The sequence below is a fragment of the Cygnus olor genome, chromosome 1 (assembly GCF_009769625.2).
Source record: "Cygnus olor isolate bCygOlo1 chromosome 1, bCygOlo1.pri.v2, whole genome shotgun sequence".
In the NCBI taxonomy this organism is placed as follows: Eukaryota; Metazoa; Chordata; class Aves; order Anseriformes; family Anatidae; genus Cygnus; species Cygnus olor.
Window position 1 is genome coordinate 133,108,592 of NC_049169.1, and position 62,301 is coordinate 133,170,892.

Here is a 62,301-nt window from a genome sequence, read left to right on the forward strand (position 1 = left end):
AAAGGAAATTAAAAGATAACAGCAAAAAGATACAGTAGCTGAAATTTTTAAACCACTTCCATCTCCACCAATACAATCTAAGAACCTAAAGGCAAAATTTTTGTTGGTGTCATTCATCATAATTGCACTGGAGCTGGTGGAGTTATGCCCACTGGCATTAGGCTCTGAATCCTTACTGTTCAGTTCTCATTACTCCATTTCTCTCCATCCTCATATCCCGCCTCTCCCAACACTCTCTCTTACATATTCCTGTTCCTGCACTGCACATAATATACTGAACTCCTCAGACATCAGCACCTGAATATTTTTTGCTCCTCTAAGGAACAGAAGACAAAAAGTATCTCCTTCGTACTTTGCGATAATACTTCCAAACATCCATGTTCTTCATCTTTTCATATTTCTGAATAGACAGAGCCCTATTCTTCTGTGGACACTGATAACTTTAAAGGGTATCTATTGCATGTCATTAATACAATGACCATTCAGGATCAGAAACTAGGTGAAAGATTCTATATGAAGCAGTACTGTGGTTGGAAACCAAGCAACACTTGACAGAAAGAAAAAAATAATGTAGAAGATGCTTCTTCTACCATGAGTATTTCACACAGTGCTTTTTGCAGATTCATAGTTTCAGTATTCTTTTTGTTTGTGACAAATAATAAAACTATCAGTATTCTCAAATAGAAGATGTCTTTCATTTCTGGAGTTTCTCTCTGAAAAAAAAAAAAAAATTGTGTCTCACAAACACACGCCTTTGTTTTCCTACACTGATAAGAAAATTTTAACTGATATTGCAATACTGCATGACGTGACAAAAACAGAATCTTTAATTCTCTTGTTTAACCCAACAAGCAGAATTGTCTTTTTGTAATGTATAAATAAATCAAATTTCACATGCCAAAACAAGACAATGTGTGAAAATATACCTGTCAGTAATAGCGTTAGATTGGGTGAGACAGCACATGGTCCATAAAGAGCAATTTAAAATTGTAAAATCCATAATAACTATATTAAAGAAACATAGTAATTGTTAACATCCAAAGCCTTTTCTACAAGTGGGATTAGGGAAAGAGTAAATCTCAATTCTACATATCAGGGTCAATGACCCAAAACAAATTGGTTTTGCCTTACTATAGTTTCATTGCAAGGGTATCATGGTCTATAATTAATGCTTCAGGAGTGAAAATAAGCAATGAAATGTATATGACTAACTGAACCTATAACAACTTGCAGAGTGTATAAATACTTGGTGAAAAGCACAGATCTTGAAATGATGTCACTAAAGGCATGGAAATTGTATACCTCTACAGAATTTGTGTAAAAGAAATCTTGTTATTTCTTTGAAACTGTTAAACATTCCCAAGGCAGTAATATCTTTATTAAAAAAAAAAAAAAAAGTTTATTGAAAGTGTAGCAAGACTTAATCCCCATGTCATAATATTCACTATTAGTAAGACGAATGATTAATGGGAAAGAAAGCAAATTATTTTATTCCTTAATGTTTTACTCATGCTAGTATGCTGCTGAGTCTTATTTCTTTCAAATTGCTAGCTATCTGAATTGTCTTGTCAATGCTTTCCAAGACAGTACCTATGACTGATCTGATTCACTTTTTTATTTTTCTAATTTTATTTTATACATTTTGTTTTGGTTTAATTTCATTCTTCTAACAACTTTTTGTCAGTGACCAAATTTCTTCCCTTGGGAGGTAAGCAGGGATATTCAATGTTCCTTAAGAAAACACCAAACTTTTAGAAATATGGCTTCCCTTAAAATTTACCTTATACAGTCAATATCAGAAACGGTAAAATTAATCCTATCTTTGTCATATAATTCTCTTTTGAAAGGCAAGGCAATACTCAGATTGAATACATGTATTGCTCAGTAGTACTCAGAAGTCTTCTAGGCCAAATGCTGCATGAGGGTAACAGCCTATCAGGTTCCCATGGATACTCATAACGCATGAAGGCCCAAAGGTCAAAGGGTCATGAGAAATCAGAGTTACCAAACTGAAGACTAAGGCTTCTGCATCTGTGAGCAGGTTCCCAAGAACAACCATGGTACATGAGTGGATGGGGGTCATGAGGGCATGAGAATTTGGGGGCTTTCTGCACACTGAAGTCCATCCCTAGAGTCCACCAACTCACTCGAACTAGGGCTCACCTAACCACATATTATAACTAGATTAGCTCTTCAGCAACATTAGGATGTCAACAAAGACCACATACCACTCTTGCCTAGAAATGCAACATCTTGAAAAATAAGAGATCTAATATATGTCTATCACAAGACTGTACTTCTCTAAAATGGACAATATAACTTTCATAATGTATATAAAATATTTTTCAGAACAAATATGTGCAATAAGTTTCAGGATGACTAAGCCCCGAAAGCATCACAACATAACCAAAACATGTCCTGTCTTTGAAAGAAAAAGAAAACACCAAGCAACAAAAATATTATATAACATAGATGCATTTTTTTCTCCCTAAAATCATTTGCTTCATCATTTGTTCATATATTAAGCATATCTGAAATAACTGTAAATATTACCAAAAGTTAAACTCTAATTTGAAAAATCCAGAAAATAATTTGGTTGGAGAGTTGAAGTTGCCGCAGATATTGCAAAGGGGATCTGTACATTCATGTATTTAGTCTTAGTTTCAGGAGTAATGTCTTTGGCACAGTGGCTTGCAGTATAAAAAATACATAGACTTGTTAGAACGGGTCCAGAGGAGGGCCACAAAAATGATCAGAGAGAACCTCTCCTATGAGGAAAGGCTGAGAATGTGGGGATTGTTTACCCTAGAGAAGGGAACACTCCACGGAGACCTTATAGCAGCCTTCCAGTATTTAAAGGAAACCCAGAGGAAAGATGAGGAGGGGCTCTTTATCAGGGAGTATAGCGAGATACGACAAAGGGGCTTCAAGTTAGAAGAGGACAGATTTAGATTAGATATTCAGAAGAAATTCTTTACTCAAAAGATGGTGAGAAATTGTAACAGGTTGGCCAGAGAAGTTGTGGATGCCCTATCCCTGGAAGTGTTCAAGGCCAGGCTGGAAGCAGCTTTGGGCAACGTGGTCTAATGGAAGTTGTCCTTGCCCATGGCAGAGGGTTGGAACTAGATGGTCTTTAAGGTTCCTTCTAACCTAAACCATTCTGTGAACATTTTTGCTTACGTTTCCTTAAGATTATTCCATGATTTTCTTTCACTGTCATATTTTGAAAAGGGGCATGACATTTTCTCACGCTTTTTAATGATATGAAATGACATATGTATCTGAAAGGATGAAAATTGAAAGCAGTACAGAAGAAATACATAAGTGTGAGAGTTCTTTCACTATTTGACTTTGGATATGAAATATTTTTATTTTATTATAGTAAGCATTTTTACTAATAAAGCTACTAAAATTCTTTATATGAAATGATTTTGGAAATATAAATATATATATATATATACAGATCTAAGATGAAAAGAAAAAAAAATACTTCCTTCATGCATATAATGGGCAAACATTCCCAAGCTCAGACAATATGCTTCTCCCTAAAATAAAATCAAAATATTTTCTTTCTGGATCAGTTAAAATATACATTTATTTTTCTTGTCTCTCACAGTTTCTGAACATCTGTTATACCACATAAAAAATAATGTGCACTTCTGGTTTCAGAACTGTATTCTAAATTAGAAGTGAATTGTTCCTACTATAGTTATAGAACACTAGAAAGAAATATCTTGTTTGATACAGCAACTAAGTGGGGAAATCTGCAGGATCAAGCTGGGCTTGGCAGTTGAAAGGATGTCAAGAAGAAACTATGTCAGTAAGAAACAAAGTAGATTGAAAAATTAATTTAAAATTTTGATTTTTCATTTATTAAAAGGTGGAGATCCGGATCTTCATTTCCACTCCTTATTAAGAAATCCATCAAAACCAGCATCTTCCCAAGAGTCACATGCAGAACACCGGCTTCTCTGTCTGCTATAACACATAAGTGCCAGGGCATGCCACTAATTTTCTTGGATCACGAGATCTGTTTTTCATATCTTACGCATGTAACAGCATGTGGCATGGATGCCTTGTTTTCCTTTCTAAGAAAACCAGAACATATGGTAATGAGAGCCTAGTGCATCTGCAGGTCTTGCTCAGACACAGTCAGAACATAGCTGGACCTCATCTAGGGATGGAGGCAGTTGGAGCTGGGAAATTGGCATTACTCTTAGATTCTGTGATACAGACTTAGCTTCTTGTAGTATCAATATAGTTACAGTTCTTAAGCTTGGATTCACTGTTTTGTGGTTTACATGCTGGACTATAGCCAGCCATCATGACAAAGCTAATCAACAAATGATATGCAGTAAATTTCTGCCACTTAGACTGCATCATGCTGTCTGTTTGCTTTGTTTTCTTACAGACTTGTTTCCTTACATAGAATCCCAGATCTCACAGTTGAGCTTTGTAAATGCTCTTTACAGTTGAATTTGCTGTTGGTGGTGATAATCTCCTCAACAACTGCAGCAGAATCAATTATAATGTCCTTCAAGACTCACACTTTTTTATTTTGGGGCACATTATCAATAGACCTTAAAACTAGGAAATGAATTCATATTCCTACAAGGAACAAAAGTTCCCTTTGTTTTCAGAAACTACAGCAGAAAACATCCTCAAAATTACATTTTTGCAAATAAAGCACAATGATAACTAGACTAAAATTGTATATCAGCATTTGCTTCCAGTGTTGAAAATCTTTATTGCCCAGTAATTCGTAATTTGTTGTTAATATTGAACGTTCAAATTAGTTATTTTTTCTTACTTTTTCTCAGGTATTAAACCTGTATGGTTAGCAAAACAATCTTTGCCAAGATGATTCATAATAAACCACTGCCAATTACATTATATTACAAGGATGCCGTGATAATAACAAAAGTCCTCAATGGTACTTTGTTTGTTTTTTTGTTTGTTTGTTTTGAAAGTTCTCTATTTTAACTGTATAATTTTAATTACAGGATAAGCAAATTCTCTAGGAAAAGGGTTCAGTTTTGGCTTGACTAGTTGTTAGAGCATCCCTGTGATGAAGGTGCTCAAACACACATAGATGTTTATGAAATGGAAAAAAAGCAAAGCTAAATATTAGGGCCTAAAAGTGCTGTTCTCCACTATAGGAGGATACTTCCCTGAAAACAGAGAGCCATCTGAGATGCCTATGCTAGCCTGGGAGCTCTTAGAGAAAAGATGGAAGAAGCATCAGTGAAGACTCCATCACTTTCCCTTAAGAAGTGTTCTTAAAGTAAGGCTCTCCAGCTTGTTGGCTGTCTGTCTGAGCTATGTTGCAGCTTCATTGCAACCATTCCTATGCCTGGCCATGTAAACCGTTGTTTCTGACCCTAACTCACAGACTTGACTTCCTGGCTTGGTCTTAGACCTGGCTTAGCACCTTGGGCTCACTGGTTCCTATTTCCAGACCTGATTATGACCTTAATCAGCAGTCTGACTCCCTCCCTGGACCTCAGCCCTCCCTGTCATTGTGACATTGCCAGCTCATAGGGCTGATCACAGGGCTCCAGGCTGGTCCCAGTCACCATTCCCCTCCCAGTTCTGAACCCTTTGCTGGGTGCTGTGGGATGGAAATCTCAGGTAGGGTCCACACCTGCTAGTTTTGTCACCACTCTTCGTTCCTAGCTCCCTCCCTTGGCTGCACCCTGACTGTAGGACCTATTGGCAAAAAGAACTAGAGGAGTATGCCTTCTGACAGCAGTAAGTAACTATTTTGGATGTTTCAAATGCCCTAGAAGTGGATGAAAGAGAACAGTCCACCTCAGTGGGATTATTCAGGTGATAGCCAGATGACTTCCTTACTTTGTCTCAAGGACCAAACTTATTACACATAATATTGCCTTAAGAATTTAAGGCAGGGCTTTGGAAAAAAGTGTCCAGGTGAACACAGATGTTCTTAATATTGGTCATGTTAAACCACAGATGATCTCTCGGCCAGATGCAGCTTTCATTTACCAATATAGTTTACTCCATATTGAACAGAAATTATGTTAAGGATATGTCAATTTGAGTTTAAGATGACCAAAAATATTGTGAAAGTTTCCTCCAGAGACAGTATCACTTGAATACAGATGTTTTAAGTCCCTAATATATTTCAGGTCCTTTACAGCTTCACTTAGTTCACACAGCATGTGCAGGACAACCTGGGGATCAGGCCCAGTCAGCATGGGTTCATGAAAAGCAAGTCCTGCCTGATCAACCTCATCTCCGTCTATGACCGGGTGACCCGCCTGGTGGATGAGGGAAAGGCTGCTGGCATAGTCTGCCTAGACTTCATCAAAGCCTTTGACACAGACTCCCACAGTATTCTCCTGGAGAAGCTGGTAGCCCATGGCTTGGACAGGTACACTCCTTGCTGGTTTAAAAATGGGCTAGACGGCTGGGCCCAGAGAGTAGTGGTGACTGGAGTTAAATCCAGCTGGCGACCGATCATGAGTGATGTTCCCAAGGGGTTGGAGTTGGGGCCCATCCTCTTTAATATCTTTATTGAGGATTTGGATGAGTGAATTGAGTGCACCCTCAGTAAGTCTGAAGATGAAACCAAGTTGGGGGAAAGTGTCAATCTGCTGGAGGGTAGGAAGGCCCTGCAGAGGCACCTGGACAGGATGGATCGATGGGCAGAGGACAATGGGATGAGGTTCAACTAAGTGCTGGGTCTTTGGCCACAACAACCCCACACAATGCTACAGGCTTGTTGCAGAGTGGCTGGAAAGCTGTACAGAGGAAAAGGATCTAGGGATGTTGTTTGATGCTCACCTGAACATGAGCCAGCAGTATGCCCAGATAGCCAAGAAGCATCCTGGCTTGTATTGGGAATAGTGTAGCCAGCAGGAGCAGGGAGGTGATTGTTTTCCTGTACTCTGCTCTGGTGAGGCCGCACCTCGAGTGCTGTGTTCAGTTTTGGGGCCCTCACTACAAGACAGACATTGAGGCCCTGGGGCAAGTCCAGAGAAGGGCTACAAAAGGTCTGGTGAAGGGCCTGGAACACAAGTCCTATAAGGAGCAACTGAGGGAACTGGGGTTGTTTAGTCTGGAGAAGCGGAGGCTCAGGGGAGACCTTATTGCTCTCTACAACTACCCAAAAGGAAGTTGTAGGGAACTGGGGATTGGCCTCTTTTCACAGATAAATAGTGATAGGACAAGAGGGAATGGCCTCAAGTTGTACCAGGGGAGGTTCAGGTCGGGAATTAGGAGACACTTCTTCTCAGAAAGTGTAGTTAGGCATTAGAACTTGTTGCCCAGGGAGGTGGTGGAGTAACCATCCTAGAGGGTGTTTAAGGAAAGGCTAGACATGGTGCTTAGGGACCAGGTTTAGTGAGTGATATTGATGGTAGGTATATGGTTGGACCAGATGATCTTGGAGGTCTTTTCCAACCTTAATGATTCTATGATTCTACGAATAACATGACCTGTAAAGGCCTAACTGTCTGTAAGGAAATAAGATCTCTGGAATAAAGTTAATCAGACAAATCCTAATGAGAAGTTTCTTTCTCTGCTTTCATGTCTGTATAATATGTTTTTGATATTAATGAAAAGTATTAATTAGGTCATTAGACTGAGAAGTAATTAAAAAGTTGAAAAATGAATACTGTGAATAGGAAAGCACTTCTGTAAACTCATTTCATTTTGTGAAAGATTGTTATAAGAAAAATAGCAGTAGGGTTCAAAAATAAGGATTCTTTTTCATTTCAACCTCAAGTAATACAAGTATTTTCATATTTTTCTGCTCAAGAAATGCTATCTATGATTTGGGACTGCCAAAATGTCTGCCTTTAGTCATCGCTAAGCTTATCTCCACTCTGAAGAGAAAGTGTTACTTAAAATTAGATTTGAAGTATGGCACCATTCATACAAATGTGTGACTGTTGTACATCCTGTTTTTCTGAATATCCTATGCCTAATCCATAACCACAAACTGACTGCATTCCTCTATGGCTGTCCCCCACCATCTGAGGAAATATTTGCAGTTTTACTACATAACGTCAATTCATAGATATGCAAACATACTCAAAATATGCCCATCATAAGACAGCTCTTACCTTGTGAAAATTGTCACCAATTGATATTACAGAAAATCTTTGCTTACAAGACAAACATGTCTTTTTTTTTTTTTTTTTTTTTTTTTTTTTAATAATGTGTTTTGGAAATGTGATCATAACTTAGTTTTGCCTCTGGAGTAGGCTCTTAAGGCCAATAAGGGACTATGTATTCCAGGAAAGTGCAAAATGTAATTTTTTCCTATGAGGTAGCTAGGAATATTTTTAAGAGGGAGGACTATATGTCATATTGAAATATGAAATGTCCTTGCAATATACCAGCTAATTTGACAAGTTAAATTTCTTTTGTTGTGCATGAGGCTGAATGGAGGAATCACTAATACCCTGAAAAATGTTTTCTTCACAAGATTTCCTGGAAGTGATTTGTAGATGTTTGGACCTACACCTAGACTTTCTTCCAAAGCATTTCTACTGCTCTGTGCCATGTTAGTAGGCTCTTTCAGCAGGGAATACTTCACCTTGGAAGAAGGGATATTGCATTACAGACACCAAGGAAAGCAAAAAATAAAAAGAATTGCAGAGAAAGGAAGAAAGGGACTGGGGGGGGGGGGGGCGAGGGATAAAAAATTGTTTATTCTCTCCTTGAAAGAGAGTTTTATGGACTGCATGGCTCTCTCCTTGAAAGAGAGTTTGATGGACTGCATGGCTTGATTGCCTAGAGACATGAGTAATCAAAGCTGTGCAAACTAGGGTTAACTTCTGTTGTTGTCTAACATATCACATCAGGTGTTGGCTTGCCATGAATATCCATATTTACTTCACATCAGCACCTAACTATAAAAAAGTATCTTTCTGCAAGGGACATGTAACAACTGAGAGGCTTGCATGATTCACTTCTTTGATTCCACATCTAGTTTAACGATGGGAGAAAATCTGAATTTTTGTGTTTCCCATGAGCTGACATGCCTTGTCCTTGTCAATTCTTTGTTAGTTCTCACCTTTCTTCATGCCAGAGCCCCTGACTTGATCGCATGCTGAAAACTTTTCTTTCTTTTTCTTTCTCTTTCTTTTTCTTTCTTTCTCTTTCTTTCTTTCTTTCTTTTTCTTTCTTTCTCTCTTTCTCTCTTTCTCTCTTTCTCTCTCTCTTTCTCTCTTTCTTTCTTTCTTTCTTTCTTTCTTTCTTTCTTTCTTTCTTTCTTTCTCTTTCTTTCTCTTTCTTTCTTTCTTTCTCTCTTTCTTTTTCTTTCTTTTTCTTTCTTTCTTTCTTTCTTTCTTTCTTTCTTTCTTTCTTTCTTTCTTTCTTTCTTTTCTTTCTTTCTTTCTTTCTTTCTTTCTTTCTTTCTTTCTTTCTTTCTTTCTTTCTTTCTTTCTTTCTTTCTTTCTTTCATGTTCTCTCCCTTCAGCCAAGTTACTAGGCTATTTTGTAATATGAAATTGAGACAAAGCACAGTATTTTGGCTTGCATCACCATCTCATGCAGTCCAGTCCAACAAGGAAGTAAAAGTCTCAGTGTGCTGACTGGCTGAAGGCAAATGGGGTCCTTTTGCCAGCATCAAGTCTGCCTTGAATTCTCAGAAAAAATCAAGAAAGAAAGAAACAGAATTTGTTAAATCCCTAACTCAGGAAGGAAGGCTGCATGTAGAAGAATGGCAGATCTAAGGATCTAACAAGATTGTGGGATTACCACCAAGGTAGAGTAATTACTTCAAAGTGCTGTAGTAACAAACACTACAGAAAATTGGTGTTTTGCACTGTAGCTGATTTGGGCGTCCTTGGAAATAACAATAGCAAGAAATTACAAAATAAGGTGTTTGAAATTATGACAGTAAGATTTACACCTCAAGCTTAACTAAGACAGAACAAAAGGCAATTTATGAATGCAAGAGGTCTTTCTGCAGGCTGGTACTAAAGACTCATGTCCCAAAACATGGCAGTATTAAGGATTTTTTTTGGTTATTGATTAGTAAACATAAGGTTTAAAAATTAACCAAGTTTTCCCAAAGTTGCTTTTCGATATCACTGTTCTAGGTACTGATAATAATAAATTAATATCTAGGAGTAATAAGCTATTTCTTACCAAAAAATTGCATCCACAACTGCCTTTGTGCATTTAGCATCTGAGACTACGGTGAGGAATTCACTAGACCAATAAAAGATACGTGGTTGGGGTCCACTACAGGCAGCTTTATCAAGGGGAGTCTGTTGATGAGGTCTTCTTGTTTCAGCTACAAGATTCTCATCCTGGTTAGGGATTCCAACCACCTGTATGTCTGCTGGAAATGCAACACAGCAAGCTGTAAGCAATCAAGGAAACTCCTGGAGTATGTCAAGGATAAATTCCTCATCCAAGTATTAGACAAATCAAACAGAGGAGAAACATTACAAGACCTGGTGCTCACCAATGCAGATGAACTCATTTAAAAGATTAAGACTGCAGGCAGACTACGCTACAGTGACCACATCCTGGATGAGTTCACGATCCTAAGGAATATGGACCTGGCAAAGATCAAATTCAGCAACATGAAGTTTAGAAGAGTGAACTTCCAGCTCTTAAAAAAATTATTGGTTAAGATCCCATGGGAAACTGTCCTTAGGGACAGAGGAACAGATCAGAGCTGGCAACACTTTAAGGACACTTTCCTTAGAGTACAAGAGCTTTGCATCCCCATGTGTAAGAGTTCAAGCAGGAAATCAACATGGCTGAGCACGGACCTGCTGGTCAAACTGAGGTGTAAGAAGGAAATGCACAGGCAGTGGAAGCAGGGACATGTGGCCTGGGTAGAGTACAGGGACGCTATTTGGATGTGCAGGGATAGGATCAGGAAAGCCAAGGCACAGGTGGAACTGAGCTTGGCAAGAGATGCAAAGAATAACAAGAAGGGAATCTACAGGTACATTTGCCAGAAAAGAAAGGCCAAGGAGAGTGTATCCCCCCTCTGATAGCAGGGAAGGGAGAACTGCTAACAGCAGACATGGAGAAGGCTGAGGTACTCAGCAATTTCTTTGCCTCAGTCTTCACTGCCAGTCAGGCTCCCCACTTCTCTCAAGTCCCTGAACCTGTAGGCAGTGTCTGGGGGAGCAGAGTCCCTCCCACTGTAAGCAAAGAGCAGGTTCAAGACCACCTGCTGAAACTGAACAGCTACAAGCATACGGAGCCTACTGACATGCATCCTAGGGTCCTAAGGGAGTTGGCTGATGCAGTTGCCATGCCTCCCTCCATGATATTTGAAAAGCTCTGGCAGACAGTTGAAGCCCCTGGTGACTGGAAAAAGAGTGACTCCCATCACTCCCATTTTAAAAAGGGTAGAAAAGAAGATCTGGGGAACTAAAGATTAGTGAGCCTCACCTCTGTGCCTGGCAAGATCATGGAACAGATACTCCTGGAAGCAACGTCAAGGCACATGTAAGACGAAGATGAGATCCGAGACAGCCAGCATGGCTTCACCAAGGGCAAATCATGCCTGACCAATCTCGTGGCCTTCTACAATAGAATGATGGCATCAGTTGACAAGGGAAGACCAAACAATGTCATTGACCTGGATGTCCGTAAGGACTTTGACATGGTCCAACATGATACCCTGATCTCTAAATAGGAGAGATATAAATTTGAAGAGTGGAGTATTAAGAGGATAAGGAATTGGCTGGAGGGCCACACCCAGAGAGCTGTGGTCAATGGCTCTAGGTCCAGGTGGAAGTCGGTGATGAGTGGTGTCCCTCAGGGTCCATCTTGGGACTGGTGCTGTTTAATATCTTTAACAATGACATAGATGATGGGATTGGGTGCACCCTCAGCAAGTTTGTGGACAACACCAAGCTGAGTGGTGTGGATGATACCAAAGAAGGAAGAGATGCCATTCAAAGGGACCTGGACAGGCTGGAGAAGTGGGCTCATGTGAACCACATGAGGTTCAAGAAGTCCAAGTGCAAGGTGCTTCACCTGGGTCGAGGCAATCCCAGACATGAGGACAAACTGGGATAAGAACTCCTTGAGAGCAGCCCTGCGGAGAAGGACTTGGCGGTTCTGTTGGACAAACGGCTCGACATGAGCCAGCAGTGTGTGCTTGCAGCCCATAAGGCCAACTGCATCCTGGGCTGCATCAAAAGAGGTGTGACCAGCAGGTCGAGGAAGGTGATTGTCCCCCTCTACTCTGGCCTCGTGAGTCTCCTCTGAATCCAGGTCTGCGGGCCCAGAACAAGAAAGATGTGGACCTGTTACGGTGGGTTCAGAGGACAGCCGTGAAGATGATCAGAGGACTGGAGCACCTTTCCTACGAAGAGAGACCTAGAGAGCTGAGGATGATCAGCCTGTAGAAGAAAAGGCTCTGAAGATACCTCTTTGTTATATTAAAGGGGTATTAAAGGGCATTTATAAGAAACATGGAGAACGACTTTTTACATTGGCAGATATTGATATGACAAGGGGGAATGGTTTTAAACTAGTAGAGGGGAGATTTAGATTAGATGTTAGGAGGAAATTCTTCACTCAGAGCATGGTGAGGCACTGGAAGAGGTTGCCCAGAGAAGCTGTGGATGCCCCATCTCTGGAGGTGTTGAAGGCCAGGTTGAATGGATCTTTGAACAACCTGATCTAGTGAAAGATGTCCCTGCCCATGACAGTGGGGTTTGAGCTAGATGATCTTTTAGGGTCCCTTCCAACCCAAGCAATTCTATGATTCTATGACTATGATTCTATGATATTTGGCTCTATATCAAATAATCAGACATTCTGTAGCTAACTACGGACATTACGATTTTCTAATGTGAGCTTTCAGATTCCTCTTGCATTCAGTAATATAGGAAATAATTCTTAACTGTCTTGAGCCAATCATTTTCCTGATCTGTATGTCTTTTAAAATAGATGTCATCCTAGCTACTAGAATTTGAGGAAACTATCACGTAACTTACATTTGTAAGCAAACACTCTGTTGTTAACAGAATGCATATTTTCTATCTTCATTTTATTGTACTATTTTTGATATGCCTTTGTCAGCTTTCTGTTACAGAAGGGGAAGAGGCCTTCAAAATGATAAAAAATGGCAATGCTTCAGGGAAACATTACTTCAATTTATACTGTTCTATTTCATCACCATTGTCCAGAAAATTCTATGTTATGGTTCTTGTAACTTCTCCATGAACAAAGAAATAATTATCTTAGTCCCATAATACTTGTAAATAACTTCAAATTGTGGTAAATGTGGAAATTTACTTTAAGCCAAAACTTCAAGTGTGAGTTCTTGAGATTCAACCTGAATGCCAGAGGCCTGACCTTTAACACTTCCTAGACCAAAAGGGAAACTGTAACAAATATCTGTCAAGAGGTGATGACTCCTCTCTGTCATCTTAAGAAACTTAGCAGTATCTGTGCCCTTCCAAGCAAAAGCATTATTATAACAACAACAAGTGATGTCCAGATGAAGCAAGCAAATCTTTAACTAATTAAGAATTAAGCTGTTTCATATTGCTCCTTATTTGGTTAGCTTTCATTTGGTGAATGCTATCAAGATCTTTCTCCTTCCTCAATTTTCTCATTTTGGAAATGGTACCTCAGAAATAGTCATAGAAAGCTACTTTGATCATCATAAAATTTACAAACATGAGACTTACCAGTTGTTCTTTTAAGTATATAAAATACATCTGCTTTCAGTCTAGAGGGCTATTAAAGGAATATGGATGACTAAGTGAAGAGGCACTTACACACAGAAGTGCAGCCTTGCCTGAACAAACTGTTGAGGAAATCTGTAAGAAAGCTCCACAATTGGCTTAAAAACATGTGGAAACTAAGTGAATTAAGAAATTTGTATGACTTATGTGCACATCTGAAATAGATAATGTCACTATATTAGTATGGATAATCTACTTTCCTTCTTGTGGGGGTTACATGAAGCTAGAGAGTAGTCTGCCACGTCTAACAGCAATGCAACATCAATGCTCGTTTTTTTTTCTTTTCTTTTCTTTTCTTTTCTTTTTCTTTCTTTTCTTCCTTTTCTTTTCCTTTCTTTTCCTTTCTTTTCTTTTCTTTTCTTTTCTTCTTTTCTTTTGTTTTCTTTTCCTTTCTTTTCCTTTCTTTTCCTTTCTTTTCCTTTCTTTTCCTTTCTTTTCTTTTCCTTTCTTTTCTTTTCCTTTCTTTCCCTTTCTCTTTTCTTTTCTTTTTTCTTTTCTTTTCTTTTCTTTTCTTTTCTTTCTTTTCTTTTCTTTTCTTTCGTTTCTTTTCTTTCTTTCTTTTCTTTCTTTCTTTTCTTTTCTTTTCTTTTCTTTTCTTCTCTTCTCTTCTCTTCTTCTTCTCTTCTCTTCTCTTCTCTTTCTCTTTTCTCTTTTCTTTTCTTTTCTTTTCTTTTCTTTTCTTTTCTTTTCTTTCTTTTCTTTTCTTTTCTTTTCTTTTTCTTTTCTTTCTTTTCTTTCTTTTCTTTTATTTTCTTTTCTTTTCTTTTCTTTTTTCTCTTTTATTCTCTTTTATTCTCTTTTTTTTTTCTCTTCTCTTCTCTTCTCTTCTCTTCTCTTCTCTTCTCTTCTCTTCTCTTCTCTTCTCTTCTCTTCTTTCTCTTCTCTTCTCTTCTTCTGTCTTCTCTTCTTTTCTCTTCTTTTCTCTTCTTTTCTCTTTTCTTTTTTTATTTCCTAGAACAGAGTCAAAGAGAAGTAAAAACTGTTTTTGTTTGTTTGTTTGTTTTTTCTCTCTACAATGCTACACAAAGGGCTACTGAAGGTGCTGAAACACTAATGCAGGAAAAATATAACAAATTCTAATAGCCTTTCATCAGTTTTGAAAAAGCTAGAGAACACACATGAACACAAAGATTAGTGCAATGTAGAAAATTTATCATAAGATGCAGAATATCAAGAACATGATGTCAAATATTTGCTTTAAGACTACAAAGAAACAGCCAGTAAATCAGTATCGTTTATAAGAAGTTTACTGATAAATCCTGGAAATAAATGATCTCTCTTCAGCTAAGTCTCTAATCTATGATTATTGTATCTTCAAAGTAAGTCTTCCATTTTTCCTGGGCATAACTAGGTGCAAGCAAATTTGCAAAGAAGACTGACTTGATTTTGAATGAATAACAGTCTGTTATCATAAATCACATTGCCTCTAAACAGTAGAAGTCATTATAATTTGACCGCTATTGGGAGAAGGGAATAAAGACCATAACAAAACAAAAAAAATTTAGGAGTGAAAGTGATTAAAATAGCAAAATAAACTGAAATTGCATGGCACTACTGACAGTTACAACTGTAGCTATAGTACTATAGTACTTTTAGAGCTTGGATAGCCTCTTGCTTTTTAGTGGTTAGTGAATCCATCTAATAATCTTTTTCCTCCAAGTGACAGCTTTCAAGTCTGGTCATCTTCCCTTTTTGCTGACAGCTGTAGCTTTTTTTGGCAGCTTCTAAGGAAAAAGATTTTCCGTAAGTGAGAAGCAAAGAGAATGGTTCATATAGTATTGACAAACCAATCAAATGTGTAACAGGCCACTTGATCATCATATTCTGCTTGTATACATAATCATATGTACATATTTTGGTATCTCAAGAGCTCAGTTCCATAATTACCAATGTTTTTCCTTATTGGAGTCCATCCTTTATCTGTAATGTAAAAGTTATATCAACTGCTTTGCACTCATAGATTATAAACCTGTAAAATCCTACAACAATGTTTAATGAAATATATATTTAATTAATTATATCAAGAGTGACAAGTTATCCAACAGCACTGTCATATATGTGTATAACCTTACATGTTATATTCAATGGCTGGCCAGCTGAAATGCCATTTCTCATTTCCTCTCACTCTCTAGAAAATAGTAAAACATACAATAATAGCTATAAAAATTATAGTGAGATATTCATAATGTTAACAGACTAATTAGAATCACCAGATTAGTGAAGATGTTTGAAATACTGTTAGTGGATCATTTGCTAACTCTTTTTCTATACTACAGAAACTATGATTTTGTATTTACTTTCCATGTTAACACCATCATCTCAATCCTCTTTATCAATAACAGTAGGTGCCATACTGAAAGGTGTCCTTGAGAATATAATTTAAATCTTCCTTCTAATGTGGCTTCAAAAACAATGAGAAAAAAAAACCAAAACATTAATGTTTTCAAAGCAAATACATTGCCACTTTGTGAAAAAGAAAGAAAGAGTCCATGCTTGACAGTCAAATGTCATAAAATGTTATTGGACAAGTTGATTACAAAAAAAAAAAAAGTCTCTCTCCAGTGTTCATTGCTCCTTTTCTTTGTATTACAGTGCCCCCCGCAGGTGTAAAAGAGCCTCTGTTTCTCCATACCGTTTTCTTTAGCTCTTTGAGTGGAACACTTCATCAGTCAGAGAATGACAGGACTTCTGAAAACCTGCTAATTGAACAGCTTCGTTTGAATCACAGAAGAGCTAGAAAACAGAAGAAGAGTAGAATAAAGTTAATCTATGCTGTAGTGAAAACTTTTGTCTAGCCTAAATCTGGAGGTCGTTAAGGGTTTTAAACTGGAGGGAATACGATCTGCGTGTTGATATTGTTTTCTTAAATGAAAAGAAGAGAAAAGTACATGAAGTGTCTCAGGATAATATGTGTTGTGACCCCTACCTATCCCCCACTCAGTAGAATATCACCAATGGAGTTTGGAGTTTTGTCCAAGTGTTTGGACAATGCTCTCAGACACCTGATCTGACTTATTTATTCATTTATTAATGTGGTCCTTTGAGGATGCAGGAGCTGGACTTGATGATCCTGTGGTCCCTTCCATCTCAGATATTCTATGATTCTATAATGTAAGTAAAGCAGGAACCTTGATCACTGACTTTATGTGATTACCATTACATTTCATTACATATTTTGACAAGTAATGTATGTAACCTCTTTGACAGTATTGAGATAGGGAGCTATAAAGCAGATGACTGAAAAGGCTGAGGAGGTGATGTGGACCATGGAAACCCAAATGAGGTCTTGAAGTCATTCAACAGCAGCTGTGCTGCCACAATTAGAGTGATTACTGGTCTATCCTAAATTGCACTGTTCAAAGTAGGTAAACTGTAGGAAAGTAGGCAAATTTGTGGAAATTGTTCACAAATGAGTAGCTTCATTATGGCAGCATGTCAAAAAAATGGAGACAAAGCAAGGAGAATTCATGGGTTTTGATAAGTAACATTTGATTGTTAGTTATGTCACGTTTCCTACTTTGTTAAATTCTGGAAGAGTGCTAGGCAGGTGCTTCATAAAATAATTATAACATAATCACTCCAGAAAGGGCACAGCTCAGGCAGGAAGGGGTGGATTACAGTGATTTTGCTGTTTTTGTGGAATGTAGTCTCAATGTAGAGATACAAGAGAATCCACAGTACAAATTCATGAAGAGGCTTCCATCTCAGTCTGTAGGCATGATTCTTTGTCCACACCACTACCACAAGCTTGAAATACGATGGCTAAAAACTACTAAATTAATGCCTTTATGCTGTTTGCTTCACATGAAGATGCTTCTATATAGTCACTAAAATAAAATAGGCACTGTTAAGAGAATGGTAATTCAGCTGCAGCTGAATCTGTCTGTATGTTATAGATTACAACAAAAATAAGCAATGTTCCAAAATACTTTTGTATTTACAAGTACTCTGTGCTAACTTTAAATTGATTAGGTCTTCAGTGGACTTTGAAAGAGTTGAAGAGTGTATTCTAGCTCTCAGACTTTCATTGAAAACTTTTTCCTTCAATTATATAAATAGCTGTTCCAGTTTACTAATTAGTAGTGGCTGATCAAGATGGCCATTTTATTTTATTTTTTTTTTCCCAATAGGCATATTCCAGGTTTGGAATTGATAATATATTCATAAAATTAGGCCACATAAATTTGATTAAGGAAATGTCACTAAGCAGATTTAGCTCAACCTCAAATTAGAGATCTAAGCTTACGAAGTGAGGGTTTACAGTGGAGTAATGGTGGTAAATATATCTTCCGAGCTACAGATACACATAATGTATACATATATACATCTATGCACATATATATAGACCTGTTCTTCAGTTCTGAACTATATAATAACTGCACTAGGCTTATCTCTATCTTGAAAATTAAAATGTCCATGTGGAATTTGATTCTCTTAATCCTGCTAACAATGACAGATTCACTCAGGATGTATACTGTGGAAATAGAAGAGTATAGTTAAACTCTTTTAGTTTAAAACCATTCCCACTCATCATATCATCACCTGATTGAGAAAAGAATCACTCTCCATCTTTTTTATAAGTCCCCTTTAAGTACTGAAAAGCTGCAATGAGGTCATTGCCTCATTGCCGGAGCCTTCTCTTTAGGCTGAACATCCCCAACTCTCTCAGCCTTCTTCCTGGGAGAGGTGCTCCAGCCCCTTGATCATCTTCATGGCCCTCCTCTGGAACCACTCTAACAGATCAACCTCCTTCTTGTGCTGGGGGCCCCAGACCTGGACACAGTACTTCAGGTGGGGCCTCACGAGGGCAGAGCACAGGGCCTCACTCTGCTGGCCACTCCTCTTTTCATGCAGCCCAGGATGCCGTTAGTCTTCTGGGCTGCAAGTGCGCACTGCTGGCTCATGGCGAGCTTTTCGTCCACCAGCTTCTAGCTTACTTAAGGACTCTTACACAAGAACACAAAACCACATAAAAAAAAAAAATATATATATCTATATAAAAAGTAAACAAATAAATTAATAGAATGAAAGGTAAAGGCTGGTCTATTATCCTTTCTGTTCAGTGGTGAAGAGAGACATGAGATTAGCAAGCAAACATCCTTCCATAATCAGTCAATAAAAATGGACCAGAGGCTATGTTTGAGTTCAGCAACTATGCATTATTAACCACAGCACTAATATTTGTCATAATACTGGAAGTCTTTGAAATTAAATCCTTTAAGGTATGTGTGGGTGAAAGTGAATCACCTTCCCTGTGCCTCACTGACAATATCCCAGCTTAATTGTTGCCTGAGATAACAATCACTTTCAGATCATAAACACTTTCTTAAAATTCATAATGCTATAATTAACTCCAGTATAATTGGTTATATTTAGTTTTCAGAAGATTGTGACTGTGTTTCTTAAAGAACTGAAGCAAACAAAAGTAGTGACTTTTACTTTCATATGCTTGACTCATGGAGATTTGCTTCTCTGCTGGTGCATATAAAACACAACCATATTTTCCTTTTCAGAGACAGACAAAAGCTGGGACTATATTCATATCTTAGGCTAAACCTCTGCTTCTCATCTGGTAAACACATATGACATCAACGATGACATTTAATGCTCAGAGATGGGAGGGTAAGGTTACTGTGAAACAGCAAAGGTATCTATACATTATCCAAGACAAGTTCTGTAAAGTTCTAATGCTTTTTCTGAAAATCATTATAAAAAGTTTCATTTGAATAAGGTGTATGTACTGTTTTCTTGCACACAACTGCTCAAAGGTTGTGTTGTTTCCATTAGTTGAGAGAAAAAAAGACACTACCTACAGTTCTGAATCACAAGAAAACCTAAGGAAAACAAAAAAAAGTAGCACTTGGTGTTCTCCTTCTCACAAATCTCCTGGAGAAAACACCAGTATTTGTCTGAATTCATCCCGAAGGCATCTATCTGTCCTTTCTGACTGAAAGTGCTGAAAATTAATCAAACATTTAAAAGGTGTTTCATTCTAGCTTTATTAATACTGAACATTGAGATTTGGCAGCTCAAAGATAGTAATTGGAGTAAGCAGGACTCTTGCTCTAGAATACTGGAATTTTGACTGAGTTACTTTCTTAAGAGCTAGTAATCTAGTTCCATAATATCCTTTTGCTTGGTTTAATTTAACTTTGATCTATTTTTTATTCAAAACACTAAAGGAGAGGAACTGGAACTTCAATAAGGTTATATAGAGGTACAGCCTTTCAGAGCACCAGAAAGATAGCGCTAAGGTGTATTTTTTAAATAAAACAGCTACTACAGTCTAAGATCTAAGCTAGTACAGTCTTAGAAGTGCACCATACACAGATCACTATCTGACATCAAAAACTGAAAATAACTGCTGTTATTTCTGGTGTTGGTTGGCATTCTTACTAAGGGGGGGTAATTTTTTCTTATTAAATGTTCGGAACTGAATCCAAATTCTGTTTTGCTTCACATATATATATCTATATGATCTTATTTATTTATTTATATTATTTATTTTTGTCTTGCAAAATGTACAGTGTCATGACCGTTTTCCAGTTCTAAATCATAGAAATTAGGCAGGCAGAGATCAGTTGCACAGAAAAGGGAAATATAATGGGAGGTATGCCAATCTGAAGTCAAATGCATTTATCCTGAGAATATTATAACTCAGACTGAACTATTTCAGCAAAAGGCTAAAGTTATAGAAATTTTCCTGGTTTGAGGATATTTGCACTTCACAATCTGAGCCATGCATATGTAAATTTCTTCATCTTGCACAACTCATAATTACAAGATAATAATTATTTCCCCTTGGATTCATCTTATTTGAAAGCATAAAAATCTAGAAACTGACAAAATATTATCCATCAATCTTAATTTTAAAATTCAATAAATCAGACTCTAAAGAATGATATGCAATATTATTTGTAGTAAAAGGCCTGAAGCAAAAAGTACTAAAATTATTTTTATTCAAAAAAAAAAAAAATAATATACAAGAAGATTATTTCTGCTCTACATCACTACAAGAATGTTAGATTTTTGCTGAATTAATGTGAAGCTTTTGTAGCACAAGGTCTATATGGCCACATGGTGGATTTACAGCATTTTACTGTCTGACAGCTTACCCTCCAAAACTCCCATTCACATGTGTATTATCTGAACATGGGCTGTCATAATTAAAGATTCCCTCATTTAAAAAGCTAATTGAACAGAAATACTAACCAAGACAACTATGGAATGTAACCAAACAGCAACTAAAAATTTAATTAGAGTTTCATCTAACCCCTAACAAACATCAGTCAGCGTATTCACTGATTTGAACAGAGTGCCATCACAGTCTTTGTCCATGAAGTTTCACCCAGGTTGAAACGGTGCAAGTGTTGCCTTCATTTCTTCTGCAGCATCAGGAGGAATGGGGTTACATCAGTCTGGTGATCAGCTGCTAGTGGGGTTCCACAGGGCTCCATTTTAGGGCCCGTTCTCTCAATGTTTTCATAAATTACTTGGATGCTAGACGTGAATGCATACTAAGTAAGTTCCAGATGATACTATATTAGGGGGAGCTGTTGACTCCCTCAAATGTAGAGGGAAGCCTTGCAGAGAGATCATGACAAATTAAGAGGGCTGGACTATCACCAACCACATGAAATTTAACAAACGCAAGTGCTAGATTTTGCACCTGGGAAGGGGCAACCCTAGATACCCAGACTGGGGGACAAGAGGCTGGAGAGCAGTCCCACAGAAAGGGATCTGGGGGTTCTGGTTGAGCAAATTGAACATGAGCCAGCAGCATGCCCTGGCAGCCGAAAGGGGCAACCATACCCTGGGGTGCATGAGACATGGCATTGCTATCTGATCAAGGGAAGGGTTTGTCGTGCTCTGCTCTGGTGCGGTCTCACTTTGAGTAGCGTGTGCAGTTTGGGTGCCACGATATAAGAAGGACATGAAACTGTTAGAGAGCATCCAAAGTAGGACAACCAAGATGGTGAAGGTCTAGAGGGCAAGGAAAACATACAAGGAGTGGCTGAGGCCCCTTGGTTTGTTCAGCCCAGAGCATAGCAGACTGAGGGGAGGCCTGCAGCTCCCTCATGAGGGGAGTGGAAGGGCAGGCACTGACTTCTTCTCTCTGGTGACAATGACAGGACCGAGGGAACGGCACAGAGCTGTGCCAGGAGAGAGTCAGGCTGGGTGTTATGAAAAGATTCTTCAGTGAGAGGGCGGTCAGGCACTGCAACAGGATCCCCAGGGAAGTGGTTGCAGCACTGAGCCTGGCAGAGCTCAAGAAGTGTTTGGACAATGCTTCTCAGACATAGAGTCTGATTTTGGGTGGTCCTGCGAGGAGCCAGGAGTTAGACTACATGATCTTTGTGGATCCCTTCTAACTGGGGATACTCTATGATTCTAACCTTGTGCTTCAGTGAGGATGCAAGAGCAAAGAATTATTTTTGCCCTCCCATTCTTTAAAGTCAACTAGCACTCCTGAAAACATTGAACCCAATTAAATGTAACTGAGAATTTTTTGAAGCTTACACATTCGTGCAAAAGTTCAAAGACTGACCAATTATATAATTCCAAAGTTATGGTTTTATTATTTATAAAGAACTTTGGAACTTTAATAGAACTTTAAACTGCTCAAGGAAAAGAATGCTTCAAAAATTCTTCAATATGCATTTAAAGGCTGTGTACCTATTAAAATATCATAAAATGTACTGTTCCCTGACAGCTGTGTTGATTGATCAAGAGAAAATAAAATAAAACTCCATTCTTCCTTAGATTCTATGAATTCCATACAGTCAGACAGAAGCACAAATAGCCTGTCTTCCAAGTTTAGGAGCTATGTATTAATCTATTCTCCAAATGAAAGAGGCATGTAAGCCAAGTCTCTTTTAAAAACATGTGAAAATACATTCTTTTGGTCACATCCTCTAGCCACCATGTATAAGATGTTCATTAGGGATTCTAACTCTGAGCTGTCATTACTTTTCCTGTATATTCTGTAAGCATCTTTGCCTACAAATTGTATTTCTCACAAGGATCATGATTTCACGTAAATAAAAAATACATGACTTTCATGTATTTTAAAATTAACAGGAATTATTTTTTTCACTATACAATACTTACAGAAGAGATTTTGTGTTTGTTTTGTCACTTACACTTCCTGCAAGGAGAAATGTTGTCCAGTAAGGACAAAGAAAAAGTTTGAAATGAAATATTTCTACTACATAAGAGTTAGTCTCATGTTTCTTTAACTATCTGAACTTTTATGAGATGCTTTCAATAGTTTATGCTCAAATTATTCATAAAACACTTGTCATCCATCTCTAATGATTATTCCAAAAACATATTTGCACATTTGACTTGGTATTATTGCTGCAGTTCAACAAGTTCTCAGAGATATCTATTCACTGTCTTGTAAATTACAAAAGACTGAATTTTAATGGATTTTTTTTTACTAATTACTAACTTTACTGAATATTTAGGGATTTTTTGTTATGATCAAAACTAATAGGAAATACCATGAGATACGATTCCTGAAATTCCTGAAATTCAATTCCGGAAGGCTAATACAAAATATTAATATTTTATATTAATATTATCAGATACAAAAACATAGAAGAATGAATGAGTGCCAGTAATTCAGAGAAAAATCACAATATTGAGGACATATTCAGACACCATGTTCTGCCAACATTGATGCACTACACATTGATGCCAAAAGTCATCATGGACCATTTTACAGCATTTAAGACTTCTCATGAAACAGCAAATTATATTGAAGGCACTGTGATATTTTTTAAGTGTATTTTTAAGGAAAGACATATTTTTTTTGTTCAAATGTCACCTGTAAGGTAAGGTACACCTATGAATGAAGGCACTCTGAAATTATTTATTTATTTTTGTTCCAAAAGTGCTCTGGTCTCCCACAGGCTTCCCAGCAGTGACAGCTCGCTGCCAGGGTGGGAGAATGGTTTGGGCTGAGACATGCAGCCCATGAGACTTGCTTGGGGGCAGACCTGCTTGCTCATGTTTAGGACTCCTGGGAACCAGGGTCAGGAAATCACTATTTGACATCTGGTTCTGCTGCTTGCTGCCACACATAACAGGGATTGAGAGAAACGACACTTCCCCTCCTCTGCAGTGGAAAACCCTGTAAGGTTGCTATGCAAGAAGTTTCTGCAAAGGTTCTTCCTGAGGCTACACATTAAGAGAATATAATCAGGCATGATTGCCATACAAAAACACAGTGATTTTCAACAAATTGTTTTTACCTATAGCAGTAAAACCATCCAAATGAAAATTTATTTAAAAATTCTCAGGTCTGGGATGGCATTTCTGGCAGAAGAGCAAGGCCTATCCTCAGAGTGTCTTCATGGTTTTCCTTCTAAGCCAGTTCTGCCACATCTGGAACAGATTTCACCTCAGATGAGCTTTTCACCAGTTAGCTACTTCACGATAGGTATATTTCCACACTTTCTACTGGAGCTAAGCCATTTAAATGCCTACAGAATGTAATCCACGTATCAAGAAAAAAAAATGTCAGATATGCGAAATAAGATGACCAAATGGGAATTTTTATGTCTAGAATCATACCTTGGAAATAAAAACAGTAGCACTGAAAAGATACGTTAACTGTTGTAAGCAGAGAGGGTTCTTTAACTTTTTTTTTCACAGAAGTCATATTTAGGCTGTTCTAGAGCTAGACTAGTTAGGCTGTTAGATCCTCATGTTCACTATACGCCACAGCAGTAAGCTTTCTACTTGTTTCAGGATATCTTACGTTATGCAGAAAACAATATTACCGAAATAAAAAACTATGCTTTGGTAGGACAAAAACTTGATCTCCTGGTAGATGATGTTATCAGAATAACCCCAGTTTGTTCACATTTACTTCTCCAGAAAGATTCAGTGGATCTGACAGAAAAAGGTTATTACAGCAGCCAGGTATAGCAAAGATACTCCAGAAAGTTTTGATTCAATTTTCCAGGTTTTTAAGACATCGGATAGTTTAAAGTGAACATTAGTAAACCGTTGATATTTCACAACCCCCCTTCTGGCTTCAGTTCCTCACGTTGAGGAGCTGGTAACACTTAGCAGTATTTGTAGTCATGGTGGGAAAATGAAGGGCATACAAAAAACATTCGGGACATGAATTTCATGCAGGTTGCTCTGAAGGACTGAAATGTTACATCCATTTTTGCCTCCTTTTTAACTATTTGCTGCAGTAATCATAGAATCATTTAGGTTGTATAAGACACTGAGGTTCATCAAGTCCAACCATCAGCCTGACCTACCAAGTCCCATGTCCCTTACTGCCCTGTCCGCATATATCTTATATACCCCGAGGAACTAGGACTCCACCACTTCCCACATTTCACTTGGAACAACATCATACAGCCAATGAATGCACTGATGCTTTTACATCATCCTTATAAACAAATGACTATTACAAGACCTCCAAGTCATTCAAGAGCATACTTACTATAAACATGCAGTCGTATCAGAATGGTGGTAGAATTCTCAGAAAGGAAAGCTCCTGCAAACTAGTCAGATTTACAGCTTTGCTCTATCTCCAATGTAGAGTGGAAGTTAAATGTGACCTTGATATACTACAGTAATGTAGAAAGAGCTTCTTAGCAAGTGTTATGCAAATGTTGTTCAACAGCTTTAATGTACTACTGCAAAGTATCATTTCAATAATGTCTTTTGCTCATTTTACATTGTTGGAGATGATTTTAGCCAGTAAAACATATTGACATAAAATATAAAATGAAAATTAGAGCTGAAGGAGCTGTGAAGCTAAAACAGAACTCAGAAGAGAGAGACATGATATTTTAAAAAAAGCATCTAATACCAAATGTGCCAAAATAGATCCTATGAATACAAATTAAGATCTCATCTTAAATTTGCCTTGTCATTTCCTGTGTAAGGAATCTCTCCTCCTTGAAGAGTCTCACCAAGCCCTTTACTATTGACCTGCTCAACAAATTTTCCCTTACTTTGCACTGAACTTGCCACAATTCCTTACAAAGAGGTTACTTGTAGATAAAGAAGAATGTTTCATCATAGCAAATCAACGAATTACTTTCTCCTCACAAACTAGTACTGTCGTGGCCAGAAAATGAGACATTTAAGTAAAATGTTAGTGCTGATGCAGTTATAGAGTATCAGTAGACAGTACCATATGCTGTTGAGGTACGTTACCTGGTGAAAGAAAGGACAAGTCACTTCAGTCATTAAATGTCATTTGTGAGCACTTTGGGGCTGTGCTAATCCATCGCATACTGCCTGCATGGAAAGAGAACGCTATATTTTTACAGGAAAGGGAGACAATTGCTCACATGGAGATCAAAAGTGGCCCCCAAGAGCTGAAGTGGTCACTTATGTCTTTACTCAGGGAGTCCATCTTTTTGCTCAATTCCTTTTTGGATTTCTACAATGATCATACTCCTGCTTAAATACAGGAATCAATCTTATCTGTTCTTTTTACCTTTCTATTCATAGAAACAAGCAAACAAGCAACAACAAAACAAACAAAAAAGATAAAAAATGTATTAATATGTTTTGAGAACTTATTTTAACATCCAAACATTGTTTACTTATACAAACTCACTTATGACCATTTTAATACTGAACCACTAGCTACAAAGAATTAATGTGGCTTAACTAATCCACATCATATTCACACCGTTAGTTTATTTAGGTAAGTTTTCTTTACCGTTTCTACATGGACAAAAGTTAATAAGACTAATATACTGATAGAAAGCATATTACAAAACATACAGTGGTAATTTGCTTAATTAGTCACAGAAAGGCAAATGCTTTTAGAAGTAATGCTATTTCTAGAAATGTCACATGCAAAATGTAGTGGATTCATGGGAAATATTTATAAAGAGGTATGATGTAAGCATACTCAAAGTCCTCCATTTTACATGCCTTCAATTGGTTTAAAGTGAAATATAAAGACAAGATAAAATGATAGGAAGGTAAGTTAAAGGGTCAAAATAGACAGCCGGCAAAAAAAATAATAGAAAAAGCAGATGAAATGGATGACTTGTGGTAACTGCACATGCAATACATTATGCAATACAGGGAAAGTATCAAAAGTACAACGATTTAAAAACATTTTCTAATTACATAAATCCACATATTATTTTTCCAAGGGTAGTATGGAACTGGGAAAGAAGATAAATTCAGAAAGAATCAGGCAAAAATTTCATAACTTATCAATCTTGTAGACTTTAAATATTAGGACCTGTGAAAGATGCCACCTATCTACCTAGCTACCTGGGTATTGAATTGGACCTTGGAGAGGAATGGCAGAAGCCTATACATCAATAGTGATGATTATGAGCTGTTACTGTCTGAAAACACCTCTCTTCTCACTCCTCTAATGATTCTCATATTTAATAGAGAAAACAACAAAACAACACTGACAGAAAGGTTTCCACAGGAAGCAGTATGGAGAAGAACATGGGCATGTCATCTGTGAAGCCGAACATAGTCACCCGTGCAGGCTGTGACAAGACAAAAAAGATGGAGTGCAAAAGTAGACACTAAATAATGTCTAAGGAAATGAAATGAGACAAATTGTACACAGATGGAGTGATTTAACAGAAATGTGCCATTCCCTTTCTATGGTGTCCATTTTTCTGACTCTTTTTTCTATTTAATGGATGACTTCAGGTTTTGCTGTCTGGCTTTCAGACAGTAATTCATCTCACCTCAGAATTACAAATGATGGCAGACTCAGCATCTGGCAGCCGAGTGAGTGTACACTGTTGCCAGGGCAGAGGTTCATTTTGCCAAACTGAAGCCATTTACTTCTGAAGAAGTTTCTTAGACCTTCATCAATATCAATAAAGAATAATATCAATAAAGAAAAAATAAGCAGTTTTAGAGGGTGATTCATCTAGCATACTTTAAAATTCTAATTTGGGATGAAATAAATCTCTTTCCAAAAATGCCTGTTTCTCCTCTCTGCCCAGCGAGGCAGCTCAGAATGACTAGCTCAAATATCCACGTCTAGACTAGCCTACGCCTGCTTTCCTTTGATGAATCCCACCCAAGATGTCAAAACTGAGAGGCAAAATATAAAAATGTCTGGTTATATGAAAACAAACACACCCAAATTTGCTGTGCCTTTTAGGAAAGGTATGAACATTTACGAAAGATAACTCAGTATCAAACAATATGCATATATTTGGGCTACTTTTATGTGGGAAGTAAATAAATAAAAAAAAATCATTATTTCTGGGAGAATAAAGACCAAGAGCAGTTCTGGATTGCTGAACAAATATCTTTATTGTCACCTAGGTCATTTTTTTTCAACTATAACAAAAGCTAGCAAAAATAATTAGAAAAAAAAAAAAGAAAAACCACTACCCCTGTTCTGACTACTCGTTTCAGAAAATATTAGTACAGTTCGTTCTACAGGGCATAAGACTGCCAGGAAAATTTTAAAGACAATTTGCAACATATGACAAAGATCTGTTTTATGGTTGTAGATTTATAACGATTTCTTGTTGGTTTTGTTTTTGTTTTCTGTTCCCTCAAATTAATCACCTGGCAATATTACAGAATCATGGAATGGTTTGGATAGGAAGAGACCTTAAAAGTCATCTAATTCCAACACCCCCTGCCACGGGCAGGAACACTTCCCACCAGACCAGGTTGCTCAAAGCCCCATGGCCTTAAACACCTCCAGGGATGGGGCATCCACAGCTTCTCTGGGCATCCTGTTGCAGTGCCTCACCACTCTTAGTGTACAGGATTCCTTCCTTATGTCTAATTTAAATTTACTCTTTCTTAGTTTATAACCATTGCCTCTTGTTCTATCACTATATTCCCTGATAGTCTTTCCATTAGGCACCATTTAAGTACTAGAAGGCCTCCTCAGATCTTTCTCCTCAAGGACAAATAACCCCAGCGCTTTCAGCTTGTCTTCACAGCAGAGGTGCTCAAGCCCTCTGAACACATTTTTTTTATTATTTTTATTTAGGAAAGGTTTGCATTTCAGACTTCTGCTTGACTCCTTGGCCAGATCAAAGGTACTGTGAAAATGGGAACTTCAAAAGGCAAATTACATTTATATGGACAATATTGATCTATAAAGACAAGACAAAACCAGCAGTGCCATCTACTGTTCAGACTTTACAGAAACTCCTATGACCTGATGGGGTGGGAGTATTTTTCCAGTTTATAACTAGCTATCCTCCTCTTCTGTTACCCAGATAATGAGTAACCTACAGTGTTCTTGCTTTGCATGCTTATTTTCTTAATCCTCAGGTGTGTTACATGTGGAGACACATGTATCCATGAGTGTATTACAAATTTTTCGTTGAGATCACCACCAGTGAAACAAGCATTAGAGTGAGTCCTGAAGTCACTGCCCTAAAAAGCTGTAAGCATTAGATTCTCCTCTTGTAAAATTATGGCTGTATTCCAACAATATACAACTACCTAAATGTAGGATACATGCAATTGTTTAAGCCATCCGACAGCTGGTCTTCTAAATCAACCAGCTCACATGTCTGAAAGAACATCCATTCAGAGGGTGAGACACTTCATCTTAAGATATGGTATGAGCTGATTTAGTTTACTGTGAAGGCAAGTCAATGTTAAAGACATAAATAAATTTTAGGGGGGTCAGAATGAATACAACTTAGACAGAAAACAGGAAGTGCCTCTATTCACTACCACTCTTTTTGAACAGCCTTCTTGACATGTTTGCTATGTGTGACAACAAAAATCAAAGATTAATTTTACAGGCTAACTGCCACTGAAGGAAAATTTTCTCATCTAAAATGGTCAGCTGTATACCACAAAGGACAAGCAAACTCTTATCTTACTTCCTCCATCAGTGACATGATAATAATCAATATTGAAAATGACTTTTTAATCTTGCAACTAGATGATAACGTAAACACATAAAGACCCAAACTAAACTGTCAGAGACTGTTGGGAGATGTAAAGTTGCTAAAAGGCTGACCTAGTAGATTGTCTAGGAAGCAGAATCAGATCTAACGCATGATTTACATAACGCTAATCTAGATAGATGAGGTGTTTGGAAACTGAAGAAGAACTATTTTCTCTTTGATATTGAAAAGTAACTCGAACATGTCATCTTAGGACTAGATAGCAGCTGTGAGTCAACCCAGGGGAAATTTTACCCCCAGTCTTTCTGTTAGCTGGTGTTACTCAGCTTTAATTGAAAGAATGTTCTAGATAAAGTAAAGATGGGAATAAAAATGACGTGTACCTTGCCTATTTACCTTCAATAAAGTCAATTTAAGTGGCAACCAAGTGATAAACTGGGGGCAGAACTTTGAACAGGCAGAAATAAAGATAATTACAAGCTTTAACAGATACAACCACGATAAACTAGTGGTATGTAGTCCTCTTAAATAAGATCTTACCATCTTGTTTAAGGACCCTCAAATCATGCAATGTCGGTTACTCTTCACAATATTTGTTTTATTTAATTAGCTACATCGATCACAGCCTCACTTGCAGCTCACATCAACTACAGACTGGTCAGTGCACAAATTATATTATATAGTAGTAAAATGTTATGTTGGGTATGACTAAACTCAATCAAAATCATTCAGGCTTGAACTGAACTTCTGGTAAGGTTCAGCATAGGTAACCAGCTATGACATGCTACCTACATACTATATTACGTACTACCTTTTTTTTCAGAAAGGCTGAGCCGTCAGCATTGAATGATTTTCTTTGCTAAAATGAACTCAGTATGACAACAGCCTCGCATTGTATGTGTGTTCTGTTTGTGCCTGAGGAGGTCAAATTAAAGGGCTGTATCTAGTAAGTCTGTCCTATTTACTGCAATGTATTATGTTCAAATTGCAAGTTAAGATAGGTTTTGATTTCATAGACTATAAAAGAAAAAATAAAACATGTTTAAAGATAATTTAAAGGAGGCAGGGTAAGGTTTTTCCCCCATTTACTCAGAATTCTATGATAAAGCCTTATTCACCAGTCAAGGCTTTATATTTAAAGGATAACAGATATTTTAGCTTTCTAGAATTTATGCAAACTAATGATGCAACGTCTGCCCATCTGAGAGTAATGTTTTTCATCTGCTTAAGATACTGCTGAGAAACTTGGACTCAAATACTGGGAGACACTGCAATTTATTCAGCTTATAGTCAAAACAATAGCTAGAAACTAGTAGTTAGTAATAGTAGTAATAATACAATACCAGAGTAATCCCTATTCTAACCTAAGATAGCAGCTTCTTTAAATCCACTTTCTTCCTCCTTGTCACTTTTTGGTGTTCCAATATTTATATGCCACCTTTTCCTCCTCACACTTTTGGATGATATGTGGTACAGTTTTTAGGAATTTTAAACATCTTTCTTTATTTACTTTCTCTAGAATTAAACTCTCTGTTTGCTATGACAAACCCAACAATTAATGCAAGTTGTACCTGTTCTATAAAATCCAAGCCCACTCTTAAACATGGACTATTCCCTAACTGTTGACTTTGTTAGAAAATGGTAACATTACTAAAGTTCACTAGCAAAGATGTAGTCCCAGTTTTGTTTCCCACAGACTTGAAAAGACAGGACAGGAACAGGAAAAAAAATAATTAAAAAAAATAATTTCAGTCTCTGCTCTGAGAAATGATCTTCCCATATAATGCCCCAAACTCCCCTTCTCCAGCAAATTTATTTATAGTCACTGTTTTTGTTCTTATCGTTTAATTCTTGCAAGTAGTTACAGAAAATGTATTTTTTTTTTTTTGGAAGTACACCTGAGAAGGATTTCAGTCAGCACTCAGTGAAGTACTGGATCTATTTTCACCATGCCTTTTAACAAAGTCAACTTAATTTTAATTTTTTACTTTTTATTAAATATTTTTTTAAATGTCTGTATCATTGTTAATATTTTTGCTAGAGGTTGCTAATTAAAATTTCATAAAACCAGCTGTTAATATCATAGCTGGTTTCCAAGCCAGATGCTGAACTTTGCTTTCTGAAAGCCTTCTGCTATTGTTCTTCTCTGTCATGAGCCTCAACACGTATCTTCAGCTTCTTTAACACACTTCTCTCACAGTTCCCTTGCAGCTATACATTTCCACCCTAACTCTTCCTCCCTCTGCCATGAAGTCAACAGCCTCCTTTCAAAACAGATTGTTTTTAATCTGGAAATAACTCTGTACTTTTTGAACTCATTTTTTGGGGTACAATTCCTACATTTGCCCTATCTGCAAACTTCTACCTCCTGCAATCATTCCTCTTTGGACAGCTTAAACACATACAGTGATTCTGCAAGCACCCAGGTTAGAAGTGTAAAGAAATTTATTGGTTATAATACACAAATAATAGCTACTAGATGAAGTATTAATATGCTCACCACCTCTTTTAAGAGGCACAAAGAGTCATTGCTAGCCAAACAAACAGTCCTGAGAAGGGACGTGTCTTGTAGCTCCCCAGAGCACAGCTTCTGTTTTGCATAACTGCTATCTTCTGACACCCTGTCTTTTCTTTATGATTTTATACTTGCTCATATCAGCACTTTTCCTCATCTTAAATGTATCAAAATTTAGCTCTTTTATCTCACAAGAATCTACAGACTTTCTAACGGCTTTTTTTTCACCACTTAGCAGTTTCCGTCTGAGATGTGTATGCCATATCAGCAACAGGCCTTATAGCACAGACAACTGAACAGATTTCAAGAGAGGGAGTTACATTCCTTTTCAGCATCTACTGATGACTATTTCAGTGGATATTAGGAAATGGATTAGCTATGGCTGGCTACCATTAAAACCCATAGGTTGCCCAAATGTAATGTCCTATGTGCTCATGCTTAGCCTGTAAAAAACACTTACTCTTTTCCTTATGAGTTCTTCAGATGACATTCCTTCAGATATTAATATGCCGTAATAAATCATTGCATTTTCTTGAAGTTTTCAATCCATATATCATCATTTGGATCTAGGACAATTTGAATTAATGTTGCAAAGCACTGTATTAATTCTGTCAATGGCATCCATCCAAAACAAGAATCTTCCACATTCTCCAGGAAAATTTACCATGCAGAGCTCATAGAAAATAGACATTCAATAGAAGACATAGTTTTTAACTACATATATTTCTGAATAATACATGCAATACCTTTGTCAATAATAAGACTTCCAAGTTAAGCTTTACTCTCAATTGATTTTCTCTCTACATCTCCTCTTTTCCACATAGGACTCAATCTGTAAAGCAAGTATTCAGTCTTGCTACCAGAGACACATTATAGTAATCACACCACTAACCAGCTTACTCACGCTGACCAAAAATGTAACAAATATAAAATCATATTACCTAAAGCTCCTTTTGCTGCTTTAGTTCAGCCTGGGAACTGATTTTAGACATACTTCTAAGTAAGTTGCAACTTAGCTGTACTGGTGCTCTAAAATACCTGTTCTGGAAAACACATTTCAAAACCACTGAATTTTTTATATAACTCATTCCTTTATATAACTCATGCCTCAAATGCCTTTTTTTTTTTTTTGTACATTTTAGTCTTAAGAAAAGGCCAGAGTATTATAAAGAACAGCAAGCACTAAAGGAACAAAGACAGAAATATACATGTCATGCTATAAAATGCTGAATATGGATAAATTTACCTAAACATCAACACACAGCAGATAAACAAGACTTTGACACTCTAACGGTAAGGATCCGATCTACCTTGGGTACAGGAAATGGAAAGAGAAAGGATGGAGTTTAAATACAGAGCTGAAGTCCTACTTTCTTCTAAAAGGGCAAAAGAGACACAAGTGACACCTGCTACATTTCAGTCAGACACATCTCCCTAACTGATGTCCTTGACAATTACTTGCTTTTCCTGTACTTGGAACTACCCCTGATTAAAGGTTTAATTCTCACCAACTCAGAAATCTAATAATTTTAATCTACGTTACTAATCTTCCAGTAAATAAATAGATCAGACTCAGAACAGAAGGAACAAGAGGCTAACAAATGTACTGAACATTAATCTACACACTTCTGGACAGATGACAATGTCAAGGGTCCTCCTGCTATTTTAGTGACTTTTGTACTTGCCTAAACTGTCACCCAAAGTATCAATTCAGATGTAAACATTTTCTCCATACTAATGTCTGCTACAAATTAGAACTCTATATTAACGAAAGATTCTTTTTCCACTAGTAGGACTTATCCAGCCTTCTCATCCGCAAGCTTGTCCTGTCAATATGGGGAAAAAGTACAAGATGACAAAGAGAAGGCAGTAATTTCACCATAAGATGGTTTGGTTGTGTGCAAGACAAACCCGGGGCCCTCTTTTGCAACTATTTTTCACGTGGATTTGGGCTGCAAGTCAGTTGCTGTTGCTGCCGCTTCCTCTTCCTGTCCATACAAAATATGTGCATCGAATTGTAGTTTAAGTAATTTCCCAAACCACCAAAACCATGCGCAACACCTTTTATGAAGTATTATTAAAGGACTATTCCTCAACACACAGAAAAATTCAAATAAAACAATGTTTTATGCATGAAGATTTCAGTATCTTCTATCAGTCCCATGGAGTTTGTTCATATTTTTATACATGTATTTTTTTACAGATCACCATTCCTGCGAAAATGCCAGATATTCACCTTTTGTCCCTGTGAAAATGGCACACAGACATTTCTGTATTACTGTAATTAGGAGGATAAATAGGATTGTGCCCTTGATTAATTTATCTCCCCCCTTCTTTAAAAGCTGTATTTTAATTTATAAATTGAGAACGTGAGCTATCACAGGAGAATAAATAAATAAATAGGTAAATAAATAAATAAAAATCCAAGGCAACCGATCAGACTCCCAGTAAGCAATTTCAAAGCCGTGTTAACCAAAAAGATGCTAACAGCACTTCCAGACACATTTTCTAAACGCTCTCCCGCCGCCAGCACCTGCCGCACTGAATGCCTTTCTTTATTCCTTATGCTGAAGAGCAGTGCGCAGATCGGCACCTCCCAACTCAGCGATGTGCATTTGTTCGCATTTGTTGTGGCCTGATCACCTATACGTAATAAAAGCTATTTTTTTCCTGTGATTTACGTTTTAAATATTACGTTCCTGCCAAAACTCTGCTGTACAATGCCGGGTTATGTTACAGCAGGGTCTCGCCTCTGTATATGCACTTCGCGTGATGATTGCACGTAGATACCATCCTGCAGACTTTTATTTCCTACTCCAGAAAAGCCACTTACACCACAACAACCCTATGCCTGCGGGTGGGGTGTTGAGCTCTGAGCAATTAGTGGAACAGAGGCAGAACTACCACCCGCACGTCCCCCCGGCACTACAACAGACTCCCTCACATCATGGCGGTCCCCCCAGCCGCGGGCTCCCCTTCCCCCCTCCCACCCCGAAGCCTCGCAACGGTCTCGCGAGGTTTGGTGCGGGGCGAGGCGGCGCGGCCGGCACTGGGCGCCGCGGGCGAGGTGCGGCTCAGGCTGCTCGCGGCACCCGCCGCCATCTTGGCTCCACCGCAGGGAGGGGCGGGGAGAAAAGAGGGCGTGTGTGTGTGTTTAAGGTTAAAGTTGGAAAGGTGGCGGCCCGCTGAAAAATTGGCTTTCTGGCTCGAGTGTAAAAGATTTCGTGGCTTTTCTTAACGTCGCGATCGCTGATATTGTCGGTTGGCTTTCTGTAGATGTTACACGTGAAAAGTGGGTCTCGCAGTTTGGGCTCTGTGTCGCTTGTTGATGGCAGTTGTTTACTGGGCGTGGGGGGAGGGAGGAACGGTCAAATTGCTTTATAAGCCTCAGTTTACGGCCCACGAGATGAAATAGATAAACTGAAGCTCACCTGAGTGGGATTAAATTTGGAGCTGAGAGCATGCCCACTAAGAACAGCGCTGTTTGTTTTGCACTGGTAGTCAGGGTAATAGCCTGTTTAAGCAATTGTATTTCTGTGTATTATCCTTCAGAGTCCGGGTCTTGCTGGGTGTAAACCAGATTTACAGCTTGATCTGTGTGTAACTCCTGTGAGACCCTTGCAGCACAGAAAAGCACGAGGTTTTTCTGGTACTGACCAGCAAGCCCGAGTCTCACCAGGCTCTGGCATCGCCACTTTGGTTTTGCGGGCAGTTGGCTTAAGTAGCTGGAACAGGCCTGTCAAATTTTTCGGCAGGGACAGAAGGAACCACCTGTTCATGTTGTTAATTATAAGGGAGGTTTTGTTCGTTTGGTCTCTGCAGTATTATCAACGGTAGTTTTTCCTGTTTTTGAAATGAATAGCTCAGTTTATGGTTGGTGGTGAATAGCACAGTGCTAGATGGGTGCTGGAGGGAGAGAGAAGTAGGTACTGAAAAGTTCTGCCTGAAACTGTTACATTTTCTTACAAATCAACTGTTAACACGTCTATGTTTTGGGTTGTGATCCCTTGAAAGCTAAATGTGAGGGGGCTGTGAAGGGAGCCTTTTTTATAGCGTCAGGGCCTTGGTGTGCAGCTACCTTTCAGCTACTTCATGTTCTGTTTTTGTTTTCTTTCTTCATGTTTTTAAACAGGTTATGTTTAGAAGAGAGGAAGTTTCTACTGCGTAATTGTCGTGTCCAAGAGGTCATCTGTTGATATTCCCTGTGTAGCTCCATGGTAAAACAGCTTCTGAGAGTGTCATCATCTTGATCTAGGGGTTACTTTTAAGAAAATGTGGACTGTTAGAAGTCTCTGTACTGCTCAAATACAGTTATGTCAGTTTAAAGAAGGCAGACTGTGTAGTTGTGTATTTCCACAAACCCAGAAGTTCTGGATTGGATTTCTAAATTATTGTACCATAACAGCACAACGTGACAGACTTAAATGCCAGGTAAGTATTTATTTTTGTGGTGTTCTAGGTATAAGTGATATGCAGTGATACAGTGATGGTGCATCAGTTCTTTTAGAACCTACAGGCCTAAATTTTTCATCATAGGTATCTTTTGATGCCTATAAAAACATCTTTATGAATCGAAGATGCCTTTTATAAATAAAGATTAAGGGCCAGGCAGCAAGAAGTTGCAGGAGAAACAGTGTTGTAGAATGAACTTTTTTTGTATCTTGTAATTCTGAACTGGGGAGAAACACTAATTTGTTTCAAGTTATGCTCCAGACAATCCTGAACCATGGCTGACAGCCTTACTAGTTGTTGAAAAACCCTTTAGTGAAGAATAGGACCAGAGTTCTCCAGAAAACTATCTTTACTTATACAGTATTGCACGGAGGAAAAAAACAAGTCTGTGTTTACTGGATTGATAAAATAAAAATAAGAATTTGATTATTAAATCTATGGATATTAACAAACTTTGTGGGAAAGGACACAAAATTAAGGCTAATCTCAGAGACTTGACTGTTCTAAGTTGTAATGCTTCTCTTTATCTAGATGTCTAATTAAGTTTATCTTTAAAATAGAAATTGCTGCACATAGTTTATAAATAATAGATTATGGTTTCAACTAGTTAAATGAGGGCTAAGCAATTCTGAGAAATTTTTCCAGATGGTTTTATGACTATTTTAATAGACTTTTAAAATCTATTTGAGCATAAGTCTTTTTTTTTTCTTATATATAACTGCTCTTTCTGTTTTAAATATTACTATTTTATTATAACATTGTAGGGTTCCGAGGTAAATGTTAAACCATTGGTAATAGATACAACAGTTGCTGTTAGTGCAGAAGGAACTAAAGCAGATGCTGGAAAGAGTCCCAGTGGAGAATGTGATGGAAGACAACGTGCGTTAGAAGGTATTAAAACTTTTCCCACCATCTTAAAAGCAAGCTTTTCCCGTCCTTTCTAGATAACTTGTATTAATGATCAAGATGGTCTAAATTATTAATTTGAAAGTTTGACATCACGTGTTTTATTTATTTTTCTAGTTTTAAGGAGAACATATATGTTTTTTTATGTCTTGCAAAGACTCATGTAATTTTCCTAATAGTATTAATGTCTGATTGGATCATATACTGATTTTTAAATTATTGTAATTTTTTCCTTCAACTTCATCAAACTTGTACAATGCTTCTTCACTGTGACTGGATATATGCAAAACTTAGTTTTATCATTCTAGCAACTGTGGTGATCCTTAATTAGAGTACAGTCTGTTGGATGGGTTATCATTTTGTGTGAGCCTGTTTTTGATGGGAAAATCAATTCCTTGAATATTTACTGAAGGCTATGAATAGTGTGTGGTGCTAGTGAACTTTTTTCCTGCTCTAAACATGAAAAACAGTTAAACATGCCTTTGTGAGTGCTGATTTCTGATTTGGGTAAATTTAAGATATTCTTGTGCCTTTATAGTAACAAACATGGCCTTTATTTTAGCCTTGCTGCTCACCTAACTAGTTTTTTCCATACCTTTGTTTGTTTTCTTGTTCCTAGCTAATAACAGATTTTCAAATGTCCTGCTATGTGTCATCCATTATATCTCAAACTACTTCACAGTAGTTTTTAGCTCCTGTGCTTCAGGGTGCTTGGTCATTCATTCTCATTCTGTGTATATTTAATTTTTATTTGTAAAGGGTTCCAGTCAGTTGCTGTAGGCATTTCCAGCTCCCGTTTAGAAACAGGATGTCAGGGAGGTAGTTACGACTGGTTAAGGCATTGAGATCATATACTGTTTATATAATTACATTGCTCGGGGAACATCAATATGAGAAATTGTTGTGCCATTTCTTGCTTATGACAACTAAGAAAAGAGTACCCTGAAAAAGCTGTATTGTAATACAGTGTAATTCTGCAGTAGAAGCTTGTCCCTTTATATATACACTTCCTTGTCAATTTGCATTAGAAATGGTTGAGATATGACTGAGTACAATGTATTCCCCTCCAAATACATTTTTAATTGCCAATGAATTTGTTTTGCAGATATGAGAATCTTTTAAAGAGAAGTCCTAGGGTTATGTTTATTCCTGAATGCTTTTGCACTATCTATAAAGTAGGGTGATTGAACAGCTCCAGTGTCCTTCCTTCTAGTTTCTTGTACTTATCTTCTGTTAAATTTTTATTTTTCTCGTAGGCAACAGAACCATACATGTCCCTGTGTCTGGCTGAAATATTTTGAAATTGCCAGTCATGTAAGATGACAGTGTTTTTCAAAAGCAGTGGCAGGCAAATGCATTTGGTATATCCTGTTTAAGTCAGATCTCTACAGTGTATATATGGTCCAGAGCTCTGCTGAAATGTGCATCTTGTAAGGTGCATTTATTTTTTTTTTTTTCTGAAGGTATGCCAGTATGATCATTTTTGAATAATAAATAATATCTTTAAGAAGATAATAATATCTTTAAGAACTTCTGTTAAACCCTCAAATAATATTTATTCTGAAGTCTTGTGGAACAGGTGTTTTGTACTGTTTCTAAGATAGCAAGGCTTCTGCTATTTGTTCAGTCAGCTGAAAAAAAAAAAAAGGCCTATGCCCAGAAGTGACAGTGCTCCTCTTTCCGGTGTTCTGTTAGAAACTGGCAGGGAATAATTATACTGTACACTTGATTACATTTCTCTGTATGTCCTCTTGAAAATTGTTATAACCCTACTATTCTTTCCGATCAAAAGAACACTGATCTACCCGATCATCAAAGCAGAAGAATTTTTTGAGTCATACTGTCTGAAATACACCATTCTAACTTGCAAATCAAGTGCTGCTATGGCAAATTTGCAAGAATCAAAAGAAATGAGACAGTTTATATTCTTATAAAAGTGAGTATATTGGTTTCCTTTTTCTGATTTTACAGGGCACTCACCTAATGCTGTCTCATCTTTTCCTCTTATTCAGGGAATACTTTGCAAGGTCAAACAACATTGCTTAACTGCATCTGTCAGGCAGATAGCCTGTGGTAGAACCATGGTTTTTATTCATCTGGATCATATTTGCAGGTTAACTGCTTTGTTACAGGTTTCTTCTTGCAGTTTGGTTTGTTTGTTCGTACGTATGTGTTCTTTTTTAAGAGGCCCTCAATTCAGTGTGCAAACCTCCCTGCAAGTAGATGCCTACTGCTGAATAAGATTTTTCTCTTCTGCTATTTCTTCTCTGTAATTAAGATTATTTGTAATGATTTTTTCCTCGTTGAAAGGTTGAAGGGTTTTCTCAGTCATGCAGCTAGCTTTAACAACTGGATCTGCCTCTTGAACCTGAGTGTAATCTGCCAACTAATGTTTGTTCTGAAGTACTTTTAAATTTCATGTATATGAAACAAGACATAATGTAGACTTAGGAACTGACCCAAATTAATAAAAATGCAGTGCTGTGATAACGCAGCAATGCTGTTGCTAGCGTTGATTTGAAATCTTCTTGGGGAATTTGTAAAGCGTTGTTGTAATGTTAGACATACAAACCCAGTGTATCAGGTACTTCTGTTTTGTTCTTATTTTTCTTTTTGAATTGTTTTTGACTGCTTTTGGGGTTGCATTAGAATAATGCCTTCATTTTATCATTTTGGACTGGTAATCAACTTATTCTTAACAGAGTATCAGGCTCTGCAGTTGTTTTCAACAGTAGTTCTTTATGTGAAATCTTTTTTTTTTTTCTTCTTGCTTGTTCATATCATGCTGAATTCTTTTGTCAGTCAAGAAACTGATGTAAATACTCATCCAGTAATTTCCCTTTCTGCCCATTGGGAGGGGAATGAAGAAAGAGAAGTGTATGGGATCTAAGTGTTAAAAAAATAACTTGTTGTAGAGTAATTCTGTGTCATTCAAGAAAGGTGGTTACTCACAATAACTGATAATTCAATAGAACTAAAGCTCATATAGGAAGATGAAGCTTTTGTTAAGAAGCCTTATAAGAGAAGGCAAGGATATTTCACTTCAGTCGGTATTTTTTCAGCAGTTTTTGCTGAAGTCTTGACTTAAGTCACCTGTTGGATTCATGTAACTTCCCTGAGAAGTAATCCCTGGGATTTGTGAACTATTGTGAACTATTTGTGAACTTTTCTTGTTAATGTTATGACTATTCAACTACATAAGTGTGGTCCTTATTTAGTGTAATATTTCACATTAGTGTTTTATTGAGCCTGAAATCTTTTTTGAACAAAAATGGGAGTTAACTTTTCCATACTTGAGTTTCTTCCTACCTAATAATACAATTGCTTTAACTCATGTCACATTTTGTCAGAATGGCACTTGATGTAAGCATCTTTGCCCCATACTTGTAGAGGGCATGGAAACAGTTGCAGGACTTAATTAAACTTCCAAGAGTTTAACTAGCCTAAAAGTAAGCACATCATGGCATCATGTTTCTATTTTAGTTTTCACTCTGAAGATTGCTTTTAGTATTGCTTCTTGTTTTCCAGTAAAATCTTGACCAAACTTTTTTTTTTAACTTCTATGCTGTGATTTTTTTCTTGTAGTTTAAAGAGCATTTTTAAAAAGAATTTACATGGTCTATCATTTGCTTCGTTGCAAATGCCTTTTTCTCATATTCCCAAAGCGAAAATCACCCTGAACTCCATGCTATCAGTACTGGATGTGTTAGATGCAAGCTACAGGTGTTCATACTCGCTAATGCATATGCAAGTGTTTCCTGTGTAAAGGGGGATAAAATGCAGTTGATAAATTACCTTATGAGAGTGTGGTGTTTTAGCAGAATGACTGTCTTAAAACAGCAAGTGGAATGCCCTGATACTCTCCTTTTTTCTTTTTTTTCTAAAGGGAAATAGTAATCCTTCTGCTTAAACAGAGAGAAAGGCCCATTTGCAGTCTGAATTTAAACATACTGTAGGTAAAGCAGTTAAGTTTAGCATGTCTCCGTATCTGCTGGTTTTAGAAAGTGCTGCTTACCCTCATCTTTCCTACTCCTCCCATCACTGAGCTGAAGAGCAACATAGCCAAAAATCTGTTGCTGTATGTCTCCCTCTCTTCATCAGAACTGACACCAGAGTGTCTGTAGGTGGTTTCCAAAATAAAAATGTCATCAGCTATCTCATTATTATAACTGAAACAATCAGGTATATTCGTGAGTGTACTGATGTATTTAGTCCCATTCATATAGACGTGTACCCAAATGTACAAGATTTTATTTTTAAATTCAGTACTAAGATAACCTGTACAATGTCTTGTGAATCTGTGCAAATGTAGAATATGTAGAGCTAATAAAATATATAGCCTTACATTTTTTCTTTTTTTAATAAACCACCCCTAACAATCTGAACTTACGCTTTCTCTTTTTCTGTGCTTGATGCTTTGAGTGTGTTCACACATTCATGAGCAAACTTTTGCTTCATATTTATATTTTACCTCAGTGTTTTTTCTGTCTTCTTTTTAATAGTACCAGTGATATGTTCTGTGTTTTTCCTTTCTAAATAAGAAATGACTTTATAAGAATTACTGAATACTAGTAAGTAAATGAACTCCGAAGATGAAGGACAAAAATCGCTTCTCTGGAGAATTATATTGGGTTCAAGGCTGTACATGTAAGGGGATAATGATGATACTTGAGTGGCCAGCAGTTTTGTAATTAATTTGATTCTGACTCTGGGGGGGGGGGGGGCTGTGTTCTCTCTCCAGCATAACTTTTAATACTTTTAAGTTGCTACTTGTATATTTCTTTGACAAATTATATGAAAATGTGCAGTTATGTTATATATAGATGGATTTTTAATGTCCTGATTAAAAAAGGGATTTGTGCTAAGGATTTTAGGATGGTGGTTCTCAGTTTTTGGGGATGATAAACTTGAACGGCTACTTATTTGAGATATTTGGTAATCAAAAGTGCTTACTATTTTAAAATAAACTGCTTTTTATATAGGTATTAAATATTATGTATTCTTTGCCAAAAAATAGGTTTGTGTTATAAGATAAAAGTAACTGGTCCTTTTCCTGACTGCAAAACTTTATTTCCACAGCAAAAATGAAACATATCAATCTGTCATTTGCAGCTTGTGGGTTTCTGGGTATTTACCACTTGGGGGCAGCAGCTGCTCTTTACAGACATGGTAAGAAGTTACTGAAAGTTGTAAAAGATTATGCTGGAGCTTCTGCGGGATCCCTGGCTGCCACTGTCCTATTAGCAGTACCAGAAAATATAGAGGTAAATTAATAAACTCATAAGTATAGGACATGATCATTTTCAAAGAATATTTTTAAAATATACTCATCTACCATTAAGTTGCTTAAATGTAAATATTTTGTTTCTTGCTTCTCATAAAGAAACAGGGCTCATTTATGTGTTTTCATTAACAAAATCTGTGAAGCACGGACAAAAATGTTTATGAAGCAAGAATTTATGACAAAAGTTGGTGCTCCGTTTATAGTAGAAAATTGTGTAGACTGTATTTCAAGCTATGTAAATATAGTGTGTGTCTGAATGCTGAGTTGTATGCAACCAGATATATTTCAGTTCTAGTATGACAAAATGTATCTGTATTTTATTTAATCACTGTTCATTCTTGGCTAGAGGCAGGCTTTGTTAAGCAAATGTATGGCACCATCCTTTGTGAGAGGAGTTTAAAATGAGAGATGACTATTCTTAAAGTCAAAACACCACACACGGGCTCTCATTTTCATAGGCTCCTTGCAGTTTGTGCTCCATTAGAGAGCTTTAGACAGCACCAGCTTTAGACTCAGGGCTAAGTAGCAATAGCAGCACTGTATGCCAGAGGAGGATTAACCCTCACAAGCTATTGTTCTAGCATGTCACATACGTGTTAGGCCTTCTGTTAGGCCTTTGATATGGTCCCACACGTCCTTGCTACTAAATTGGAGGGATATGTTAGATGGGTGGACTGTTAGATGGATAAAGAATTGGATGTGGCTGTTAAGCCAAAGAGCTACAGTCCACAGCTCAGTGTCCATGTGGAAAACAGATACAAGTGGTGTCCCTAAAGGGTCTGTGCAAGGACCAATACTATTTAATATCTTCATCAGTGACATAGATAGTGAGATTAATTGCACACTCAGCAAGTTTGCGGTTGCCATCAAACTGAGTGGTGCAGCTGATACACAAAAGGTAACGGATGGCATCCAGAGAGTCCTTGACAGGCTTAATGAGGCCTATGCAAATCTCATGAAGTTCAGCAAGGCCAGGTGCAAGCTGTGTGGGGCAGAGGTGTACAGACCGGGGGATGAATTGATAGTCCCGCAGAGAAGGACCTGGGGATATTAGTGGATGAAAAAGTCGTCATGAGATGGCTGTGTGCACGTGCAGCCCAGAAAGCCAATTGTATTCTGGGCCCATATAAAAAAAAAGTGTGCCCAGCAAGGCAAGGGAGATGATTTTTCCGCTCTGCACTCATGAGACTTCATCTGGAGTACTGCACCCAGTTCTGGGGTCCCCAGTATATGAGAGAGAGAGACCTGTTACAGTAGGTTCAGAGGAGGGCCACAAAAATAATCAGAGGGCTCGAACATCCCTCCTATGAAGAAAGGCTCAGAGAGCTGTTTTTGTTTTTTCAGGTTGGAGAAGAGGAAGTTCCAGGGAGACCTTATAGCAACCTTTCAATACATAAAGGGGGCTTATAAGGAAGGTGGAGAAAACTTTACCAAGGCCTGTAGTGACAGGACAAGGGGCAATGGTTTTAAGTCACTCTTTTCTCACCGTGGATGTGGTGTAATGTAAAGACAGCGAAGTGATATTCAATGACTGCTCTATAACAGGCTTTCTGTGAAAACATTACCTTTTATCCAGTTTTGTTACGTTTGATTGTTTTTCCCCATAGCTTAAGGCTGCTTCACCCACCTGATGTGCCTGTAGAAACTTTGCCTTAATATATGTAGAGGACCTGCCTTGCTGAAATGTTAATATTTCTTTAATATTCTTCAGTGATCAGAAACAGCATTATTGGAAGGGGTTGGACTGTTAGATAATTTATTTGTTCTAAGTACCCTTAGGTTTCAATCTAGTGAACATCAGATAACTTTTTCCATGCCTCTCTGTAAAGACTTTAATGGCTTTTGATTCAAACAATGGTGTCAGCTAAGACTGCGTTTTGCCACTGAATTCTTTATTTTGTTTCTGCTATGACACAAATTTAGCTTGCAGAGTTAGCTATACTTCTGTTGCTTTCAACAGTGAGTTCTTCCTTGGCTTCTTTCCATCCCCGCCCCCTCAAGTGCATTCTTTGTATGGTTTGATATTAGCCAAGTTCCAATCTGTTATGAAGATAACATTATATATGTTCTATTCAGTTTTTTTTTCCTTTTCTGTAACCTTTGTTTAGTAGTAGTTCAGTTTCAACTTCACCTAGTATAATACTTACCTCTAACCCAGTTTTCCTATATGATAAGTACTAATTTCCCATATGGTAAGCAGCTAGCCTTTTACTACCCCAAGGAAATGTTTCTACTTTATTCTAGGTTCTGGGCAGGAGAATTTGTTCCCAGCCTGATACAAGTTACAAAGATATTTCTAAGCAAATATATGAGAAGAATTTTTGGTTTTTATGTTTGTGGAAATTGTCTGTTACATTGAGTCTGATGGGTTTTACCTTGAAAATACCATTTTAGCATAAACTGAAAAGTGTGTCTAAACTTTTTAGCCCTTTAATTTTCTTACTGACATTTTAGTTATTCTATTATATTGTTTGAATGGAAAATTGAGAAATATTTGAAGGTGGGTCAGAAATATTTCCTAATTCTCATAACATTTAAGTAAGGGCAGTGTTGTGTGCTGAACAGAAAATATTGCATTTTAATATTATTTATTTATTTTTATTGAAATTTCTACTAACTTTTCATATCAGCATAAATATATTATTACATTTATTATGTATTTCTAACTATTGAAATATCTGATATCCACTATTGTAATTCTGACATCTATTAGGTTTTATTTATTTTCGGAGTGATGGCTGTGTTATACAAGCTGTAATTAGGAGTTTTCTCCATTTCATGGTCTGAAGCTCTAATAAAAAGTTTTATGAACTAGGAGACAATGTAACACTGAGGATTTCTTGTTTTGACTATTGCTGTTCTAATATGACAGCTTGTAAATGCATTTCTGATGTGTCTTAGATTTTTGTCACTATGAAAAGGCAAGGGACTTGAGAATTCTAGGGACAGATTTTCAAATGTATGAAGGCTTACAGTTACAGATAATTACCTATTCCTTTCAGAAGTACTTGATCATGTTAGATGTCAAGTTTGCCTAAATCAATACAAGTAGTTACCATTTCTAAACATGTCCTCAGTCACTATTTAAAATTTAGATGCACTGTTTAAAGTTTCTGGCACTAAAAATTATAAATAATTCATAGCTGCAAGAAGTTGTCCCGTTTGACAGCAAGAATTGAGAGTCTAGGTATGATCACTTCTTAGCATTTGTAGTATGGAAAGAAGTTCTGTCATTCATTTGGAGTTGTCCAGCTCCCTATTACTCCTACTTCCCTGTCACTTTAGTCACTTTATTAAGACATTTTAGATCTAAAGATAGTATTCCTGAGATGCTTCTATAATCTGTAGAAGTTTGTGGATTTCTTCTGTCCTTGGTGAGTGAAGTTCCACCTAGAGTAAAAGTTCAAATTTAACCTATGTTTAATGAATTAGCATGAGTCTTTACAGGGATCATTGCTTTAAGAGGTATAGAAGTCTTAATCCTGACTAGCATTTTTGATACATTTGTTAGAAGGCCATACAGGAAAAGTGGATGCAAGAACCACATCTCTACCTTTCACTTAGGAAAGTGCTCTATCACACTTGTACTTAGGAGAGCCCAAGTGATGTGAGGGAGTTAAACTGCCCCAGCCAGCTTGCTCCTCATCTTGTGCTGGCCCTCACCCCAACTCTTTTCCTCTTGCTTCTTCCATATACTCCCTCCTCAACACAACACATTCACCTATCATTTTTTGAATTTCACCACTCATGTCAATCATTTATTTTGTTGCTATCAATATATTTGTTCTTCATGCAAGAAGCTAATAAGCCAAGAACCCCAAACTATTTATGGACAGTTTCTACAGTCTTGTAAACATATACGCACAGTATGTTTATTGAGTACCAGTTTCAAAAAGTTGGATAAGATTGTATTTCAGGGTTTTCCTAAATTCAGGGCTTAAGAGTCTCTTTTGCTAAAAAAGTAAACATTTCATATTCTTCTTTTGGAGTTTGTATAGCTTACATTCCAAGCTATCTTTCCACAGTCATTAACACTAGGCATTTCAGCTCATGTAAAAAAGTGTTCTCTGTGCTGTGGAATCTATAACCTGTTTTTCTTCAGCTGGTCTTTTGATCCTTTGTCTTCCATCAGCTTTAGTAAATGTAGTATTTCACTCATAGGGAGGTGTATTTTTTTGGTTTTTTTTTTGTGTTGTGTTTGTTGTTTGTTTTCCTTTTATTTATTGTTATTGCTTCATTAAGAATTGTTATATATGCTTTCTTACAAATTAGTTCTTATGACAAGATCAACGATTTGTTATACATATCTTGTTACAAACTAAGCACATACAGGAAAATATCTTTAATATGGTGTTATATTGACTAAAGTCTTAGCTGTTAATATATTCTAGATACCACAGTTGAATTTACTTTCTGTAATGAAAACGTCCTTAATGGTGAATATTTTAATTTTCAGAAATGTGAACAGTTTACCTATGGATTTGCAGAGGAAATTAGAAAATTGGACTTCGGTGCAGTAACGCCTGGTTATGATTTTATGAAAAGACTTAGGTACTTAGACTTAATGTATCTATTAAATATATTTTTGTGAAGCTTTCTAAATAAAGGTGGAGGGTAAGCGTATTTTTTCCATGCTGTGGGGAGCTCAGCTTTCTTCCTTTATCCCGTAACATATTTGCAAGATCTTTAAATAATGGTGGTGAATAATGTTTACCACTTTTTGTTCTAGGGAAGGCATAGAGTCTATTCTTCCTTCTAATGCTCATGAGATAGCTGAAAATCGTCTCTATGTGTCAGTCACTAACGTGAGAAATGGGAAAAATTACTTGTTTTCAAGTTTTGCCTCCAGAGAGGACCTCATTAAGGTAATGAAGTTGTATGTAGTTGCTTTAAATAAAAATGCATGAGATTCTTCAATGCATAGGAGTATGTTATTAGGTATACAATAAATAACTGTTTTAGTCAAGCGCTCACTTACACTATAGTGGTGTGACAACAAGCAGAATTTGATCCCAAAATTTCAGAGATTTTGCTAAAATGTATTTATAATGTGTTTCCTTTCTTTGTTTTAGAAGTACTACCTTGTGCTAGTACCACTTGTACTACTTTAAAGCCTACTAAAAAAAAAAAAACAGAGTAACTAATGATTAATTACTTAGTAGGTTAGAATAAAATAGAGAATCTTCAAGTTTTGTAACAGTTCTGTTCGTCATTTTGCATCTGTTATTTCACTCATATCACTTACTATGCTCAATCACAAAAGAAAGTGAACAAAAAGAATTCCTGTTTTAAAAAAACTAAAACCAAAAAAGCAGCAGTTTTTGGAGAATAGTCATATTGTCTTAAGCACCTTATAAACTCTATTTTAACTGTAGTTGGAAAGCATATCTTTTAATGCCCCTCTCTCTACTTTTGAATACCACTTTAAAAATCTGTATCATGATTGTAAACATAAGCTGATATAAAACAGTAGGAGGAATTCAGGTGCACGTAAAGAAAATGTTCTAATAATTGGTTGCATTTTAATAGAAAACAATGTAAGGTATTGCAGAATAAAGGAGAAAATTGAATAAGCAGGAAGCTTTGAAGAGGAATTCCTTCTTTCCCTGTCCTTCTGGATGCTTAGAGAACTGGGTTTGAGGTACACCTTTTCTTAGGGTTTTGTCATGGGAAGGCTTTTCTGGTAGAGAAATAGCTAATGTTTCACTTCTGAAAAATAGAAGACAAAGCCTTTCTGTGTAAGTTCAGACAAATCTCTGGTGCTTTAGATCAGTGGGAAGAGAAATAAGCAAGAAAAAGAGCTGTCAAAGTGAGAGTTAAAGCCTTCATGTAGAGCCTTAATCCATATTTGTTTGTGGAGGAGAGATGTTTAATACTGAAAGGTTGGGCATTTTTTCTATAATCTCCATGGGTTGTTTTTTTTGTTGTTGTTGTTTGCACCTGATTGCCTTTCACATTGTATATACTGCTGTTTGTAACCTGCTTCTGTTCCTCAGATCTGCTTCTCATACCCACACACAAGCACACGGCATGCATATGGACCATATTTAGCTATATTAAAATTTCTGACATACACCTCAGCGTCTTTGAGGTGTAGTATACTAATTTTGTAGATTATAGATGGATGGTTGGGTGCATGTACATATAAGTAGGTGCATGTCACACACACACACACATTCATAGATCCTGTGTGGATCTATGATGGTGGGTAGAAAGTTATGTGTGTGCGCACATCTACACTTAACAGAAGAGGTGTCCTGGTCTTAAAATAATAAAAAAAAAATAATTGAGAACTGCAGTAGACAACAGTGTAGAGAACAAGTAGGAATTTGTTAATACTGGAACATACTAAATGTAAGTATTAAACTCATGAAGGATGTACATACGTGAATTTTCAGGCTGTTTGTAATATTTTGGAAATTTTGAATTACTTCCAAAATCTGATTTATTAGATTATTAAACACTGCATTTACATGCCAGAAGAATGATTGGATTGGCTTCTTTTTTGCCAATACTCTGTACTGCATTTTTTTAGAATATATGCATTTCTGCAAAAGCAAAGATTTACTTGACGTTGTGTGAGATTAAATTCATACACCTGTATCATATTAATCAATAAGTCAATCAATTTCTGATAACTTTGCTTTGAAAGTTGTCCTTGTCATCATTAAACCTACTGAATTATTTTAATCACGTTTTGAGAACCCCCAGCAGCAAGACTTTTTAAGATGATGATAATTATATGTAAAACTAATGTATTTATTTCCCACTGCTATATTCTTTAATAGAGATAAATAAGTATGAAAATATTTACTGGTTCAGAATTATTTTGTTGCCTTATCTTCACTCTCCTCCTCCATGCCTCCTTCTTTTCTTTTCTCTAGGTCCTGCTAGCAAGTAGTTTTATACCAGTGTATGCAGGAATGAAGCCAGTGGAATATAAAGGAGAGGTAATGTTTCATTATGTTTGAGTTCTGTTTTTATTCTTTTTCTCTTTTTTTTTTTTTCAAGAGCATCCTTCATTTATGGTATAATTGCTTAATCTTAAGGGAAGTTAGGTGGGGATTGCAGTACTGTATTTTGTAGAAGTTATTGTTTCTATGGGCACTGGAGGTTAACACCGTGGAAGATAAGAGTTTGTTCCTATGTTATTTCAAAAATTAGGAGTGCTGAGACTGAAGTGATGTCTTCAGTGTGGAGCTGTTCCCTCGATATAATGCTTAACATTTACAATGAGAAGAAGCCTTCCTTAGTAAAGATGCTTCTTATGATAAGCTGTGTTGCCAACTCTAAAATGCTGCAACTAGAAGAATCATCACTCTGCTTTTCTGTGTAATGGAAGGAATGATAAGAGAGGTCTTGGCAGCCTGTACACTCCTGAAGCACCTGTGTCTATGTATGTGTTATAATTCTGTTGAGAACTTGAAAACATGCCTCACCAAGCACTTTCAAAACTCCTAACTCTGAACAAACATTAAAGAATAATCTTTATATTCTCCCTGTCATGCAAGGCTATGAAGTTTTGAAAGGCATACACTACTATAGGAAAACCTTTTTACCTTTATCCTATAGCTTACTTAGCTCCAAGAACTTTTTTTTTACATAAATATATTTACATTTAAAAAAACTTGATTTAGTCTGTAATCACTAGACACAGAAAAATTTTGTTTTCTTTTTAAGATACACTGTACTTTTTCCTTTCTTTTCCTCATTGTGGTGGTTTTACTCAGGCGGGCAGTCGAGTTCCACCGCGGCTGCTCTCTTCCTCAAAGAGGGACGGAGAGAAAATACGACACAAAGAGCTCAGGTTTGAGATAAGGATGATTTAATTAAAGGGAAAAGGGAGGGGGGGGGGGGAAAAAAGGCCATCCGGAAGCACAGAGAGAGAGGAAAAGAAAATTACTCTCTACTTCCCATCAATGAGTGATGTTCGGCCACATCCTGGGAAGCAATACGCATAATGGTTGTTCAGGAGGACAGAAGCTTCCACCACAAGAGCCCCCTCACTCCTTCCCCTTTTCCACGTTTTATTGCTGAGTGTGACATCGTATTGTATGGAATATCCCTATGGTTGGTTTAGGTCAGCTGCCCTGGTGATGTCCCCTCCCAATCACTTGCCCACCCCCAGCTTGCTGGCTCTTGGGGGCTTGGAGGGAGTCCTGATGCGGTGCCAGTATTGTGCAGCAATAGACATAACACTGGTGTGATACCACTGTTGTTATAGTTACAAGTGCAGAGCACAGCATGCAGGGAAAGTTAACTCCATCCCAGCCAGACCCAGCACACTCATATGCATCAAAGTGATGTCTTCAGAGTATCCTTCATCCCCATGACCACCATGCAAAAAAAAAACCAACAAACCATCACTGCTAAATTGTACCCATTTGTCCCTAGAAATTATTTCTGTCTAGGGACTTTGAGTTCATTTTGAATGTCAGAAAGCTTTTCAGCTTTAGAATTACTTATACAGCAATAGATATCAACTAAAATGCCTCTAGGGTTCAAATCAGTATGCCTGACTGCTTGAGTTAAATGGAGACTGGTTTGCAGCTTGCCAGAGTCTCAAGATTTTGTTGATTGGAGTATTTGTACGTTTCTGAGACATACATGGATGTTTGAGGTTCATTCTGCCACTACTTAAAGAGAAGGGAGTGTCTTTGTTAAACCTCTTACGTTGTTGTCAATTAACAAATTGAAAAGTTGAATCAGAGTTTTGTCCAAATTGATTTAAAACCTGTTTTACTGGATGAGCATTGCTATTATGATTTGCCTGGGTTTTGTGGTATTTACTGAAACACCTTCAGCCTTTTCTTAGTGGACAGTTCTCATTCCTGCCTAGCTTTATTTTTTGCATTCAGAAGTTAAATCAATGAATATTTTAGGGCAATTAGTCCTCAAAGCTTCTTACTACTCTCATTAAGTCAGTCATCAAAGGTAGTTTCTGGGAAATAGGTTGGTTTCATTTATCTTTATTTGTTGTAATGGATTAGTTCTGTGTATCTGCACTGACTTCTCATACAGTGCATTTGTGGTTTGGGATTCTTTTATTTATCTGAGAAAACTGTTGCCTGTAAATAGAAGTGACTTCTAGTCCAAAACACTTTGAGCAGTGCGAGAGCAAAAAACCTTAGAATCTTTATTGCAATTGCATTTCTGTGGCTCGGAATAGTGGATGATGAGGTTGTGTGGGTAGGGGTCCTAGAGTGTGCAGTGTAGAGCCGGGTATGTGGAATGGCACCTTGTGATCCCGATGCGGTAAGCACTGACGCCTGTACAATGGATTGGATATTGACTAGGCTTTGCAAGCCCACCTATCATGTTAGCATCATATTCCAAGTTTTCTGGAAGTTCTGCTGTAACAGATCAAAATTCTGACTGTCTTCATTTACACTAGTTTCAGGGAGCAAATTCCCTAGACCATATGGCCCATGGCAGCATGGAATCAGGCTTGTGCCCTGACAGCTGCTTGTGTCTACTAACTGTATGTGTACTTCAGAACAGTTGGTTGGGATCATTGCAGGGCTACCTATGTCACCTGAATAGATATCAACAAGTTGTCTGAGAGTAATTTTTTAAAACATGGTATGTTTTTTGAGGTCTTTATTGTGTGATATGTAGGGGAGTACGTTGATGCACTTTTGCTGGAATACCATCAAAAAGGAGTCAAACCTATTATCTTGTACATACTACCTGTAGAGAGTGAACCCTGGTGGGAATTGTTCCCAGAATTGCACTTTAGTTTTCTTTTTGTCAGGAAGCGTTTGGCTTATGCTAGAATAAGCTGGCATATCTGCACAAAGCATGCCAGGAGACTAGACGTCTGGGGTGAAATGGGTAAATTGCATGGTAGTGTAGCCATTGCAACAATCTGTTCATAGTGTGTTTTGTTTTGATAGGCCTAAAATAACCTGAAGGAAAGGGTGTGTAATACAAAGAGAGCATCTGAGAACTTAAGTCTGTTAATGATCTTAACCACAGTGGGCTAGGTTTTTACCTGGATTGGGTATTTAAGATGCCCATGGACTAAACTTCCAATAACAGCAGAGACGCCCTCTGCTATGCATACTTGTGCATGCTGTCTTTTGTTGAAACAAGCGTTTCCTGGAAGCAGTGGGACTCGTTTCTTGTACGCTTCTACATGGACCAAATGTGCTCCAAGTGTCATAACCTTTATTTGAGTTGGGTTGGTGTCTTCTGAACCTCTGGCAAGGTTAATCTTTGAGCTAAATAAAGATCTTCAGATGACTGAGTTGACTGTTTCTCATGATGAAGCTATAGTGTTGTATCACTGTAGTTAGTTTTCACAGAATGGTTTTGTAAAAGCAATCTACTGGTAAATAAGTAGATTACACTAGTGTCACAGAATTGATTTTACACAACTTTAATGTAGCAGTAATTAAGGATTTATTATATAATTTTATGGTAAAGAACAAGATTATACTGTATGATTTTTAACAGCACTTAGCATTTAAGTATCAGACAATTTAAAACAATGATTGTAGCAGAATTTGCTATAATAGAAACAGCAACTTAGTTAAAGATTTGAAAATGGCAAGGTTCACACGAGAGACTACCGCAGGGTATTAGGAGTTTCTAAACTCAGCCTCATACTTCTAGGATTCTCTCCTAAGGAGAGAATCTCACCATTCTTCCTCATCAGTGTTTGTCCATAGACGAGCTTCATCCTCGAGGAGTCAGCCCTCAGATGCACTTTATCTCAGGTGTCTCAGCTCAGGGTGAGATTGAGCATGCAGCCTACTGTTCCTGGAGCAAGAACTCCAGTAGTTCTTGCTTGAGATCGCTGTCTATAGTATCATGAGATAATCGACTTTTAGTCGGTGATTTTCCAGAATTCAGGTCTTTTTCACTTTGTTTATGATTCAAGTAGGGTCAGTGCAAAAACTGAACACTAACAGAATAGTATTTCATGTGCCTAACTACAAACCTATTAGCTAAAAATTACACAACCAACAAAATCAACATGGTGTTCATGCAAATGAGGACTTAGGGGTAAAGTTTGCAGCTGTCCTTGGTTATGTTGGGATGGAATTTGGCTGTGGCCTCTATAAAAATCAGTCTTGTACTTCTGGACTGTCTTCAGAATCAAGAAGTATGTGACGATCTGCAAGAAATTCATTGGTTGCTTTGTTCTTTCTTCCTTGTTCTCTCCTATACTCAACTCTTGTAGCAGACTTGGTGTCTACTCCCTGTTGTTTGCCATGGATGTCTAGCTCCTTCCCACTTTTTTATTCTCTGCTTTCCAGCTACTGCTGTCTTTGTGGTGTGGTGCATGATAGTTTTTTTGGATGTAAGGAAACAAGAGACTTTAGGAGACAGTAAGAGAAGTCATGTGTGTTTCAGCTCATGCAGTCACTTTACCAGCATATATGTACATTGTCCAGCTTCTACTTTGCAAGGCAGGAGTATACCTTACCTGGAATGGTTCATGTGTCGTAGTAATGATCTTACCTTTTCCTTACCTGTTGACATAAAATTTGTATTTTTAAACTCTGTGGGGCATTTTGTTAATCAACTAACAAGCTGCCTTAGCTTGATTAAAACATTTAGGTATCTGGAGAATTTATAAATATATTTACACATTGTTGAACACTGTGTATGTACATTGTCAGTTCCTTGATTTTTATGCCTCTTATCCTCCAAGTTGCTTACTCATGGTATTCTGAGAAGAAAACTTTCTCATTTTCTTGAAAGTGGTTGTCGAGGAGACTGGAACAGAAAGGATGAAGTATTTGATTATTACCATATTGTACTAAAGCTACTTTGAAAATACTTTTATTTTTCAGTAGAAGTGGGTTGATGGTGGCCTTACCAATGGCCTTCCTATCTTGCCTGCTGGACGAACCGTGACAATTTCTCCTTTCAGCGGTCGATTAGATATCTGTCCACAAGATAAAGGACGCGTGGATCTTTATGTTAAACTTGCAAAACAAGATATAATGGTGAGTTGCTGGTTTATTTAATAACTTCAGAAGAAGAAAAGGTAGTTGAGTAGTTAAGTTTATGCTTATTTTTAATTGTTTGTTTTCTGTATATACATTACTTTTATATAACATTTTTGGCATTTTCTGTTTTGACATGGAGTGTAAATATTCCCTTAAACACAAGGGAGAGAAAAATGTAGAATAAATTTTGTCAGAAAGGTTGAAAAGTATTTATCTAGTACAAAATAGAGCAAGTATGTCACAGGTTAAAGCAAGCCTAGATTTAAATTGAATACATATCATTTGTCTTTGGCTAGGCAGTGTTTACAGAGGAAAAAAAAACTTAAGACTTCCCTAAAATACCTCAGGAGAGGGAAACTAGCTCATCCATTCAAACATACTGAAATGAGCTGCTCTAACTGAATTTAAAATATGAGTTTTAAGTTGTACATTTGAAATGATATACACTTGACACTTCATTGCTCGGGAGAGCTTATGTTAAGATTTTGAACCTTGTAACCACTACACTTTTCCAGAATTTTTGTTTGATGTTACAAAAATGTTTGTGTGTAATGACTAAGGCTTAGACTGATTTTTATGACCTCCTTTTCATTGTTGACATTTCTGTCTCTGCAAGCTTTTTCTCACAAACTTTACCACAGTATTGCGTCCTTTGTCATGATGAAAGAAAATACTGAAGGCAGTAGACTTATCATTACTATCAACAAAACTTCATTAGAAGGAAAAAAGAATGTTTAGCAATATTTGCTACACATTTGACAGTTCTTAATGTGTTTTCTGAATTTGAGTAAAAAATAATGTTCTCTGGTGTCCTAGACTGTGACAATTTCTGAATCTTTGTAGTGTTCCACAGAGATTTTAAGCATCATAGTACTTGGTAAATGATCATAAAGCACGAGAACACTTATTTTACTGATAATATGCATAGTTTGTTTCTTGGTTGCGGCTTGTGTCTAGTATCTGATGCATCTAGAGGAAGAAAATGAGTTGATGAGTGGATTAATTTTGAGAATTAATTGCATAGTTGCATTGCTGCTTGGATCCTCCAAATGCAGACTTCTATAAAATTTTGCACAATGTTTAAAACTATTCTTTTTAAAGCATCCTTGTGTTTTAGAGCTGTAAAAATGTGAACTAAGAAGAATTTTCTTTCAGCAATATCATAATCTGTATAAAATGAAGAGTTGTCTATCTGTCTTTGTATCTGGATTGGAATGTGAACAGTTCTCTCTTCGAACATCGTCCCTATATTAGTGTCAAAATGTAATTTTTTTTCAAATGATGATGATTTTGGCACTGTGTTGCAATATTTATATAGATAAAGTATATGGCTAAAGTAGATATTAAATTATTCATATAAATGAAGTATTTAAATCTTTATTAAATCTGTTTGTAATTTTCCTGTAAACAACTTAATAATGTCTTTATTTAAAAACAAAGTTCTAAAATCTTCCTAGTTTACCAGGAAGGTCAACAAAGTGACCCTTTAAGATGTTAAGTAATTTTTACTTTGTCAGAAGTAAAAAGCTGTGTTTGTACTCATACGTAAAACATCGACTGGGATTGTTTTGCCGGGCTGGATGGGGCTTTGAGTAATGTGGTCTAGTGGGAGGTGTCCATTCCCATGGCAGGGGGGTTGGAACTGGGTGGTCTTTAAGGACCTTTCCAACCCAAGCCATTCTGTGATTCTGTTATCACAGCGACAAGTTCTCTGGATATCCAGTACCCTGAGCTGGTGGAAGGGGATGGGGAGCAGAATGTGGCCCTCACAATCCACAAGGAGAGGGTTGGCAACCTGCTACAACACTTAAATGTATGCAAGTCGATGGGGCCGGATGGGATCCATCTGAGGGTACTGAGAGAACTGGCGGAAGAGCTGGCTAAGCCACTTTCCATCGTTTTTCAGCAGTCCTGGCTATCAGGGGAGGTCCCAGTCGACTGGAGGCTAGCAAACATGATGCCCATCTACGTGAAGGGCTGAAGGGTAGACCTGGGAAACTATAGGCCTGTTAGTTTGACTTCACCACCAGGGAAACTCATGGAGCAGATTATCTTGAGTGTCATCACGTGGCACTTGCAGGGCAACCAGGCGATCAGGCCCAGTCAGCATGGGTTTATGAAAGGCAGGTCCTGCTTCACAAACCTGATCTCCTTCTATGACAAAGTGACGCATTTAGTAGATGAGGGGAAGGCTGTGGATGTGGTCTACCTTGACTTCAGTAAGGCTTTTGACATTTTCTCACAGCATTCTTCTGAAGAAACTGGCTGCTCATGGCTTGGACTGGCATATGCTTCGTTGGGTTAAAAACTGGCTGGATGGCTGGGCCTAAAGAGTCATGGTGAATGGAGTTAAATCCAGTTGGAGGCCGGTTACTAGTGGAGTCCCCCAGGGCTCAGTACTGGGGCCAGTCCTCTTCAATATCTGTATCGATGATCTGGATGAGGGGATCGAGTGCACCCTCAGTAAGTTTGCAGACAACACCAAGTTAGGTGCGTGTGTCAATCTGCTCGAGGGTAGGAAGGCTCTGCAGGAGGATCTGGATAGGCTGGACCAATGGGCTGAGGCCAACTGTATGAAGTTCAACAAGGCCAAGTGCTGGGTCCTGCATCCTGGGGCGCAACAACCCCAAGCAGTGCTACAGGCTGGGAGATGAGTGGTTGGAAAGCTGCCTGGCAGAGAAGGACCTGGGAGTACTGGTTGATAGTCAGCTGAATATGAGCCAGCAGTGTGCGCAGGTGGCCAAGAAGGCCAACAGCATCCTGGCTTGCATAAGAAACAGTGTGGCCAGCAGGGCTAGGGAAGTGATTGTCCCCCTGTACTCGGCTCTGGTGAGGCCACACCTCGAATACTGTGTTCAGTTTTGGGCCCCTCGCTACAAGAAGGACATCGAGGTGCTTGAGCGAGCCCAGAGAAGGGCAACGAAGCTGGTGAGGGGTCTGGAGAACAAGTCTTAGGAGGAGTGGCTGAGGGAGCTGGGATTGTTCAGTCTGGAGAAGAGGAGGCTCGGAGTGACCTTATCGCTCTCTACAGGTACCTTAAAGGAGGCTGTAAAGAGGTGGGGGTTGGTCTGTTCTCCCACGTGCCTGGTGACATGACGAGGGAGAATGGGCTAAAGTTGCTCCAGGGGCGGTTTAGGTTGGATATTAGGAAGAACTTCTTTACTGAAAGGCTTGTTAGGCATTGGAATAGGCTGCCCAGGGAAGTGGTTGAGTCATCATCCCTGGAGGTCTTTAAGAGATGTTTAGATGTTGAGCTTAGTGATGTGGTTTAGTGGAGGACTTGTTAGTGTTAGGTCAGAGGTTGGACTCGGTGATCTTGGAGGTCTCTTTCAACCTAGATGATTCTGTAATTCTGTGGGTTGAAAAGGACCTTAAAGATCATCTAGTTTCAACCTCAATGCTCTGGGCAGGGTTGTCAACCACTAGAGCAGGCTGCCAGAGCCGCGTCCAGCCTAGCCTTTAACGCCTCCAGGGATGGGACATCCACATCCTCTCTGGGCAACCTGTTCCAGTGCCTCACCACCCTCTATTATGCCATATTCTGAAGAATGTGATTGTTCACACTAGGAAGCGGTCAAAATCCGTACTTACACAAGTTTAGCTTGTGTCAGCTACCACTCCCCGAGACAGTTCATGGAATGCTTCCGTACTTAAAATGTTTCAGAAACTCTGGGCAGTTTTACAGTCAGATAGCTTTTCTTAGAGGCTGTGAATTTGTGCCAGTTTGTGTTGGTTTTCAGCAACGTACCTGAACATGTGTGATTTACTAGTATAGACTTAGCCATGCTGGTGTTTTGTTTTTACATATGCTACATGAAACAGATAACAGAACAGAAACACAGTCAAGTCTAACATAAGTTGCTTTAATATATTAATTTTTAGCACTTCTGTCTGTTGCAGCTGTCTTTGGCCAACCTAATAAGACTTAATCAAGCTATGTTCCCACCAAACCAAGAGAAAATGGAATCACTGTACCAAAATGGATTTGATGATGCTGTTCATTTTTTACTAAAAGAAAACTGGTTTGAATAGACAGCACATAGAAAATAAAACCTGGTGGCTGTTGAAGCACAGCTGTAGGTATCCTTACCTATCCTAGATTGCTGTCACAATTTCTGTTTATCGAAATAAAAATCTCAGCTAGAATTGCTTCAGCTTCTGCCAAGAAAGTATCAATTCCATCCCGAAGAGCTGTATAAACACGTCAGAATGGGAACTGTACTTGCCTGGTAATTGTTTTGTTTTGAGGTAACTCAAATTTAGATCCATTTTGCTGCAGCACTGGACTTTAACTTGGTGAGCTTGTGTTACCATAATTACAGAAACTTGGAAGTCTTATCTGATATTATTTGAGAGACTCATCATGGTTGTATCATGAAAAATTACAGTCTGTATTCTTCAGTTAGTGTAATTGTTGTGCATGCTCATCAGGTGTTTACAATGTTGCTAGTCTAATGTATATTCTACAATGCTCTAGAGGATTTGAACTCAGCACTAGCCACAAGAAATAAAATATTTGCACTTTTACTCTGAGTATTTTTTTAAACAATAAAAGCTCTTGCCCTTTTCAGTGAATGCAGTCTTTCTAAATTTAAAATACTATTTAATTTTTTTAACAGAAGTGTAATGTTTGTGATATTAAAATATCTTGTGCATAGGAATAGTTATTTTTTATTATGTTTTCTTCCTTTGCTAAAATTGAATAAATATATTTTCTTGAAACTTTTGTCGAGCTCATTTATGAATTTCTCAGAATGTTATAATAATCTGATTGTCTACAGAAAATAGTCAGTTGGAAATAAGTTGAAGTAAGTCAGCAGGTAATGAACCCACTAATATCTTGTTCTGTTACTATTCACCTTGTATTGATTTCCTTAAGTGCAAAATTTTCAGTCTTAATGCCTAAAATCCACAGCTGTTTAAAATCAAAGTGTTAGGTTTTTAAATGTGCTTTTTAAGTTGAGCTCTTAATGCTTACAAAACTTTGAGATATTTATAGAACTCCAAAATGATGGAAAATCTAGGGAGGTAACAAATAATAATTAAAAGCCTCTTCAGCACATAACCACGTATTTCTGTTCATACATAGATTGTATCTAGGATTCGTGCGGTAGGGATTGAATTATTCTATTAACTGTTTCTGTTAGAAAAAGAAGTAATTAAAACAGAATGTTTTGCACCAGCATTTTTAGATGCATTAGGTTCTGTATGCAATGAAAATAGGATAGCTGTATGACTTCCAGATCTGTAGGACAGCATTTCTACAGGTAGAAATGAGGTACATTACTTTTGTGCTGTCAAAACACCTGTGGCTGGCTTACTTGCTTACTTGTTTATACAAAGGATAACTTTTAGCATAAGTAGAAATGTGAATAATGCTATTAAAAATTTCTTCTTTAACGCTGATCTGGTGTAGCCTGAGTTTCTAATTCAATGATGTTTTGTCAGTATGGCAGAAACTTATTCACTTAGAATTCTGAGGGTTTGGAGCTACTCACAAGCTTTTGGAAACAGCATACGTGCTCCACTCAGTTACCATCCTAAGCAGTAATGGAGCCATGCATATTTAGAAAACCTGTAAAAAGCTTGTTTATCTGGATGCAGTTCTGTAAGAGTTGCTTTTAAAGAAGGTTATTATCAGTAAATGAACTTTGCATTTAACGTATGTTGGTTTTGAGCATGGAGTGTCGCAGTTTGCTATGGTCTTTAGTCTAGGAAAATCTGACTTTTCTGCATGTATTAATGTCACAGACAGGAACATATGCCATATCCTGTTCACTGAACTCTGAGAGCCACAGGTAATGTTCAGTGCTTTAGAAATTGACCTTCAGAGGCTTATGATAATTTGACAGAACACTTTTCAGGAAGAATAAAATTACGTTTAAGCAGAGAAAAGCTGCAGAAGTGTTTATAAAGATAAGATGAAGTTTTGTTGTTTGGGGGGGGGGGGATTTTTTTTTTTTTTTTATATCTTGGAGCATAAAAGTTCAATGAGAACAGAAATCTGTTCAGACATAACACCAATGTTCAGAATGGTACTGAACAGCAAGACTCAGAGATTTTTATTACCACCATTTTATAAATATTTTCTGATTGTGTATGACCTACCAAAAGCAGAAGAACTCAAGCCTATTGTCTTATTGTATTTAAGCTGTTCATCTGGTCCTAAAGAAGAATAGTAAAGCACATTCAGAAATGCATTATCCTCAGCCAACAATGTTTGAACCCATTTTGTGTGGAAAAAATTAAATCTTCTTTAAAAAAAAAAAGTTTCTTGATCAAATAGACTTGCAGGGTAGGATTTGCAGAAGGCAGTTTTAAATCATGAGGACAGTTGCAATCTCTTTGTTTTAGGGAAGAAGCAATGTCTCCTTCTGTACGTTCAGATTTTGTGAATACTACCCATTTTATTTCCTCCTTCAAACACACGCAGCTGTATAATCTTAAAAATTTAAGATGTAGAGTTTTAAGTAAATTTATTTTTTCCAAGCTAAGTAGTGCTTTTGCAATAGAGACATACCTTATTAAAGATGAATTTGTTTTCATACTGGTTTGGTCTCCAAAATTGTGTGAATTGGTCACAGTTACCTTCTATTTATCTTCATAAACTTCAAAACTTTAATTTAAAAGTATCTATAATGCAATAGTAATGCTTTTGTTTCTGAAAATAATCCAACATAGGGGAGCCCATATGGATGCGGGGAATACAGTTTCTGTTTTTGTGGAACGTACATGCCATTTGTCGCTACACAAATGAGGGGTAACCTATAAATGTTTGTAAAAGCTGCCTTTAGGATAGGAAGACTAGTAAGAGTACCTTTAGGTCAGTCTGCTTCATGGCAAAAGACATGATCCCTTTCAGCTAACTTCCTGCTTATCTTCATCTGTAGTAGTACTAATTCTGTCCATACCCTGTCCCAGGTCTCCTAGTTGGAGATGCATGTAGCTGTGTATGTTCCTAACCTAAACCTTAGTTCTGTTTTAAATCTCTTTTGTGTATGGTCTTACTGGGCAATTACATGCATACACTTTTAAATATTTTCTATTTAAACACAAATCTAATGAAGTCAGACTTGTCTTAAGCTTTCTTGTATTAGCAGCAGTGATATTCTTCAAGTGAATATTAGCTTTACTGCATTAAGGAAATTTAGTTTAGTTTGTTTTACAGTACTGCAGGTTCTTCAGTTTTGTATGGATCTTTCCTGGCTAATTTTGCTGACTAATAGCTGGAATTTTCTGTTAGAGCATCATAACTGTTATACTGAGAGAGGTTCTGACTACCTTCTTAACATTTCTCAAAAGCCTAAGGCAGTAGTGAGACCTCTTTCAAAAAGTAGCGGATAAATGGATTTGAAAAGCAGTTACCAATCTCCTTTATCAAAACAAACCAAAATCAAATATATTAATTTGTAATTTTAAGAATACTTCTTAAATAGATTCATTTCCTGTAAAGGTTGTTTTAGGTGAAGTCCTTGGAGGGCTGAAAGCATAATCTGCACTTGCTAGAATTTCATCTTCTGATGGACTTGCTACATAAATAGGCTGCATAACCTTTTTTAGAAAATGTTATTAATATCTTAAAAGGTTGAAGGAAATTAGACTTGCT

General features: G+C 37.4%; 1 protein-coding gene across 8 annotated transcripts; it reads left to right on the forward strand.

Annotated features, from left to right (window-relative positions):
* Window positions 1–35,131: 35,131 nt before the first annotated feature.
* PNPLA4 (patatin like phospholipase domain containing 4) lies at window positions 35,132–59,265 on the forward strand. Of its 8 annotated transcripts, none has more exons than XM_040534078.1 (9): window positions 35,132–35,382; window positions 36,223–36,521; window positions 37,307–37,433; window positions 42,528–42,712; window positions 47,189–47,283; window positions 47,462–47,597; window positions 49,617–49,682; window positions 54,540–54,692; window positions 58,596–59,265. In XM_040534078.1, exons 2-9 carry the CDS (start codon window positions 36,363–36,365, stop codon window positions 58,725–58,727), a joined length of 1,053 nt encoding a protein of 350 aa, XP_040390012.1. In that variant the 5' UTR covers window positions 35,132–35,382; window positions 36,223–36,362; the 3' UTR covers window positions 58,728–59,265. The 8 variants fall into 8 exon arrangements, with proteins under 8 accessions (XP_040390012.1, XP_040390069.1, XP_040390059.1 ...); XM_040534125.1 differs by having other exon boundaries at window positions 35,149–35,382; window positions 42,561–42,712; XM_040534106.1 differs by lacking the exon at window positions 35,132–35,382 and adding an exon at window positions 35,407–35,587.
* The last annotated feature ends 3,036 nt before the right edge of the window (window positions 59,266–62,301 follow it).

Bases quoted from the DNA above. Each gene is read 5' to 3' on its own strand.
- PNPLA4 (XM_040534078.1), top strand. From the start codon at position 36,363: ATGTGGACTGTTAGAAGTCTCTGTACTGCTCAAATACAGTTATGTCAG. The intron at 47,284-47,461 runs GTACTTAGACTT...TTTTTGTTCTAG, and splicing joins GATTTTATGAAAAGACTTAG to GGAAGGCATAGAGTCTATTC. The intron at 47,598-49,616 runs GTAATGAAGTTG...TCTTTTCTCTAG, and splicing joins CCAGAGAGGACCTCATTAAG to GTCCTGCTAGCAAGTAGTTT.